The following is a 72,089-nucleotide window of genomic DNA, read 5'->3' as shown; positions in this document are numbered from 1 at the left end:
CATCTTTTTATTTTATGATTCTTTGCTTTTCCATTGGTTCAAATTGTATTTTGTTTTTACCCTCATTCTCTATGTGGAGTGGAGTGGAGTGGAGTGGAGTGGAGTGGAGTGAGTGTCTTCCAACCCCACAGGGCTGGACCCCATCGCCCATGCAGTCTCGGCGAGGGAACCACAAGCTTTGGTAACCACACACTCACAAATGCTTATGTCAGATGTTATGAAGTGCTGATGTAGGCCTTATGAAGGACCCCTGTGTGCCGTCGTTAATAAAGGGCCCTTTTACAAACGTGGCGACTCACAGAGTGGTCTGGACGGTGGCTCGATCCTAAAAATAAAGAACCATACATCTGCATTTCAGGAATTCACATTTTCTTCGTCACGCAGACGTCCGTACATTTTGAGCAAGTTTTATTTATGACACAAACTTAGAGTAAATGGAAGTGAAAGAATGACTTGGATTCATGGATCCTAATTAAAACAATTCATTACCGCTTGACAGCGAGACTGAAAAAAAAAATGAAAAAAAGGCATCTCTCTGTGAGCCTGTTTTCAGACTGGTCTGGGATGAGGTTGGGAACAGGTTGGTCAGCGATGCTGTTTACAGAACTGCCAAACACATAAATCCATCTTTGCTCCCTGTGAGCTGACACATCATCAAAATAGTACCAATTAATCAGGGAGATGTCCCTCTGGAACAAAATGTACAGCACAGAATAAACACTCTAAGATCCACAACTCGCCGAGTCATGCCACCCACTGTTTCATCAGGAACAGTAACATCAGGAACATGGGTGGCAGAAATACATCCTTTTAGTGCACCACGTTCAACCTGGCATCCCTATTTTGGACATGTCCTTATAGGGTGAAGATAAAAAAAGTATTCTAAACATTTCGATGCATTTTACACGAGCACAGAATAGCAGATCTACAAGCTCTTTACGGAATTACAACTTACATTAGGCATTTAGGCGTTTATCTAGAGCGACTACAAGTAGGAGATCAGAGTAAGCAGCGTAAGCAATGTTATTTAGACAGCATGAATGTTATCTAAATAACATTGTAAAATTTGTGGTCAAGAAAAAAACCGAACCAACAAACGAAATAACAAAAACCATGACTAGAGGTGAGGGTCCGGGTGAGGTCGAGTCTTCAGAAAAGAAGATGGAACGAAAACAGCCTATCTATAAGTTCACAACGCGTTGCATCAACAGGTTGCCATCGTAGTACGACAACGTATAAACGAAGCACAGCGTTAGTTTATACAGGGACATGTGAGAGTCTGCATGCCTATAAGCTGTAATCAGCTGTCAGTCAGCTGATTGTATCAATCAGCCTATAGCTTCCTGTTCTCATTCACAGCGGTCCCTTTAAATACGGCCTTTCATTCACTTCACCTCAGCTTGTCTTGCTATACTGCCTATAGTCGCTGCCTCCGCCGATGCTTAGCTCCTCCGCCCCAGCCTCCACCTTTTGATCAGAGCCTGGCATAAATAGGCTGAAACACTCAGGATTGTATCTGCTGTTCAAATGTCAATGTTTGCTGGTTTAAGCCAATGTCAATGTATTGCTTATGTGTCCCTATCTGGGGGTTTTGCTAACGTTCCCTGATTTTGCTTAGTTAGTATTCTTGCTTTGACAAAATTCAGGGATCATCTGCTAACGCCAAGTTGAACTGTATTCCATTTGTGTGTGTGTGTGTGTGTGTGTGTGTGTGTGTGTGTGTGTGTGTGTGTGTGTGTGTGTGTGTGTGTGTGTGTGTGTGTGTGTGTGTGTGTGTGTGTGTGTGTGTGTGTGTGTGTGTGTGTGTGTGTGTGTGTGTGTGTGTGTGTGTGTGTGTGTGTGTGTGTGTGCGCGTGTGTGTGTGTGCGTGCCCCTAATCCGCGGATGTCATAACTAGGAGGCAGAATTCCAGGAATTCTTGGGAAGGTTTGACGCTCCTAGAAGGCTTTTCATATGCTGGAGCAACGTTGCCACTCACACTCTCACACTCCCCCCCTCCCCCCCCCCCCCAAACACACATACGCGCGCGCGCGCACACACACACACACACACAAACACACACCCCTTTCTCAGCCCCGCTGGCCTTGCGGAAAAATACTGCATGTTCCAACACACCCCATCACAGCAATCAATTACCCCTATAACTGTACAGCACACGTCGTAAACAACAAATATCCCCAAAACATCCTACAATTGTAACCTCATGTCACTGACGGCTCCCAAGCATCTCCGACATGTCGGTTTGATCCCTATACCAAAACCGCTAACTCACAAGCTTGGCTAATTACCCTCAATTATTCTAAATATATCGCCTTGCTTTATTTATAGCACTATCAAGAAATAGTTTTATCTTGATGGGGGGGGGGGGGTTGTTTTTATTCCAAATGAAATAAAATAAAGAATAGAAGCATATGGTTGTCCAAGCGCGGCACAATGAGACTCTTTATTCTTTATAGACAGGTATCATCACGGTCCAACCCTGTTTGTTGTAAACATTGACGCCAGTGTAAGGAACCACGTTCCCAAAAAACCCCCAAAACCACATCAAACAAACACATTCCTAATGAGCAGCCGAACAGAGATATCATTGTTCCCCCACGCATGGTCCTTCTATGGTCCGATGACCAATTGGCTATAAAACGATTGTGCAGTGTTTCATCTTATAGCTGCTGCAATGCGGAACTCATTTTAATGAATAAAAAGCTTATTTTAACCAATCTGTATGGTTGAGTATAACCACACAAAACCAGATAGCGTCCCCGTCGTGGGGCATAACATTGGGTGAAAATAGCAGATCTATAAGCTGTTGTGAGCTTGAAGACATCGGGTACTGTAGATCACAGAAGAAGTGAATGGACCCCATGAGGCGGACTCCAGTCAATGAAGTACAGTATAACTACACTGGTCTCAAGCATGTTCGGGATGCACGGGTTCGAGTCCTCCCAGGTATAGGACATGACATTTTCCGATTGCAGCTTTAAGATTGACCGTTTGCAGTCCTTCCTGCTGACCTCATACTACAGTATGTCCTTGTCCAGGCGTATGAGGGAACTCTGGGACATTGTTTGAGAAACATACCACATCCGTCCTGCAAGAAAGGAGCGGAGAGACGACACGTACAGAGTAGAGCCACTAGGGGATATTATCCACCGGATGCATTCTCGACGGGGGGGGGGGGGGGGGGGACAGCACACAAGCACAAAGTTATGCTTCAACGTGCAACTGTGTCGCTCCACACACAAATAGCAGACCGTGTCGCGTTGTGAGCGTGTAGATCACCTATTTTCCCAGCCCAAAATCGGCAAGCAACAAACTATATACTGTATAATGGGCCGGCAGGCAGCGGCGCACACATGCAGTAAAGTTCTCTGTTGTCATTTAAAGCTTTAATCCGTAACTGTTATGCGCTATATACCCAGGATTCGAAGCTGGGCCTCATGTGTGAGAGAGTGACCGCATATAAAGCTCCAGCAATCCCCACACTTGGCCTGCAGGGAAGAAATTGTGTTTTTGAGGTTCATGTAGTACTATACTACTGTCGAGGTAACTGGAGTGCTCACCTTCATTATTTCCGCCAACCTCACGCAGACTGCTCAGTGGGGCCGGTTCCTGTATTCTTGTATTTGTTTATTTGTTATTAGATTACTATGAAATGCGTGTCTGTTTTTACTAAGGAAAGGGTTAGAAATACAGTAGGTATAGTGCAGGGGTGACCAAAAGGTAGATCGCGACCTACCAGTATAGATCACAAAGGCTGTGCAGGTAGATCACAGGTAGATGTGCCTAAGGAATATTTCATTGAAATAGTGGCATCTTGCCACTTGAATTAAGGTGACTTGATTGTATAGTTTACTGAAGTTACGCTTAGGAATACCAGGCAGAGACCGTTACAGTATATCGTTCTACTGTGCTACATTTCTCAAGAGTAGGGAGACCACCTGTAGATGTGCGCTAGTTACATTGCAGTAGCATAATTCCGTCATTCAGATATGGTAATTGAGCGTCGTGCAGACATGACGTGGAGCATTGGGCCGCCTCAGCATCATGTTCTCATTCACATGCTTCACTTCATCCAATCATACACTCCATTCCATCTTCATATACCGGCTATTTAAACTGGAAGTTTGCACTGCTCATCCTTCTTGCTTGCTTGTTGCTGCACACTGACACTGCCGCGCTGCTGTCTGCTTCAACTTTTGCTGCTCACCCTCCTCCACCCCAGCTACCACCTGTCGTTTTGGATCTGCATTTTTATAGCACCTTTATCCAAATTAAGTGCTTTATAATGTGCGCTACTGTACGTTCTCCCGTTCGCTCAAGGAGACTTCGACGCTAACCATGGGGGAGCTGGGGATCAAACTGAGAATCTTTTCCATGTGTCCGCTCTACCTTCAGAGCCGCCCATCAACTTTATGCCGGTTGGAAGTAAAGTGCTCTCCTGGCCCACGACAATAGGCCAGTAATCTTATCGTCTTGCCCCCCTTATGCACTACCGCACACACCTCACACATGCACGCCTACGCGGATGCGCGCTCACACAACACACCAAAACACCTCACCTGACAACCCGCTACATGAGCACACAGTGAAACGTTACACACATTCTCTGCATAGTACATTATTATCTACATGCATTATTAATTTCTTTCACATATTTTAGTCGGCGGTGACCTAAAGGTTGGAGGAGCGACTTGAACCTTTTTGAGTGATTGATTGATTGATTGATTGATTGATGGTGGAAGAATTGTGAAAATGTTAAAACATTTTTTAATAATTTCCACCTATAATCGCATGCCTACAGTTCGGACACCAGGTTGAAAGTGATTCAACTTCAACTGCTCCAATTGTGCTGCTTCAGTGGCCCCTGCTGTGGTTGTACTGAGCAGCTTCCGGTTCAGATTGTGATGCAACTGTATGAGTGTGAAGAATCAATTATCCTGAACTGTAGAAAACATCCCAAAACATTCTACAATTGCAACCGCATGTCAATCCCTGAGGCTCCCAAGCATCTCTGACATCTCGGTTCGGTCCAGCTCCAAACCCTAACCCCTATATAACTCACAAGCCGGCTAATTACCTTCAATTATTCTAAATATATCGCCTGCTTTATTTATAGTGCTATAAAAAAAAAGGTTTTATCTTGATTGTTTTTTTCTTTTAGGGTTGTTGTTGAGTAGACAGCTATGTGTGGGTCCCTGGGTCTGTCTGTCCCTGGCTACATGTGTCCGAACACAGTACAGTACAGTACAGTACAGTACAGTACAGTACAGTACAGTACAGTACAGTACAGTACAGTACAGTACAGGTCCCCCCTGCACCAGTTTGCTGACTGGAAGCTCCCATGGCAATGATGGGCCAGTGTCAACCTCCTGGCTGCTATATAGCTTCTCACTCATCCTTGGTAGACCGCCATACAGATTCTTGTTGGTAGCATGCTGCACGCAGCATTTTGGTTTTACTCATCTTTATTCTTTATTTAAGAAAGGTAGACTTGTGTAAGTCATTCTCATCGTCTCAGATAGTTCCCAGGTGTGAATGTGTAACTGTAGGAGTGTGAAATGAAGCAAGTTGCCAGATAAAACATTGGTACAGAATTCAGATTTCACGGGGGCCAGTTTCGAATTGCAACCGTCCGTAGGTGCCCTTTGAGAGCGGTTTTGAAGGATTCAAGGGATTCGCATGGGAGTCTTAATTTACAATTTAGGCATTTAGCAGACGCTCTTAATCCAGAGCGACTTACATTAAGCAAGAACAAAAAAGCATGGGAATACATCACATAAAGACATTTATCATGAAACATGCGTAAGCTAAGAAAGTAACAGTGGAATATCTATAATGAAACTATACATATAACCTATACATCTATACTACTATGCTACACATATGTACTATGACGTGCTATGACTACATACAATGCACTTATGCTGTCTACATAACATGCTATAAGTCTGTATCAAATGCTATCTAAGTCTACAGAATTGCTATCTAAGGGGGTGGGGTAAGTGCTATGGGCCATAATGACTGTTGGTGGCATATAGGAGCGAAATTAATTTAGTCCCTTGTTAGTGCAGAATCTGGGTTGCACATGGTTTGTTGAGCTCCCTCGGATGTTGTGGGTGTGGACTTCATTGACATTAAGGAAGTATTTAGACAGGTACATGGGTATCGTGGTAGTGTATTGAATCTTGTGGACCAGACCCATTGCAAGATGCTGTACTATGTCATCAACCCAAGTAAAATATAAGTACTGATTCCAATCCTATCGAATATGAATGCCGCTGAGGCCGAGTTGACAGCAACAGGCTTTGTATACCACTTAGTATGTGTGCGGGAGCTGGCTCAGATGGCGTCTTACTCTTACATGCAATGGTAATATTTCTATGGCAATTGAGCTTTATGTGTTTTATGTGAATGAGAATATATGGATAATCAATTGCTCAAAATAGAGTGACCCGCCACGGCCCACGTTTCTTATTGTTTCTCATGGAACAGAGCATATTGTCTCACTGTGAGAATACTGTTAGCTAGCTTGTCCTCTAACACAATCTAATGAGCCAGGGACAAATGTGTACCCACTCTTAACACTCTTCTCTACGTGCAGTTCTCTGAATATTGTCAATTATCCCCTCTGGATTGGTTGACCTGACTCTGAATGTGGGTCATGGGCCACACACTCAACTGGTAATTAACAGACTGGTAATTAATAGAGGGTAAACAAGCCAAGCGCAGGGGACAAGTTTTAATGATCAGGAACAGGACATGGTCAGGACACCACAAAGGGCCCTTCATTTCTAATGAGGAGTAAGTGTGTCATATTATATCGCACTATTGTTGGGGCTGCTTATCAGGATAAATATAACATCCCAGGCTCCAATATTGTCCGAATCAGACACACCATAATATGGTGTACGTGTTCCTTGAATCCACTTAATACTTGGATATGTAGTGAAGTGAATTCAAGGAAATCGGCAGCAAACAAAATGCTCACACACACACACAAGACATTGCATTCATTCAGGAGACTATATATGCATTTGCTTCATTTTGTCTTTTCCATAATAATCTCACAAATTTACGGTGTATACTTACTTGACTCCCTCAGGGGTCTATATTAGATCCTGTGCTTTTTTAACCTCTACACCAAATCTCTTTTTACTGACCAATAGCTGCTGCGATGCGTAGTGAGTTTATAGATCTGCGAAAATAATGTCCCCCCCCCCCCCCCCCCCTCAGAATGTCGACGCCAGGGTCCATGTGGTTAATTGCTCACAAGTCTTTTCAGCAGCTATGACACTATGTTCCACCACCCACGGAGTCCGCTTGTCGTCCCATGTCTCACACTCATTAAACGAGGCCTTTGTGTCCAAGCTGCTCTCCTTTGTCCAAGCATGTCCACCTATCAGAGGGCTCGACCCCTGAGTCTCTGGCCAGGATGACATCACCTCTGCCCTCGTGGAGCGTGGACCAGCCAAGGTGAGGTCCCACATGGGCAGCCTTGGCCTATCTTTCTCCCCTTATCACTCAATCACTCCTTTGTGCTGCAGCCTTATATAGACAGTAATGAGATGGAGGACTTTATTATCCACCAGCGCTGTGGCAATATAATTCATACGGACCACACTCTATAATAGCACATTGTTTGAGGCCAGCTAAGTGAGGGGTCTGCGAGGTAAAAGGCTTTATTCACACCCGTTTGGAATCGCAGCCCAGAGTTGGCTGGCTGACCCAGGCCAGTAAAAACCTCTCTTTTCACGAGTCAGATGAGTTAAAAGACCAGGGAGGTGCATTAAAAGGGAGAGAAAGGGTGTGTAGTTTTGCAATTCTTTACTGTCTGAAACATCCAATCATGTGCATGTTTAGTTTAGTTAGGCTACTTTAACATGTGCACAAAATAGAAGGAGATATGTAATGCTACACAGATATGCGGCGGAAAATTTGACATATGCAAACACCCGTGCATGACTGTGAACAGACAGTTGTAAGCACATGCGCAGCATCACTCACATTTGCTTGTACTTGTCATGTCCACAAGACAGTCAGTGACAAGCTGAACACGTTGGCTGTCCCTTCTCATTCCCTTCTCAAATTTGCTAAGATGACATTTTCAGGTATCTCATAGACTTGAAGTCTTCTTTACTCTCTTCTGCATCACATGTTTTGGCTTTTCTTGACTCTGTACCCTCTGCCTCTCTCTCTCTCTCTGTATCTCTCTTTATCTATCTCGGCCGCCATAACACACGCACGCACGCGCACACGCGCGCGCACACACACACACACACACACACACACACACACACACACACACACACACACACAAAAACATGAAGAAGCCTCGATTCTCGCATGGAGTGACCATCCATCCCCTGCAAGCAACCCCCCCCCCCCCCCCCCTGCCCTCCTGCCCCGGCTCTCTGTTGTGGTTTCATAGGTTGATCATCTGCCAGGGCCCTCCAGGGGGGTGGGGGGGGGGGGGAACTCAGAACACATGTCTGTTTTCTGTATGTTTACAATTCACCAGTCACAATGGATGAATGTCAACTTGCTGTCAAAGCATACCACGTCTATTTTCTGGAGAGTGTCACCCAAAGGACACAAAGCCGTCATGCACATTTTTTAAACAACACAGACAGAAAACACAGCTCTTATTGGTCACGCAACTGCCGTGCAGCTATATCGACTGGACTCTCATCGATTGCCTCCCTCGCCATGCAGTGATGGACAAGTAACAAAATAATACATTTAGCTCAGTACTGTACTTGAGTAAAACAAAGTAAAAATATTTGTATCTGTCCTTTACTTGCAAGTATAGGCCTATTTGCAAGACAAATATTGTAGGCTACTTTTAGCCCATAATACATTTCTGGGAAGTTATGAATTGTGAATTAAGCACAGTGAAAATAGCCGATCTGCAGTCAGCTTGTAGATCTGCTATTTTATTGCTGATCTGCTATTTTCAATATTATTCTTTTTATTTTTGAAGATTTTAGAAAATCTTTGATTCCTTTTTTTTGGAAAATGTCAGCAATTCATGAAATATTGAAAAGAAAATGTACTTTGTCATTTGTATGCCTGCTTTTAAAAGCAATTATACTCCAGTAGATTACTTTAACTCAAGTAGACTTGACAAGACTGTAATAGCCATGTTTGACCAGGAGTCTCTCCGACACACACACACACACACACACACACATACACACACACACACGGCGCGCGCCGCTCGCAGTGATCAAGCATAGTGACAGCTTTACACGGTGTTCAGATATTTAAGTGTTTGTCATAAACGCAGTAGGCTACACAGCTCTGAATGGAGGCTTTGTTATAATGCTCGCGAGCTTGCGCTTATTGCCCTTACATGGCATATATGATAAGGCAAGCTACCGGTATTCTCTAATCTCTGACTTTGGAGCTGACTGTTAATGGAGCTAATTGTTCCGCCCACGTGTTTTACATCTTTTGACGTTGACATTTGCTTGATAAATCAATCAAGCAAAAAAAATATCATACCCCGATACGCGAACACAGTGATTGTAAAAATGAAGACGTGTCGCTGTCACGAATCTGTTCTGCTTTTCATTGATATACGGCGTCGCCTGTTACTGTCACTGTCTGTCACTATAGTTTGTCGCTGACCGTTTCCCCCTTTTTTGAACACTCGGCAGTCGGCACTGTCGTCGCTGCATGCCAGTCAATGTCCACGGCGTTCAGTCAGTCAGTGGGCAGCGGCAGCTCGCAGCAGCCACACGCACTGTGGTGTCTCTGCTGTATGGGGCTCTGTGATTGGACCGCAGCGAGGGTGTGTTCGCAGCGTGGGTAGCTTTTAACAGACGTGAATTCAGTAGGAGATTCCAATTTGCGGTAGAATGAACTGGCGCGCAACACTGAAAACGCGGAGCTCTCCACACCATGGTGTGCGCCATGTTTGAGTCTGGTTAGAGATTCTAGGAACTTTAAAAATGCCCCTCTGTTTCACTTATAGACGTCTCCAGGATTCATTCCACCGTGTGTAACTTAATTTAGTGTGACGTGGAGATTTAAATCTCATGATGATGACAATAAACCCGTCTTATTCTGTTATTAATTCATTCTCGTAATGTGGTAGGCCCTACAGGCCTACACATTCAATCAAATTCGGACAAAAATCTCCCTTAAAATAGCATATATTATTCCTAAAGGAGTCAGTCTAAATGTACTATTTAGGCTACAATTTATGCTCTTATCCCAAAATAAATAATCACAAAGATACAAGAACAATAGTCACTAGTAGTAGTGCCTCAAGAAACAGGATATGTTTCAGGATAAATACATGTCATCTCGCAAATCGATCATAAAAGCCTCGAGTTAATGTGACAACATATAGCAGGAAGATCATTCATTGTATAATAACTACACAGTAGGCTAATATAGCATTGCTCTTGTCTTTTTTTCTTCCTTTTGTTTATTTTCTTTTTTTTAAGCATTGCTCTTTCTTGTCTGTCTGTGTGACCTCCTTAACACACTCCTGCCCATTTGCATGGGCGCTTGCGCGCGAGCTCTCAGTGCCTCTCACACATGACACACGCACAACAGCACATGCACTTACACGCGGATTGTTTCCCTGTGTCAGAGTGTGTGTGTGTGTGTGTGTGTGTGTGTGTGTGTGTGTGTGTGTGTGTGTGTGTGTGTGTGTGTGTGTGTGTGTGTGCGGGGGGCTTCTGAGTGATGTGATGCAATCTCAGCCGCTCATTACCAGTCCAGCCAGCTCGTGTCCTCTCACTCACTATAGAGAGGCTATACCTGCCGGATCAACGTTTAGATTGTTCTCTTCCTTTTTCATGTTTTCCCTCAGTCACTCCACACTGGAATCCTCATTGTTCTTGAAAATAAAAGAAGAGAGAGACACACACACACACACACACACACACGTACACACACAGGCAGTCATCGTCACTCTCTGCCAAATGTTGGTCCGCTATTCTTAGATCATGTAATGCTGGTTTAGCTAACCTCATTGTCTGGAACTAAAGTGTGCATTGTGTGTAGCGGACCCCCTGATGCTCGCTTGTGCGAACAACAGACTTCTTCCTGACTCTTCACCCATTTCCCGTAAAACAATTGCTCCATCCACGCAGCTGCTATGAAACGCATCCAATCTAACTTAGTCAACAATGAAAGCGAGCAGCTACATTATTATTGTAGCATAATGGGTCGTTTATTATGTAAAGCAACGTATAGTAACGATACGGGAGATACAACACAGACAGACATCCTCTGCTAGGAGGAGCTAAAAGGACTTCTTGCATGCAGGGACATAATTGCTGACATCTATTAAGCGCATTAAGCGCATGGCTTGATAATTCCATGGATATCATATATGCAGGGGCCAGCAGGGCTTGTAAATAATAAATCACGGGGCTTCTTCTTCTTCTTCTTGTGAATATTTCGTTACTGCTCCAGATTTGTGGAGAAGGGAGGAAAGAAAAAAAAGAGGGACTTTCACTGGACACTCCCCTAAACCTTGGACGTGGATGTCTGCCTCTGTGATTGGTCGCGGAGCCCCGACTGACAACACCTGCTTAAGTCCTTCATCTAAATTGACACCCGGCGGGCAGGGAGAGATATAGGCAGCATCCCTGCCGCTGCTACCGCTCACTACTACAGCACAGCCGCTCCGATCACACCAGACGCACCGTTTTATTGAGCACCCCCCAACATATACACACACACACACACACACACACGCGCACACGCACTCACACTCTGTCCACACACACACGCGCACGCAAACACACACACACACACACACAAACACACACGTCACACACACGCACTCACGCACACACACACACACACACACACACACACACACACACACACACACACACACACTGACACTGACACAACTCAAGAAAGAGACACTACAGATTTGAATTCGTTGACAATCGAAGGGACACTTTTGGAGGAGAGAGAGAGAGGGAGAGAAGGCAGAATGTTGGTCAAATTGGTTATAGCGCTGTTGTTGGTTTTGTCAGTTTTTGAGCAAGTAGTGGGATCGGATAATATCGACATTCATGACAGCCCCCCGGAGAAGCCCGCCAGCCAGAAAGGACGCCTCTCTCTGCAGAATACAGGTAAGAGAGGAGGACAGGAGGCTTGTTACTCTCTGCATGCATGGCATTGGCATGGGGGGTGTACAGTATAATATGGGTCGCGTGTGGTGTGTGTGTAGCATGTAGCCTACGTGTGTGTGTGCGTGCGTGTAGCCTGCTGTCTGTAGGTGTTTGTGTTCACACACACACACACACACACACACACACACACACACACACACACACGTGTTCCTGTGGCAGCATTATACCGTGCAGGCAGGGGAAACACGTTCGACCGATTTTTCCGTTCTAAACTTAAATACCGGTCTTAATATGTGCGTTATTTACTATGGAAGTACATATCGGACAAAATTGCGCACATATATTATAGGCCTGCCCCCTATTCGATTAACTGGAAAGGCGATATCTTGTAAATACTCACAGACAGAAATCCAATATGTTAGTAAACTATTAATAGAACTGCAATAGGTAATGTATACGGTAACGCATCTAGGTGTGTGTGTGTGTGTGTGTGTGTGTGTGTGTGTGCGCGCGCGCGCACGCGCGTGTTTACGCGCTGCCGCATGTGAGCTAGCCTATATAGAAATGTATGTGAGTATAGATTTGTGGAAATAAAATGTGCTTCGATCTGTGTGTATTGTGGCCTAGATGCCATTAGCCCACCTCCTCAGTTCATAGTATACATGCATTGAAACGAATTCAAATGGAACTTTATGTTATAGTACAGAGTCAGTGTGCACTGTGCAGTGCACGATAATGTGTTGTAGTCTGATGGGGGGGGGGGGGCGTGCCATTAAGACAACAAAATGTGCGTAGCGTGCGTGAGGCTATACCCAAAGCACCAGTAAGTATTCCTGGCTGCAGCTTAATTCCCCACACTGAGATTTTAAAAGTGAAATGACTCCGACCCGCTGTGCGTAATGATTAAGAGCAGCGTTATAATCTGTTTCCACGCCAATACAGTCAGGGGGACAACTCCAAGGCAGTTTTTTTTCACAGCAGAGTCCCTGGTAACACCTCTGTGTAATTCAATGCACGTTGCGGCCAGCTCGTACGATCCAAGCACATTCCCGTGATGCCAACACAAGCACCGCCGACAGCGGCTCACTTTTCCTGCTTACTAAGTTCAACTCAGTGCCTATACAGTGATGGAAGAAGTATATAGGTAGTACTACTCAGCCATTTTTACTCAAGTAAAAGTAGCAATACCATGCACACAATGTAGAAATACTCAGTTACAAGTAAAAGACTGTGTTAAAAGAACTTCAGAACTTGTAGATCAGCTATTTTCAAACAGCCAAAGTTTAAATATAGGCTGAGTGCAGGTTAATGCATGTTTTATAGCCTACTAATCAAATAACTGCAGTGGAGTAAAAGGATAATATTTGCCTCTGAGATATAGTGGAATAGAAGCATAATAGGCTACTGAAAAAGTAAAAAAATACGTCAAAATTGTACTTGAGTATACAGTACTTGAGTAAATGTACTTAGTACTTTCCACCACTGAGTTCTAGTCGGTGTCTAAGCCCCTCCTTTCACTACTGCCCCCAACAGAGGCCCTTTGTTGACAACCGTAATATCTCAACTAAATCACAGACAATCCCTATATTTTCTTTGACCAAGTCAAACCAATAACTTGTTCTCACCCATGGCTGTTGCGCATGGAGTCGATTTATTACAGAAATACACTACCCTGTTCTATATTTTTTTCTCAGCACTCTCAATTTCTCAGTAATATCAGTCATGGCATTATGTCAGGCTTGAGTTAGTGTCAGCATTCAATTAAAACATTAATATTTTTCACAAGCAGCCGATTTCACAAGACATGTCTGACTTGTAGCCTATATATATAGGCCAACAGTGCAAAATATCATGTATTAACTTAAAAAGGCTTTGTCAGGGGACATACTAACATCCTTGGATGACACGTTTCCTAATGCATACTGTCAAACTACAATTTGGGGTTGAAAAGGAGTCTCTCTCTGTTATTCATTTTGGTCCTCTATCATTTGTTTTATTCCTGTATTCCATTGGCTACAGCAGAAAGCTAGACGGCACTGTGCCATTCTACACTCGGGCAGCATCATATGTTAGTTACATTGTCACATTGCTACATACCAACATCTTCTCTGTTCTGTTATTGCAACTGAGAGTCCTCCCTACTGTTTCACACAGTCCTAAAATAAATAGGTTCTCACGCACTGAAGCATTATGCATATTTCCCCGCTTCGAAGTGCCTGCTGTCGACAAAGATCTTCACTGTACCATCCAGCACTGTTCCACTGCTGTAATGAGAGACTTGTTGATGCACATTTCATAAAGAATTTGACAGGAATTCCAGCGTTTGTATTTTCCTCCACAGTTTAGTCTAGGGCTGTATCTGCAATGCACCATCCTCCTTGTTCAATGTTAGGCGGTGCAGACGGAATCTGGCGCAGAATGACACAGTAATACTGTATCTCTATCACCAAGTGTTCCTCTGCAGAAACCCCTCTGCTCAGGAAGCCAGAGTTCTGTCTCCCCCTCTCTCCTGCTAGGTGCATCTGTGACAGATGGCAGCTCACCACGAAGACAGGCAAGACACATCTGTCTCTCTCTCTCTCTCTGTCTCTGCGTCAACTTTGTCATTGGTGCAACAAACACAGCGCTATACTGTAGCATAGTGTTTGTCTCCTCTCAGTGAATGCTGTAACATACTAATGGTGACAACACACCCATGTGTCTTCAGAGGGTGATGAGCACCGTTCCCGTGTGACAAATTGATTCCTATGGGTCAAGGTTTACACACCCACGTTCAATGAATTTTGCAATGCATATTCTCTCTTTGCAGCTGAGATCCAACATTGCCTGGTGAGCGCAGGGGATGTCGGCTGCGGTGTGTTTGAGTGCTTTGAGAATAACTCCTGTGAGATACGAGGGCTACAGGAAATCTGCATGACCTTCCTGCACAACGCTGGCAAGTTTGACTCCCAGGTAATGTACTGTGTGTGTGTGTGTGTGTGTGTGTGTGTGTGTGTGTGTGTGTGTGTGTGTGTGTGTGTGTGTACACACGTCTGTATGTTTTGTGTGTGTGAGGCAGAGCAAACACATTATGCATATAACTGCATGTCACGTACACCTATAGAACAATGGACCAACCTGGTACTTCATGGTCCAGTATAGTTGTTACAATGTAGATGGTATAGTGGGAGGGAATACAAGAAGGAATTTAAGATAATATAACAAGCATTATGCCAAAAGCATTATACAAAGACAGCGATAAGAAGAAAGAAATTCACCCACTTCTTTACACCTGCAAACCAGTGATGTGACAAATCAAGTATACGATTCTGGTGTCTAGGCATCACATAAAGGACACAATGCTAGGATAGAAGCTTTCACAGAGCCAGCTTGTTCTGGACTTAATGGACTGATACAGCCTTCCTGACTGCAGAGGGATCAAGAACTCCTTGGCTGGGTCGTCTATGATTCAGAGTAAGCACAGGCGCAGCCTTATACAGAATCCTCTATTTTATCTACCGAAAACGTTCTTCGGTAGTCGAATAGTCGAATGTGTCTTAGCGTATAATATACTGTACATTTGTGGCATTTCCCCCCCCCTGCAGAACCTATAAAGATACAGTGTAAATAGACATTCTACACTAGTGTACACACTCAAAAAACTGTATACATTCACTCTTCACAATCTCTTTTTCTCTCTCATGGAGGTCAGAACCATGGAGTCTCGTTTGGCCTGGAAGGTGTGCAGCTAGGGTCACGGTGTAGCCAGCTGGCCACGGGCCCATGAAGCAGCTCTTCTTTCATACGGGTGCAAGAGACTGTGGTTCTGCCTCACTGAGCCAGGCCCTGACTGAGTCTCAAGATGTTTGTCAGGCCCACATACTCCACGGCTTGAATTTATCCGATTTGATTGAGTGACAGAATATTTGTCAACGTAATTAAACGCATACTTTAGTAGTGCCCCCTATATCGTTTGCGTTACACGCACGCGGTACACTCTTACGACAGCTGCACTTTCTCAGCCATTATGTCATCACCTGGACTCAAACCCGTGGTGAAAAACAAACATCCACTTCTCAACGAAAGGGCAATCCCCCCTCCCCCCCTGGGTGGAAACAATCGGACGTTCAGAGAAATAAATCTTTGCAGAACTAATTCTGCAGCCGTTATCGCAGCTGTTCTCGTAATGCATTTAGATAATGTATTGATAGTCAGAGATCTCCCATCATCTGGCAACACGAGACTATAAAACATAATAATAATAATAATAATAATAATAATAATAATAATAATAATAATAATACATGTGAGGGGGGCCAGGGGGGAGAACATAGAAAATGACAACTTTATTAGGGAAAAATAACGAATAAAAGACAAGAATTAAAAGCAATAAAACACTAAAAGTAACACGTTGGTTAAAAGTGGTTAAGGACCGCCCCCCTATCACAAAAAATCAGCCTGCTGCCAGTCAGAGAGTTTCCTGTTTTCTCTGTGAAAAAACGGACATGCTGACTTGTGATTCAGACTCTCATGTGGTGAAATGGTCTGACCATATGAGGCTACTTCAGACAGGGTTATGGGGAAAAACAATCACACCCGTATGAACGGAGTGGTGCAACTATACTTGTATAGTGATAGTTACTGTACTGTACTCTGTACGGTATGGTACGGTACGGTACAGTTTTATTGCTAGTTATACTTAAATTCTTATAGTGATAGCGCTCAATGTGAAAGGCCCTTTAGGCTGCTCAACAGTGCCTCTTTAGGTCACCCAGTGGTATTGCAGCTGTTCATATCCCCAAACAGACATACATAAACACATAGGGAGGGACACACAAAGCCAGTCATTGGAGTGGTGTGCTCCGAAGAACTAGGGGATGTCACGGCCCCTTGGCCTGGCCTGCAGGGCCTATGCTGTCTATATGGTGTACTGCCCTGTCTGTGTGTTTCCCCCACAGATCATGTGGGCGTCCGCCCACTTGAGACAACTCGTTAGGTGCATTAGGAGCACCTGATCAGTGCTCCTGGAACTCCTATAAAGAGGGCTTGCTAGCCATTCTCTTGGTCCCACTCCAGATGACAGCACCATTCTGTTTGCTGCTCCTCACCATTTCCTCACCATTTGATTTGAACACACCTTCACCATATTAACCACACATCCACACTGACACCACTGATCTTACTGACTACCACATCTCATACTTTTTGTAAGCATTATCATTTATATTAAGTATTATTAGTTATCTCTTACGAATAAATTATTGTTATTTTGAACACTGCTCTGTGTCCTCCTCAATTTGTCATGGCCCAACGGGCCGGGTTATGACAGGGAGGATTACTCAAAAAACTCATCACAGTTTAAACTGTACTTCACGGGAAAAACAACATCAATACAATGCTTTGTCAGGTTTTGTCAGGTGTCGCATTCAGTTCACTCTTAAATGAGGCCCTGTGTGTGTGTGTGTGTGTGTGTGTGTGTGTGTGTGTGTGTGTGTGTGTGTGTGTGTGTGTGTGTGTGTGTGTGTGTGTGTGTGTGTGTGTGTGTGTGTGTGTGTGTGTGTGTGTGTGTGTGTGTGTGTGTGTGTGTGTGTGTGCGTGCGTGCGTGTGTGTGTGCATGCGCTTGTGCGTACACAGGGGAAATCTTTCATCAAGGATGCCCTTAAGTGCATGGCCCACGGCCTTCGCCACAAGTTCAGCTGTATTAGTAGGAAGTGCGTGTCCATCAAGGAAATGGTGTTTCAGCTACAACGGGAGTGTTACATCAAGCACAACCTCTGTTCCGCCGCGAAGGAGAATGTTGCCGTGATGGTAGAGATGATCCACTTCCAAGACCTCTTTCCCAAAGGGTAAGTGACCACCATGTCCGCAGTCTAGTACTACACCACCTACATCTCTAATGTGTCTTTGCATCTTTGTTGCACACATTCAATGTTCTCCCGCAAGTCAAGTCCTCTCGCACCATCTCTGTGTTCATGTTGCCTGAACTAGAGCTCTTCACTTGTCCAAAATGATCGACTGGAACTATAACCCATTAACCCATTTAGATCTGAGTTTAAAACATTCACGTTGAAAGAATATATATTCAAAGATTTGCGCCACACATTTTTACGATTTTTCAAAAATAGCAGTTGTAGATCTAGTTGTAGATCTGCTATTTTATAACATATAAACATTATGTTATCATTTAACATAGCTAAATTATAACATAATGTTTAAAACACCAAAAGGGGTTCCCGCACAAAATGGTTGAGGCCGATTCTATATCCTAAATCAGCAGTTCTCACAAAAATGTTCAAAAATAGCAGATGTGCAAGCTTGTGTGAGCTTATATATCTGCTGTTTTTTAATAGCCAATGCAATAAAATCTGAAATGACATGCATGCTTTCCAGTTCTTTTGGACCCGTGAAATTTGTTCCAAGATCCGATCAGTTCCGAGATGTTACAGTGGTGTTCTCGGATCTACTCGGGTATAACACATAATGATAAACAGACCCAGGACCGAGGTAATAAAAATATCAACCAACCCAAACCCAATTGCAAATTGACCATAATATAACTCAGACCATGGAGTCTTTGGCATTGTCGTGCCGTGTCTTAGCTTGTCCTACTCTTCCATCTATTTGCACTTTATTGTCACGATAATGTGATGCCTTATGAGCATGTAGATCTGCTATTCCTTTTTTTTTTAATAAAGTTAAAAAATCTTCAACAAGAAAAATAGTCTGCAATCTGAATCTTGTGATCTTTTTGTAGATTGTTGTGAAAATCTTACAACGTCTTTTAAAACAAGACATTATAGTCATAGTCATACATACATTATTATTATTATTTTAGTAACGTGTATGTTTATGATATTATGAATTAGTCATATTAATGATAAACGCGCTGATTTGATTAGTCAGGTTTCACCTGACAAAAATATTTTGCCTATACACCGACATGCCCAAAATGCCATCTGGCAAGTGTTTAAATTGCAACAGTCATCAACATGATGAACTGACCCGTCACTGAATGCGACCTGCGTCTCTCTCTCTCTCTCTCTCCGTCCAGTCCATACGTGGAGCTGGTAAACATCCTGCTGAGCTGCGGCGAGGAGGTGAAGGAGGCGCTGATCCGGAGCGTGCGGCTGCAATGCGAGCAGAACTGGGGGGCCCTGTGCGACAGCCTGAGCCTGTGCTCCTCCCTCACCCCGTCTCCCGCGGGGCCGGCCGGCGCTTCTGACCCTCGCCGCCCGGGACCCCCGCCGCCGCCTTCCCACCACGAGCCCGAGCACGTTCGACCCCCCCGGCAAGGCGACAAAGACAAGCCCGGCAAGGGCGGCTTCAACGCCGCCCACCACCGCAACCGCAGTCAGGGCGGGCCGCGGCGTCAGAGCCCCGAGGCCGGGGTGGTGGCCGAGCAGGAGGACCCCGAAGCCGACATCCGGAGGTGAAAACAAAACGAAACCCTCCACAATGAGCCCGACAACCTTTGACCCCCCGCCCCCGCACACAGCATTCACAGGATCACTACAGTATGCGCGTGCGTGCGTGCGTGAGTGTGTGTGTGTGAGTGTGTGTGTGTGTGTGTGTGTGTGTGTGTGTGTGTGTGAACACGTCTGTGCGACCAAGCATACACCGGCCAAACACACATTCATTTAACCACTTTCAACCTGGCTTTGCTATTTCGGGCATGTCATTCATTATAGGCAAAAAAGATCAATCGTCATTTTTTAAACTATACTGTATATTGAAAATAGGGTTTAAGTGGTTAAAACACACATTCATTCGCGCATGTTTGTTCGCCCGCGTGTGTGCACTGCACCGCACACACACACACACACACACACACACACACACACGCACACGCACACGCACGCACGCACGCACGCACACACACACACACACACACACACACACACACACACACACACACACACACTACTTACAATACTTACTTTCCGGACAGACTGAGCAGAAGGACAGAAGGTCTGTCTGTATTCCTGGTCTCCAGTCATTCCAGCGGTCCCAAATGGTCAACTTGCAGGGTAAATGTGGTGTACAGTATGTACAGTATGTACAGTTACTCCACATTGTATGGCCACATTTTATTTTTGTTTGTTTGTTTTTGTTCATTATTGAATAGTAATAATTGTTACCATGATTATCAGTAGGTCTATTTTGGTTCTAATATAGCATTTCTCAAAACCATACTTATTGTAGGATTTGATTATGTTTGTATTATTTATTTTATTCTTTATGCAATGTTTAAATATCAAAATGTACATAGAAATATACTTATCTATATTTATATAAACATGTATAAATATAGCTACCATATGCAATGCTGATATGCTATATATGATATAGTGTATGGTGTGCTCTCTGTCGTTGCACCCATCAACCATTGGTCGTGTAGATATGTAACATACAGCACAACGTTAGTTGTTTCCAAGTGGGAATGTGTATTATAATTCTAGATACTTGATTATTAAATACAAATTGTACAGGTTTGAAGTCCAGTTCTGGCACATATGACTTGCAGTGCATGAGGGGTTTTTTTTATCGCCAAGAAGCCAACAAACTTAATTGTACATTCATCAAGAGAAACTCCACTCTAAAAGACGATCCACATATTGATGCATTTTATCTATCTCAACAAGGAGTTTGAAAACCTTTTTTAGCGACCGATGATTGGAAGGAATATTTTCAAACCATCTATAGTCCACCTCTAAAACGCAGCATTAGTGAGGACCCATATGGAGATTATGTAGAAAGATTATAATTTGCTTTAAATTAACACAGGATTTCAAGGTGTAGTTACATACACATGGCACTACTGCCATGGTTAGTTCTGCAGGTACTGTATCTGGATACATGCTCTGTTTAATTACTGTTAATACTGCTATTAAATTTAAGCCATTTGTTTTTTTAAATCTCCAACTACCACTCTGAGTCTAAAAAGTCAACAGCACATACGTTGTTAATGGAACTGCTTCGGGAACTTTCTTGACATTGTGGAGTAATGCTATTGTCATCTGCGGTATCCGTAGCGTTAGTTGAGAGTTGTTCATGGTCAAAAATATTGATTGTATTGCCCAGTAACACAGTAATATGTGAATTCTGTTTAAAGACATGGTTTCCTCTTTTCAATTGCTTGCTACCCAGTCTATTGCAGCAAAGAGATAATGCATAGTCGTATAGTACAAAGTTTGGTGTAAACGAGACACATTCAACAAATCCGCCATCTTCTTTCAGATATCACACACATCATGGTGCCTAAACTTGTTGGTGTCCACAGTGACCTTTTCTCTGTGATTTTCAAGTTAATGGACGATACTGTTGGGTGGGTGGGGGGGGGTGGGGGGGGGGGGGGGGGGGGGAGATTTTAAATCAAGAATTCAATAAACGCAGAACATTTTTTTTTTTACGTTAATTTTGAGCCATGATCTTGCACTTTGGCATAACTGTCAGTTGGGATTCCTGGGCTGTGCTGCTACGTAGCTGAAGGTTCAGAGTTGAAACGAGGTCAGCGGAGGCTGAGCTGTCATGGGATCTTCGAGTTGAAGCTCCGGACAGGACCTTAAACACGCCACATGCCTGATTATTTGCAGCGCCGTGATTGTCTCAGCTTAATCAACTTACACCGTGCGGGAAATGGAACACTGTTTCCCCACTTGCTCCTTAGGACCAGCTTGAACTCTTCTCCAGGAACAGCCTTTGCAACTCTGTTCTATAGTGTCCCTGTGGCCAAAGAAAGATGCCCGATCCGATCCGATCCGATCCCCGGCCTTCTCTAAATTAGCCTTTATTTCTCCGGATCTCTTACCTAGGTCAGGAGAGACAAGAAGGCATGCTCCTCCACACCCCCCCCCCCCCCCACCCACCCACCCACCCACCCACCCTCACTAGAGCCGCCCGCAGGCAGCACAGCAAGGGCCCAGGAACTGGGTTAAGTCTACACACAGGGGCTTTGGAGCTGTTATTCTAAATGTTATATTTACCAAGGCCACCAGAGAATTCCTCTGGGCCTCAGCCAAGAGCCTGCCACAGAAAGAGGCAGAGGACACCAGATGCAGAGAGAGAGAGAGAGAGAGAGAGAGAGAGAGAGCTCCACTCGATGGTGACTCGCTCCGTCTTTCTCTTCCTCCTCCCGCTTCTCTTCCAGGCCCACAGACGAGGGCATCTGACCATATCAGGCCAGTCACATGCTCTGTAGCTTCAGGAGACGATTTGAAAGCACATCACACTAAATGTTGTAAAGCACTCGGAGCAGGCAAAACCAACTCTGGAGATGCGCTCACTTTTTTCTTTTCCTTTTTTTTTGGGGGCTCCACTAAGATGTTTTCACTTTGTTTTCTTGTATAGTATATATACACAGTATGATAAGGTTTTAACAAGGCTTTTCTTCCGATCACAGGGAGATTTTTTAGGAACCCCCCCGGAGGTCGGAACCATCAGTTAAGGCCGTCTGCCCCGGCTGATGTAATCTTTCTGTTCTACCTGTATATTCAGTTTTGAAAGCTGGGATTCCTTTGACGGTCCCACCACAATTTACAAGACATAAGCTAATCCTATTGAGAATGTACTGTAAGTTTGTAAATCAACAATCTGTTCAGCGTTCTATCATTAGGTTTAATGTAATACTGTAGTGGCTTGAATGACAATTCTTTCTTTTGTTTTTGTGTTCAGAGGGAATTAAACTATCCATGTAATCTGTATTTTCGGTATTCCGTTGCTGCATTACTTCTTTACCTTCTTCTATGCACATGGACTTCCCTTCTTTCACCGGTTTCGGATACAGAACATGGTCTACGATGTTGTAACTCACCTGTAAGACATTGGGCATACAGTACTTGTTGTAAAATGTTTGGACTCATGAAGTCATATGTATCTTCTAATCATTAAAACATTTTTTTGTCTGTATTCTGTACAACTTGTGTCTTTCATCATAGCATTTTAATACTTAAAATATTCAACAAACACCAGCAAAAGATGGTTAGCAATGAACACACACACTGACACACACTCACGCACACGCACGCTCGCACACGTGTGCGCACACACACACACGCACACGCACGCACGCACACACACACACACACACACACACACACACACACACACACACACGCACACGCACACGCACACACACACACACACACACACACACACACACACACACACACATACCAATAACTTTTTATATCATAGAAGATCTATCATTAATGTATGTTTTGTAATAATAATCAAAATCTACAAAGTAACTAGTAACTATATGTAGCCGGCTGGAATTGAGCCTTTGGGGCCACAGTAGACTGGCTGCCCTGCCACTTCCTGGGTTTCAATCAGTGTTACTATTTAAAGGCCTTGTAGTCTACCAAACAATAGTCTGCTTGGTGGTTACATGGCTGTGGGTCCTGAGACCTGAGTCATACACTATGCTGGGTTAATGCTGTTGCCAGGGTGAGTAAGGTGTTTCATGCCTATTGGTTTAATGAGGTTTATACTATCTGATAATTGTAAATAACTCTGCTGTTATAATTCAGGTTGATCATGTACCAAACATTGCTGTGGCGAGAGGGAGTGTCAAGTACAGACAACTGAAGGTATGCAAACAGACATTGTTGTTTAAGCCTACTTTGTGTTTGTTGGTGTAACGTAATTAAAGTGTTTGTTTTTATTTCATCCTGTAGATTGCCACGGCTGCTTTGTTTTGTTTTAGTTTACTTTGTTTAGTTTGAGTTAATATGTTGATTTTATTGCTTTTAGTATTTTGAGCCATTTCTGTTTTTCTGTTTCTTTGAGCTGTTTTCATGTGTTAACTTGTTTGGTTTTAATAGTCTACCTGGTTTTTAACGATATTGATCGCATGATATATTATGATAAATGTTTTGTACTTTATCTTTAAATGTCCTGTTTGTGGAACACCGTCTCAAGTCCTTATAAACAAACTTGCATTTTGTGGGGAACCCAGTTTACTGGTCTAGTTAAGTCTTTGAGCTATCTCAAGGTGGCGTAGTCATACAAAAGTAAATCCTTTGGTACACTTGGTTACATATAGTTTTCAAATAAATGTAGTGGAGTAAAAGTACAATGTTTGGCTCCGAGATGTAGAAGTAAAAGTACCTCAAAATGTTACTTAAGTACAGTACTTGAGTAAATGTACTTAGTTACTTTTCACCACTGCAGTCTATTGCATAAGCAGGCCTCTCATCTGTAGCATGGGTTAACAGAGATGGCCCAGCCATCTCAGGTATTACACAGGTTAAGAGACACCCATTCTCGTTTGACTTTCCACCTCCCATCCTGACAATTAATGTGTTAAGTTTCAAGGACTGGAAATATCCACCGCATTGAAGGGCTTAAACGTTTACGTCAGTGGCTCTGGATTGTGTGTGTGTGTAATTCTTCCGATCCGTTGAGGGTGTCCGTTTTTATTAGCTGCCAGTGCTGCCCCGACGGTGTATATTGCCATGCTAAACATGTAGCAGTGCCCTGGTTTTGCAGAGAAGATGTCTAAATGTTGTTCCTACTTATACACTACGAAAGGTTTATTTACTGAGGACTAATTGGATTGTCCAAATGAAACACACACACACACACACACACACACACACACACACACACACACACACACACACACACACATCCTTGTGGTTTTCCATTTGTCTAAAGGTTGACAATTGACATACTAATATATAGGCTACATGTAGTATGTATATTAATATCTGATCACTACCTTGGACCAAACTCCACTAATTATTATGCCATAATCTTTCGAATAAACTGAAGATCAGATCAATATTGCTACTGCTGCAGTCATGCAGTTACTGCCGCCCTGCACAACCTATAACAATACAGGACACCTTTGACTGCCAACCACTCCTCATGTGTAGTGATGTCAAATGACCACTGGGTGGTACTGTCTCCCCACTCATTGACACCGGATTTGAGCCTTCTGCCTGAAAGTATGATTGAGAGAGAGAGAGAGAGAGAGAGAGAGAGAGAGAGAGAGGGGTGGGGTGGGGTGATGGTGGATGGATGGATAGATAGATAGATGGTTCGCTACCACACCTTGTAAAAAAACCCCAATAACAACATTAGAAAAAACGCCTGTCACACTGACTGTATTATAGTCATGATATTATACAATGTAACATGTCTGTGCTGAGTGACTACAGCAACAGCTTATGGCTGACCTACAACTCACCTATTGTATGAAGGGTACTGCTAGCAGGTTGATATGGCAACAGAGACTGCATCAATAAGGTATCAACAGTAATCAGGTCTGCGTTTAGTGGCAGCATTGGGCTCTGTGTCTCTGTGAGAAGAAACCTGAGATGTTGAGAGCTGCAGGTGCTTTTGTGACCTCTCCAGGTGATCTGGCGTGAAGTGATTAATTAATGACTCCGGGAATTAATCATTTAAGAACCATCAGCAGGGAATGAATGCATGCTCTGCTGGACCCTCACAAGATGTATTCACGTCCTTATGTGTGTGTGAGTGTGTGTGTGTGTAATGTGTATGTATATATATATATATTAGGGCCGGGACTAATTGCGATTAATTTAGATTAATTAACTACAGAAAAATTAACGCGTTAAAATAATTAACGCATTTAATCGCATATTTTGTTTTCACCGCCGAACCGGAACGTTTCTCACTGGGCGCACGTTTCCACTTACCTAAGATGCTGACGCACCCAGCAGCAACATTGCTGTCTGAGCATTCACTTCCGCTAGTACTAGACGATAACAACAAACTGAAACGGCACACGTTAGCATGAATGCAGACCCAAATAAGAACGCGCAGCTTGGGAAATTTAGTGGGAAATTTAGATTTAAAAAGCGAGCGGATGGAAGCGTGGACAGAAATGCAGTTGTATGCATATTATGCAACAAAGAATTTGCCTATCACCGCAGCACATCGTCCCTCACATATCACATCAATGCCAAACATGTTGCTGCTAGCGTGGAAGTTCACGTTACTCCGTCTTCTTCAACGTCGCAACCTACACTCGACCTGATGCCTGGTTTCAGAGGCAATATGACTAAGTCCAAGTCTGACAAAATAACAAACTCCCTGGCTTACTGGGTTGCAGTCAACTGTAGACCACTTACGGTGGTCGAAGATATGGGGCTGCAAAAAGTGCTACAGATAGCTTCGTCTGACACAATAAACAATGTTTTGTTGCTGAAGTTTATGTATTCACTATTCATTCCTTTACTCATAAAGTCATAATACCAAAATCCATTTGAAAAAATTGCTTTCTCACTGTTCTCGGGTCAAATAATGATATGCGATTAAAATGCGATTAATCTAGATTAATTAATCGCAAAGCCTCTGATTAATTAGATTAATTTTTTTAATCGAGTCCCAGCTCTAATATATATATATATATATATATATATGTGCGTGCGTGTGTGTATGTATGTACTGTATGTATGTATTTGGTTAAAATGGGTAGGGTTTAAAAAAAGGCAAGAGTTTGCTCTGGTGCACTGGCCTAAAAGTGGGTCCTTAAAAACTGCTAAAACTTCTGAAATGTATGTATGTGTAGGTATGTTGTATGTGTGTAGTATTTAAAAGGGGGGCTTTTTTGTAAAAAGCCCAGCCCACCATACCTTAATTTATTTAAAAATACTCCAAGATAGGGTTATGTATGTATGTATGTATGTATACCTTTGAACACTGATGTTAGAATATTGTTTAGCTCAATATTACTGTGTGTCTATAGAGAGGAACTTCTATTGCACCGCCTTAGTTTCCATGGGGAGCACATAGCGTGTTGCAACTTGCACTTAGGAGGAACCGCTGACACAGGACACAGCTGACATCAAAGAGATTCTGTGTTGACATTCTGCTCAGGTTACTCTGGGCCCTCAACAGTAGGCCTGGCTGGGTCAGATCAGATCCACTGGACTCAGCAGTCAGTAGCCGACAGAGCAAGGTAGATATAACCCTCATCACACACACACACACACACACACACACACACACACACACACACACACACACACACACACACACACACACACACACACACACACACACTCACACTGCAATGGGTCTGGTCTCCCTTTTTACCTCCTATGATGATTTCTTTTTGACTATATAGTTGTGTATATTCGTACGTCTCTAAATGTTTTGATGAATTGAAAATTGTAAACAAGTGTGTAATGCTTTATATGTATGGTGTCGTCCACTCACTGTTAACAGTTTGTGTATTGAGTTGTACTTGAAATGTACTGTAATTCTGCAAACTGTTAATAAATCAATCAATCAAAACGCACACACACACACACGCACACACACACACACACACGTTATGATGACATCCTCTGGTGACGTTCAGGACTATAGGCCATATGGGGATGATCTTTACATCATTTCCAGGACGTCTTCACCCGTTGAAATAATATAGCTTATTCTGGGCCAGATCCGACTAGTAAATGACTTAAGTTGGGGTGCAGTACTTATAGTTTAGACAGTTTTTGGTTTAGACTAGTCATTGGTTAGAGACCAGTCATTAGTTCTACAACTACAACCTATCTCAAACCCTCACCCTAAACCTAACCTCCCACCGTCCACGGGGCAGCACACCTAAACCTAGTCTAAACTATAAGTATGCACCCCCTTAAGTTGATCTGGCCTCGATCGTTCTCTCTCTGAGTCATCCAAGACGTCCGTCTTTATAGTGGGCAGAATTGATGTTGGTTGAATCAGGTGATATTCTGGGCCAGATCTGACTGGTCTTGATTTGACTTGATCCGGCCCCAATCACTAATTCGTCCATGTCCTGGCCGTGCTTGCTGCGTTAACTTCCCCCTCATACAGGATGATCTGAAAAAAGGAACGGGAATTAACTGACAGTTAGATCAGAGAAACCAAGAAAGAGAGTAACAAAGAAAGGGTTTGCTTTCTTTGAAACCTGCAAAATGCAGCAATCTCTTATACAACTATAGTATTAAAGTAATGATAACACAATGTAAATGTCATAATCTGTCTGACCTCATTTTCAAGTTTGTGCTTCCAGTGACACGGATGGACCACTGAACACACAATTGTGCCTTCATTTGTCTAACACCTGAGACTGACACCTGGATCGGTAGTCGGTTATGCAAAGAGAAAGAATATAAGGAAACTCAGTCACCAGTGTTGCCAGATTTTGCAAAAGAAACAAGCGGTCAGGTCTACGAAAACAATCCCAAAAGAAGCAACTATGCTGTATGATCGCGCACACACGCAGGGTCCCCAGCCAAATGACTTAATATAGCATCCAAAAAAACCCCACTTCAAACCCACCACCTACCTGTTATTTGGAAATAGCCGATCTACTATTTAAAAATAAATCTTGAACAAAATATATAATTATTTTAAATTTGAAACATTTTAACTACACAACTCTTGTATGGTGGTCCCTGGTACCAAATACGTGAAAACGTTTGACAACCACTGTTTTAAACGACATTAGGAAGCATGCCCAAATAAGCAACGAAGCCCCTCAATAAATGCAATCCGTAAGCCGCCAATATTTACAAGCGACTTTACAGAAAAGGAGAAGAAAGATGAGCCCAATGTCGCTTATAACAAGTGGACATGGCAACGCTGAAACTCATTGTGCAGTTAAACCACCCCAACAGGACCAGCAGCACAGCGGACTGGGGTGGAGTGAGACACGCTATAGAATGGGTGGGGTCTGCCGTAGGGACTGCAGGGCAGAGACACCAGCTGAGGAGGTTAGCGTACATCAGTGTTTCCCAAACAATGGGTCAGGATCCATTGTAGGGTTTGCGGAACAATTTGTTTGGGTCGTGGTGGGGAAATATCCCTTTGGTATTGCATTTCCTAAATTATAATCTTTTCGTTATTTCAGAAGAGAGAACAAAAAAAAGAGATTTACAAGCTCGCAGAGCGTCATGATAAGACATGTTGTGAACTTGTAGATCAGCAAAGACAATTGAATAGAGCTAAAAGTGGTTAAGATATATGAATTGGGATAATAAATGACCGGTATATTAGACGGGTATGGTGACAGCATGAGGTATAGATTAGATTGGCATTTAGCTAAAACACACAGCAATACCTTCAAATTGTGTGTATTTGTTATAAATGTGGTGGATAAGGGTTGGAGGGGGTACCTTATGGTGGTCAACGAATTGAGGGGGTTGAGATCTGACCATGAAGGCCAGATTAATCAAGCTCTCCAGCTCGATTACGAGCTGAAAATAGCAGCAGCTTATTTTAATGAGATTGCTGTGTGCAGTGCTCTGCTCTGGGCTCAGTTTAGTGCTGTCCAATAAATGGTTGTCAGTCTCTCTCTCTCCCCCTTAATTCTCCCTTTCTCTATCTCTCTCACTCTCACACTCAATCTATGAATGTCTATAGATACATTATATAGTATGCACTATGCATGTACTGTACATGGACATGTATTATTTACATGTTTTTGCATACTGTAATATGAAAGCATGAATATGAATGCAGCTGGGCAAGCTTCTTTAAAAATGTATAGCCATGCAGCTATAAGCTACTAATTATTGTTCATGAAAGGCAACAGCTACAAGTTAGTTAGTTTCATTTATTACATTGCTTGGTTGAATGCTTGACTCTGATTGGTCAATCGCTGAATTCATCGGTCTGTTATTTCCCGTATATCTATTCTACGTCCGAGCATAGACATGGTAACGCCCCGCCTGCCTCTGATTGGCCTATACCGACACTGCCGGCCTTAGCAGAGTTTCCTCCGAGGTGGAGAATACAAACTGGATAGTCTGCTGCGCGAGGTTACTCCTTGGTGAGAAATAAATAAATAATACAAGTACGATATATAATAACACAAGAGAAATGACAGCTTGGCATGTAACTAACTTTGTAGAAGAGGCAAACCTACCTCTTCTACAAAAATAGAACTTACAATGTACTGTCGCTCAGGCCACGCTGCCATTCTCTTGCACTTATTATTATTTCCCACCACAGAGTAACCTCGCGTCTCGGAGGACTCCTTGGTGAGACCGCGGGGGCAAGACGGGCAGTGTCGGTAGGCCAATCAGAGGCAGGCGGGGCGTTACCATGTCTATGCTCGGACGTAGAATAGATATACGCTGTTATTTCTGGATAATGAACGCTCCGCTCTATGAATGAAGTTGTGTTCAACGCGGGTTGAGGAGTGGAGACCACCCACTGCTCAACCTGATCACGCCCATTCTCTACCTCCTCACCAAGTTCACCTGCGTCCCTAGTCTCACAGCCAAGCGTCCGAGCCAAGGCGACTGACCGCTCCCGAGCAGAGCACGGCGGTCGTCAGGCTCCCGAGACTACACCCCCACCCTAGGTCTCGCCCTCCTCGGGCTCCTCATCAATACACCTACATCTCACTTGTGCAATAAATACTCCTAACCTTGAGCAGTTGGTGTGGTCTCTTACTAGTACAACACTTAGTACAACTCTTACAGCAACAACACTTACACAATTATCTTCATGGCAAAAATGCAGGCCAACAGTGGTAAATGCAAAACAAATCTAGAGAGACATGGTATAATGTAGTGCCTTAATGGCATTAGAAATTAGAAAAAGATTTTTAAAAGATGTTACGGTTAGCTTTTGGTACTTTGTACCAGAGGGAAGTACCGGTAGTTCTAACTCCCTGCAGAGTGGATGAGAGGGGTCATTTGCTATCTCGACAGCTTTTCTTTCTCCGAAGTACTTCCTTGTAGATACAACTTAATTGTTTCTGTCTCTTCCCAATGATTTTTGAGGCAATAGGTTCACTATTCGCTGCAGCTTGCTTCTTCTTATACATTAAGATTGCCATACCACATTGCCATGTTGAAAGTCAAGATTCCCTCTATCAGGTTCTTATAGACTGTTTCCATGATATGCTTACTCACTGAAATTGAGTTTGCTATCAATATGCCTAAATATTTAAATTTTTCTACTACCTCCACTATTTGTCCACTAATTGTAATGGACTGCACATGTTCCTTTTCATGAATGATGTTATGAAGTTATTTCGTTTTTTGTCACACCAGTTCTGAAGAGATGACACACTGTCTATATGCTTCCTCCCCCACTGTGTCCCCCTTCTTCAGTAAGGCAACCCTTGCCATATCATCCGCATACTTGAACAAATGAAACATATCCTGGTCTAACTGGAATGAATTTGTGTATAAGGAGAAAGGTAAGGGTGATAAGATAGTCCCCTGCGGAGCACCAGTGTTAAAGGACCACTTTTTTTCTACTCAGTCTGTGTCTCATAGAAGGGCTGTGGGCAACCGCCTTCCAGGGAAACCGTCTTCCAGTGACATCATCATTAGGCAGATTATTTTTATACAAGATTTTTTTTATAAAAAATGTTTAGATTTTCATTATCGTGAGAACGATGGCTTCCATTTTCGCATTGCAACTTTTCAGGACTAGAAAGCCTGCAGTTTTTATTAGCTTGTATTCCCCATCAATGATGGTTTCTGAAGTGCCCACAGCCCTCCTATGAGACACAGACAGAGTAGAAAGAATTGCGCCATTTTCTCATGATTTTTAGTGAGGACCTATTATATGAAGATAGGTTGAAAAGTGGTGAAGTGGTCCTTTAAGCACAGTGATGCCGGACAGAGTATCATTAACACTGACCTGTTGACGTTCAGAGAGGAAGTCTGACAAGATGGATAATACTTGAAATACAAGCCCTTAACACCACCAGATTTACAGTACAACATAATTGATTCACAACCAACAGACAACTAATTTAACAAATTGGCCTAGACCGGCCCACTAGAGGGTCGGCCCACCGGGCATACCGGTATGCCTGGTAGGCCTACGTCCTGTGGCCAGTCCACCCCTGGCAGGTTGGTGCCTTGCATGGTTTCCTCCGCCACCATCAGTGTATGAATGTGTATGGATGGGTGAATGTAATGCACAATCTATGTAAAGCGCGTTTGGTAGAAGTGCACCATTTACCATTTAAAAGCTACAAATGGAAGGCGTAATTGTAATGGACAAACTGCACTGCAATGCCTCAACTCATCAGCTGTGCGGCCTGTGCCATTTTATGTTGATGTGCCACCCACTGATAATGTAGTGATGTGACTTTTGTCAAGCTATAAGCCGAGCTGTGGACATTGCTCTTGTCTTTGTTTTTATGTCATTTTGTTTTCTGTGTTATACAAATGTGTGTACATACAGTATGTGTTGCATACAAGGCTGCTCGCCTTTGTATGCAAGACTCGCAAGACACATTTCAGTGTGAGCTGACAATAAAGTAGGCCTACTGGTGGGGGGAAAAAAGGTGAACTTATACACAAAGCTACTGTGCTACATCATGGTATTAATGTGTAGCTAGCCACAAAGCTGGGAAATGTAGCTAATTTAGATACTATTAAAAGGTACTGCAAGTGTCCAGTATGCAACTATGCATGCATTCATGTGTGCGTGTGGTGGGGGGTGTATGTGTGTCTGTCTATCTATCCATCCATCCATCCATCCATCCAGTGTTCTCTGCTAGTACAGAGAATCTTGTCCTTGAGGTCTGATGACACAACAGATAAGGTTCTAGCAACTGCAGAGGGGGTGTGGGTACTGGGTAGAACATTTGCTTTTCAAATGATCTCATCTGCACTGGCTAAAATGTCTTCCGCTCCAAAATGCTATGCATGTGTACACAACTACACACACACACACACACACACACACACACACACACACAATCTATAGCCTATATTCAGGGCTGCCAACATTGAAGTGTCAGAATTTAGGAGATTTAAAATAGTTTAAAGAGTTTAAAATGATATGCATCACATTATTATTAATCACATTATTATTAAATAATGTGATGCATATATTATATGCATCACATTATTTAATCAGTTATTTTAAAGTCCTGAGGGGGGTATCATCTCAGGCTCCCTCATGAGGGGTTAAACAAATGCCTTTAAGTACCTTAAAGATCATGTATATTTGCACAATACAAAACCTCCTTCCATCGTTCTCTCCAGGCGTCCATCGATCCTTATTTGGGAAGAGAGGAACCTCTTGAATACATGTGCCGGCATTCATTGAAAAGGATTCTTTAAAGGGTGACGATTTATACTTTAGTTGGGTGTTGGTGTCGCGCGCGGCGCAGCCGAAAATAGCCAGATCTACAAACTCACAAGGCGTCGCGGCAGCGACGCTTTGTGATCTTGCAGATCTGGCTATTTTCGGTTCGCGCGACACCGGCGCGCAACTAAAGTATAAACTCGTTTTTTTCCCCAATGGGGTGTGGTCTCTCAACAAGCGTCCAATCAGACGGCGTTCATGTGTTAAAGTAGGCGGGGCCAGAAAGGGAAACCCTGGCAGCGCTGTGGCTGGTGGTTTACTGGGAGAGGGGGGCGGGGCTTGCAGACGGAAGTGTCTCCCGACTGGCCCACAGCTGTCAACTAGAGGAGGAGAAGAGACCATTTACACACCGGCTCTGCTGCTGCTGTGAGGAAATGCAGAAAACGGAGAAAAGCTAAAAAGAGACATGGCAACAACATCATCCAAACGATAAAAAAGGTCATGTCACCAAACTAAAAAGGTAGCTATCGCACGACACCATCGATTACCACCGAGATTATATTTACACGATATTATTACAAGGTCTGTCGTCTGTGCAGGGTTTGGGTTGTTGCGGGTTCGGTCGGTCGGTCGGTGGTGGTGGTGGTGGTGGGGGGGGGACTGTAAATGATGATGACAAGGATCGTCAGGGCTGTGTGACATTGAACATACAGGACACGAAACCGACGAGGTCGTTTAAAGAGCCATGCACCATTTCACAACTTAGATCGCAGCCGGGTTTGTAGTAGAATTCCTCCGTCAGCCCTGTCGTCGCCGATCGTTGATAATGTTCGCGTCACCCCGTTTAATATTTGAGTACATTAACGTTTGATCGCCCCCCACCCACCCCCCATAGCAGATGGTTTGCAGATCCATTCCGGGGTGTAGTGGATCTATCTGCTGCAGTCTAGTCTGTCGGTCGGGGCTGCTGGCGGTGGTGGTGATCCGATCCCCGGCCTAGTCCTCGTATGAGCTAGGGAACTACCCTAGATTCTGAACAGACAAGAAGAGACGTCATCAGCATTTTCCACTATTTAAATGGTCGGCGTACGAGGAGGTCATTGCAGAAAAAGCCAGATTTCCACACGGTAGGTGTCCGTGCTTCAGTCGTGCGTCGCGTACACGCACGGTGCAGTGCACGGGGGGGCTTTAAAAATGACCATTGCAATGCGTTGTGTGATTAATAGGACACATGCGAGGAAGGTTGGCGGAGCAGCTGTTAGCTTTAGTGCTAGTCGCAGAACGACCTTTGGAGACGTCGGCTTTACTAGCCCAGGTTGTTAGCTGCCTGCTGGCTAGGTTGGGTTGGGTTGGGTGTTTTTTTCCTCCGTGGTGTAAAACCGTATATCTTAACATTACTAAGGCCTCCCATGAACGGCTAAAAGCGAATCAATGATTTAATCTAATTGATTCCATCACAAGACCAGGCTGGGTGCAGCCTTTGCAAAGTCATTGCAAATTGGTAAAGCTGGTTTTTTGAGGCCAAATCATATTGTGCTGTAACAGCCCTTTTTTATTTTCTCTTTACCCCACTCCTACTCCTCCTTGCTGTCCTCTTTACCTACTTTTCAGAATAAAGAAGACAGTAAAAGACAAAAGTCAAGTGAGGATTTACTGGGTTTCATAAATGGGGGACTACGGGTTCGGAGTCCTGGTGAAGAACAGCAGTGGTAACAAATCTGCTTTCCCCGTAAGGATCCCTCCTCACCTCCAACCCCAGCCCCCGAACCCCCCCAGCCCCCCATCCTTCATAAACAACACCTGCTCCACCAATGGGGGCAGTGCTTGGCTGTTTCCGGCTGTAGCCCAACACACTAACATGCAAGATGAGATCCTGGAATCAGACAAGTCCAAGGCCTTGGACCTCCAGGACATGCAGGAGAAGTCTCCGGCCCAGGCCCAGCCTCAGGCTCTCTCACCGGGTCAGCAGGAGGCCGCCGGAGGCCTTGGGGAGCTTGACGGGTCACTGCCCGATGACGGCTCCCTGGAGAAGGGTTCCCTGGAGAGCAGTAGTGGGAAGGAGAAGCTAAGGATGGAATCTCCAGTGTTGGGTGGCTTTGATTACCAGGACAGCCTGGGTATGGGTACCAGCTGTGCTCAGTCCACTTCTTCCTCCTCCTCCTTGACCAGCTTCAACAACTGGTCCCCCGCGGTGCCGTCTAACCCATCCCCCGTGGTGGGGGAGGATGTCGGAGGATTCTTCGGCCCTGCCGGCTCCAACGCCAACGGGCCCCCTATGCTGTTCCAGAACTTCTCCCACCACGCCGGGCCTGGTTTTGGGGCCGGGGCAGGCAGTTTCTCCCCACAGATAGGACCGGTCTCCCAGCACCACCCTCCTCCTCCTCACCCGCAACACTACCACCCACACAATCAAGGGATCCCGCCGCAACACCGACGCTCCCCCGCCAGCCCTCACCCTCCCCAGCCTTCATTCCCCCAACACCCCCATCGCTCTGGAGCCTTCACCCAGCTGCCCCACCTTGCTCCTGCCCAGAGCAAGCCCCCTTCGCCCTGGGGAAGTTACCAGAGCCCCTCCACCCCGACATCCACTTCCTGGAGCCCTGGCGGCGGGGGCTATGGTGGCTGGGGAGGCACACAGGGTGTTCGGGAGTTTCGCAGGGGGCTCAATGGAGGTGTGGCAGCACTGAATTCCATTTCCCCACTGAAGAAGTCCTTCCCGAACAACCAGGTAAACGAGCTTGTTATTCCTCATTTAGACTGGACGAATAATCCCAGTAGGCCATAGTATTAGCATTGAACCATGAATACAGCGAATATGCAAGAAACTCATGTGTGAAACTGTTCTTCAGGTCCCCTCTCAGAAATACCCCAGAAACAACTCCGGTTTCAACCACAAAGCTTGGATGGAGGACAGTATGAGCCGCAACGATGGTGTTTACCCTTTCCAGGTGAGCTCATCACAGCAGGCTGTTTTTTTTTTTTAAGTGTACATTTCCAAGAAGGCAACAACCACCAATGTGCCCTTAGGTTGCAGAGAGACTCCACTCACGAATCCCAAGTTAATGTTTGTATCAAAGTCAACAAAGTAGCCTTTGTGAGTTTGTGCAGAATGGGATGCAGTAAATGGATCATCTGATCTGAACCGTGGCAAATTGAAACCTATTGTATGTATATATATATATATATACAATGAGGCTGTTTTTCAATTTCATTTTGTGAAACTAGACTTCTGATCACATGGCATCTACTATATCAGTGGTTTTCAACCAGTGGTCCTTGGGGGGTTCCAGGTGGTCCCCAGCTAAATTGTGGAGTTGGTAACCAAATGGACCCATATAGATCTTTAACTCTTGAGAGTTACACTCTCAAGAGTTACATTATTGTTAAACATCTGCATTTATTAATTTACAAGAATTGGTGAACAATTAGAGAATATATATAGAATAATTGTTATCTTTGATAACAGCCCCAAACATCTTTAAATATGTTAAAACCGTGCCATGCATTATGTTTTTCTGTTGTAGGACCTTGGATTGTATAGTTTAATACCTAGTTGCATCATGGGCCCAATGCAGTCCAAATATTGTTGTTCATCTTCATTCACTTGACATGAATCATGTTTGTTTTGCCAAAACATCAGTGGTTTTCAGCCAGTGGTCCTTGAGGATCTGCCAGGTGGTTCCCAGCTCAATGATGGAAAGTTGGTAACCAAATGGACCTTATATAGATCTTTAACTCGAGAGTGTGAAATGAAACCAAATGGACCCTTTATTGGGGTTCATTTGGTTTCATTTTATGCTCAAGAGTTGAATTATTGTTAAACATCATTCTGCATTAATTTACAAGAAGTCTACACAATTGGAGAAGGTTTTTATTTAATTTATCAACGTTTGCCTGTTGCCAAAATATTATCCAACAATAACAAAATATTCTTGGGTCTGAGCAGCTAAATCTCATCATCAAATGGTGGTAAGTGGCTCAAATGCCATACCAATAATAATGGTGAATACCAAATGAATGCAAACACAGTAAATTCTGCCAATGAATGAATAAATAAAAACAATGTAATTGTTGAAATTCTGGGAAGGGTGAAATGGCCGACGGAAGTTCTTTAGCACAACAAAAATCAATACGTAATCAATATCTGTGTAATCCTAACGCTGCCGCCGGCAGGCGGCGACTGTGGAAAAAAGTACCAGGACTTGTTTTATTAGATGTTAGCAGAATTGTATTTGACGTTTGTTTAAATGTGGTTGAACATAGAAGCAACAAATACAGATGATGGACAATGCTTTAACTTGCTGTAACATCCAGGTTTCTACATATATAACCCAATATGTTTTGGTCATTGAGAGACACACACACACACACACACACACACACACACACACACAATATGTCTCCGTTTAACCATTTAAGCCTTATATTCTTTGGTGTATGCTGCTCACAACACATCAGTTAATTTTGAAAATACTTACCTATAATGACAAATGCCACAAATGGGTTGAAAGTGGTTAAAGGATAAGTTGATGTTTCTTTTTTGCTTTTTCATCCACTATTAGCATCAGTGATCTGTGTCTGTTCCTTTTTTTTCCCTCCCTTCTTTCTGTAACGAGTGGGAACGGCAAAGGCTAATCGTTGTCTTCCTCTTCTCCAGCAGGAGAGAACGCGCTCCTTTGATGGTTTCAGTATGCATTCTCTGGAGAACTCATTGATTGACATTATGAGGGCTGAGCAGGATTCCTTGAAAGGTTGGTTGGTTCCCACACTTAAAAAAAGAAAAGCAATGATGGGATGTGTATTGCGATTCCACCACTGTAGGTACTGTGAATGCGGCCGGGCAATGCCACGGAAAGAACGGGGGAAATCAGAAACCTACCTTTAATATTCATGGGCTTGTGCCGAGCTGCGGACTTCATTGTATGCATACGGTCTCTGTAATGGAGACTGATTATTTGATGTCAGTTCGGCAAGGATATCATGCTGAATCAGCCTTTTACGCTAATGCACAATGAAGCCTTAGTTAAGATGCTCTGAGAGTGGTGGGAGTGCACACACAGTACACTTCTGTACTCTGTTTTAACTTGTGATATTACCCCCCCCCCCCCCCACACACACACACACACAGACTCTCCAGTTAGAACAAAAAATATTTTCTTGTCACAGGAAAACATCCTGCTAAATCTAGAGTCTTAAAGAATGCTAATCTAGGCCTGTTGATACAAGCAATTTAATGAGTGCAACTGGTCTCTCCTGATTGCGTCGATGATGATTTGCTGCCAGTCATTTACTGTATGACTCCGTCATGACAGTAATGTAGCTGCTGAAATTCCCACTGTATGTAATCAAGAACCTACTCATGTGACCACCATTTGTCAAGGTTAAAAGCAAGTCATGCAGTTATTTCCAGGGTGATTTTACACATTTCATTCATTCTACCACTACATATAGGATGTTTGCTATTTTCAGGTCATGATCTTCGGATGAATTACTCTATTTTATATTCATATCCTGATTCTAAACACACTTACTGTAATTTGTACAGCTATTGTCCATGATCCCAGACATTACAAAGAGTACATCACACCCATCCATTTCAACATAATCTTCGTTGGTTATTGAGCTGCTTGGATTTCAGGGAAGAAATGGATTATTGGCTCTCGGGGTGGGGTCTCTGATTGCATAAGACTGTGCAAGATTGTGTTGCCCTCTGTTTCAAATTTCTTATGTTGCTTCATCTAGGTCGCTACGGTTTCTCTCACCAGGGTGGAGACGGCCCTTTACCCATGAATGGTATGTAAATGACATGCCTAAACATATTTGTAATAGTGTAGTGTTGATTTATAATCTCTTGTATCTTAAAAACAACAAAGTCCCTGTTGTCAAATAGTGTTTTGTGTTGTTTTACACGCAGCTAGGAGTTATGGCAGACGACGAGGTAAAGCTTGTAAATGTGCTTGTCTTGTTTTTTTTCTTTCTGTAATGCTATTTGCAAAGAGGCCACCACACCTCACATGCTGACTGGTTTGGCCTGTGTGTGTGTTTGTCTGCTGATTTGTTGATTGTCACTGCTTATTCTGCCTTCAAATGTTGTTTTGACCTCCTTGTTCTGCTGGGTCTGTAATATGCCTAAGTCTCTAGAGACAGACTGTTGGCCCACACAATCTTCAAATGCTTCCGCCTAAAGGCTGCAGCATACTACAAACGACGGCAAACTGTTTTCGGTTCGGGCAGGGTTTCCCGGACCAAAGAAAGTGTTTTATGCTCGATGTGGCTCCGCATTGTGTTCTGAACAGTAGACCCGGCACCGCGTACAGTCGGAATCGGAACTTTAACAACTTTATTGTCAACTCAAAATTTGAAGGTTTTTGTTTATTGGGAAGAAGGGTTCAAGGGGAAGACGGGAGGTGCCGGTGAATTTGCGCTATGCTTTGATATAAACGAATTGCGAGCGCATTGGGAGGTGTTTGGTTAGGCAGTTCTTATTGCACATCTAATATTTCTAACCAGCCCATGGGCATGGCACTGACGGCAGGTCAATCAAGTTACTACGTTTCTTGTTCGGTTGGTGTATGCTGCAGCCTAACAGTCTATACACTGGAAGCACTGAAAATGTGTAGAAAATAAAATGGATGACCTGCCCCACCCACACTTCTGTTTCACCTTTTGCAGTCGCATAAATAATTCCTACTTTAAATCAAATTTGTCGAAGCCTAGCTACCTTGCTACTTGGCAGAAATTGAAATTCAGAAATATATTTTCATGAACGGAAATGACAGTTGACAACTTCATGTTGCAAAAGTTAAAGGGGTGCATATCTTTGGTCCGACGTACTAACAGTCCGACGACACGCAATAGTCCGACACCCTAACCTAACCCTATAACCACACGCAGAAGCCACGGGTGAGTCTTAACCGGCCACGGATGTCGGACTATTGGTACGTCGGAGTAACGCATGCCCCCCCCCCCCCCCCCCAAGTTCGAGACTTCTAGCATTCGAAGATTGTGGAAGAGTTGTCTGACTCGAGAGACTATGTCTTTTTAAGGGTTGCTTGTCAAGAGGTAGAAGTGATAATGATTCCAATTCTGTTGCATCAAAATTAAAATCATTGCCTGCTCATGTATGTACTTTCTTGATGTCGAGATTTTGTTTGTGTGTAGAAATGCCTTTTGTCGTTGATTTTCAAACCAATGAGGTCTTACTAAGTTGTTGGAACCCTGGTAGTAGTGAGCCCATGTGTAACTGTCTCTCTCTCCCCCCACCAGGCCATTCCTCTTTGTTCCCCCTGGAGGACGAGCGCTCCTTTGGAGAAGAGGACTCAGGCGACCAGGGTCTCGCTGGCCTCGGCTCCGCCCACTGCTTCCCCCATCTCAATGGGGAGCGCGTGGAGCGATACTCGCGCAAGGTGTTTGTGGGCGGGCTTCCCCCAGACATAGATGAAGGTACAGGCTCGTATTCATACTTCACATACACACACTACTGTAACCTTAATTCGAATGATTGCTTTTCTTTCTTATCATTGTGGCGTCTGCTCTGTCTCTAAACGGTGATGCAGTCATGCAAATCAATGGACTAGCATTCCCTGACTCCCAAACATGTTTGCATGCAAAAGAGACAACATTGTATATCGCCAATTTTCCAAATGACTGAACAGTTCAAGAGATTTAGACATATAATATTGACACCAAATACATTTATTTGTATAGTATGACCGCAGTGTGTCGGGTCATTGTACTAGGCTAAAACTATGTGCAACATATCATGGAATCCCTTGGTAGCGGGGACATTCTCTTGAGTGTACAGGATTTGATGAGGGCCCAGGTTGGGCCGGGCCAAGATTTTCGGTCCTGTTGCGAACTCTAGTTTTTGCTGGCTGCCGGGCGCGGCTGCACTAATGACTTTGGGGCAGGCCCGTCTAGAGTTTGAATGGACTGATATCAGTCAAAAGGGAGACATCGAAGAGGAAGGATGGTTGGGGAAGGATCCGATCAACATATAATAATAATAGTAGACAGTAGAGTAGTATTAATTTTTTTTTAATTGACTCTCCAAAATCTGAACATACCCTGGTATAGTATTTTGAACCATGTGCAATCAAGCTCCAAAATCCAAATACATACCTACGGTATTTTTTGCCCCACTTTATATAATATGATAATATGATCTCTACAACGTTGTCAGGGTGAGGGTTTGAGATGCAGTACTTAGTTTAGACGGTTACTAGCTCATATACAGTTGTTGGAGGTCTCCCTATTTATCCATGGTGGCTGACGTCAAAGTTATTTGAAGGAGCCTGTACGCCCGATTGGACAGTAGTCTATTTAGACCTGAGGCTGATTTTTAAAACGGCCTAAACTGTTTTCTGAAAAGCGTACAAATGTTCTCCATTGGGAGCTTCATAAAGAGGCATTGGTCAGCCAACGATGATCAATTTGAATGGTAATAGTATTTTAGTAAGTGATTTGTGACAACTGATTGCATGGTAATAACGTACAGTAATTTATTTCTTGCCTCAATCAGATGAAATCACTGCCAGTTTCCGCCGATTTGGACATTTGTTTGTGGACTGGCCACACAAGGCGGAGAGCAAGTCCTATTTTCCTCCTAAGGGTAAGTTGCTGTGCCGTCGCATATTGAGTCCATAAAATATTGAGGACGAGAGTGCAAGTCGTATATCGTCTTCTCAAACTCTCACCTCCCTATAGGTTATGCGTTCTTGCTGTTTCAAGATGAGAGCTCTGTTCAGGCTCTGATTGATGCCTGCATTGAGGAGGACGGCAAGCTCTACCTGTGTGTCTCCAGCCCAACCATCAAAGACAAGCCTGTGAGTATCATTCTGTATGCTAGTATAGCCCTAGATGCCAGCCAACAAACGTGTTAATTTAATGCTGAGCATGTACAAATGAACCTGTAAAGTGTTAATCCGTAAGTGCGGATTTGGCTGTGTACCTGTGTCTGGAAACTGATACTGTTATTTTAAAATCGATGCGTTGAAATAACGTGACTCAAATTTCTTCCCACTGTCTTGCACCTAAAATGGCTGCCGTGGTAGTTTAGTAACATTGGGCCTCATTCACTCTGTGCTGAACCACTTTAATCCTGGTGTCCATGTTTTGGACAATTTCAAATTCTTTCACCAAACCCCCCCCCCCATCCCCCACAGTAAATGGAGTGCTGTGAGCTTCGATCATCTATTTTCTATCTACTATAACTATTCATATTATATAGGGCTCAAATGATTAAACACTGCGTAGGCTACAAGCAATTTATGCACATTTAATTTGTTCTTACTCTACAAACTAATTCAGTGTTTCATAATAAGGAATTTATAATCATTATTCAACGTATTGATTCATTAGAAGCATATGTATTTGACTTATTTTATTCTTTTATTAAGCTTAAGCAGATGCAGGCTATGAGAAAAATACATTGAAAGAGCCTATCGATGATGACTTGTTGCTACTCTTAGTGTTAAACGGGGAACAGACAATGTATGTGGACTTTTGCCTTTCATAGTGCTGCAATGTATTCATTCCCAAAACCTACTAACTGACATAGTCAATATTTCCATGGGCAGATGCATGTAGTGGAGACGTCCGTCCCCATAATTCATTAGCGTCTATGAATTGGGCTATTAATTCTCTAATCTCTACCGTGACCAACTCCACCCCCTTGTTCTCTCATGCCGACTCCTGTGAAGGCATGTCCAGACAGGTTCTCTCACTTCTCTCTCTCCAGTGTATGCGATTCCCAGGTCGGTTTCTTTTCTTTTTGTCGCTCATTTTTATTTAATGCAACGGCCCTGTGTATGGGCCAAGGTTTTACAACAAATGCATGGGTTTTTACATCACTTGGTGAGGTTATGACGCACGCCAGAGCGAGCTGCTAGACGAGCGAGCGAGCAGCTGATGGCTTACCGCGCCATAGGTGAAACAATTAACAGTCACCCACACTCTCTGTGCCTCGGCCAATCACAGTGATTGGGGGTGGGGTTTTGCGTTGGGAATAGCATGCACTCCTCTTTCCACCATCCTCTGAGAGCACGCTGGTGTTCTCGTTGGGCCATGGTATTTGCTAATAAGAATGATCCATAAGTATGTGTAATTACCCAAGTGGCTGGTGGTACTTTTGCTAATTTACCTGACCGTAAATTAGCATACACATTTGGTCTGTTCACAAACTAAGATTATGTAATCTATACACGTATTAGTGAATTGACTATATTCACACAGTGAACATTTTGCCATTTTGTCATATTTGTGGGTTGGGAAGAAAATGTCACTTTCTTGGGCTGCCATTGCATTAACTTAATAGCAAAATGGCTGCCATGTGAATATGGTGAAATAACTGTCAATTTGAACAAAAGATAATTACTAAATAAACCTACTCCTTCCATGCTCACAATGATACGCAGCTTGCGGAGTTAGTTCAGTCAGATATACTTGAGGGGCTCATTCAGTGTTATGCAATACCCACATGTCATTTGCTGACAATCGGCTGACCAATTGGGTGGGGTATTTAAGCTCACTTAAGTCTGGATTCTTCCTGCGTTCCTTCATCTGCATACTGTATGCGTTCCTGGTGGTGTTATGCACTGTTTGCTCCCGCCACCACCCCAGCACCACCGGTGGGCTCTCCCTTTCTGTTCCCCATGGGGGGTGTTGTTGTTCTATATCTATCTCCCTGCTCTTAATGCTTACTGATGGTTGTGTAATTGTGCCGAGCGGGGAGAAAAATGTAGCGGAGCCGAACGCCAAGATAAAATGTGATATGCACACTTGTATTCTCATTCTATAATATTTGTTCAATCTATCCGGGAGTTATCCGTCTGAAATGTAAACTATGCTCACTGTAGAAGCGGAGCGACTTGAGTGAGAAGAATAAATTAATAAATTAGTTTTGTGGTTCTGTGTTTTTGTTCTGCAGGTCCAGATTCGGCCCTGGAACTTGAACGACAGTGACTTTGTAATGGACGGCTCTCAGCCTCTGGACCCGAGGAAGACAATCTTTGTTGGGGGTGTCCCTCGTCCTCTGCGTGCAGGTAGTGGTAACCCTCATGTCAACCCCTGGAAGGGGGCTTCACCCATGTCATGGATGCGTGTTGTCAGTTGCCATAATGCTTGTGTTTTGTGTTCTGTCATTCCAGTGGAACTTGCTATGATCATGGACCGTCTGTATGGAGGTGTATGCTATGCAGGAATTGACACGGATCCAGAGCTTAAGTATCCGAAAGGGGCGGGTCGAGTGGCCTTCTCCAATCAGCAGAGCTACATTGCAGCCATCAGTGCTCGATTCGTTCAGCTGCAGCACGGGGAGATAGATAAACGGGTGAGTTGATGCCCCACATCGACCGGTGTTCGGGCGGTAGTCTTTCTGCAATTTCTATGTATAATTCTGCTTCTTTTTAATATATTCCGTTGAGTGACTGCTGCTCATCAAAATTGTATATACTAGTCCTTACCCGTTCTGAATATATATGAACAGCAAATGATGTTCAGTGTGGTGTCGAAACAGCGTGTGTGTTCACGTTAAATTGCCCCGTCCGAGTTGTTTTCCCTGTGTGGGTCTGTTACACGGAAAAGTGTGTCCCAGTATTAATCTGTGCCCGTCCCAACATGCATTTCACTGGTGAAGCGGACAGACACACAGACAGCGATCGCTAAATTATTAGATAGATTGCTGATATAATTCGAATCTTTTCCCCCTTGTATATATTTTTTTATAATTTGGACTATACCATTGATTTCCTTAGTGTAATAAATCATGCTTATCCAACATGTATTTATCACTCATGGGCGGTAGTCTTTCATGTCTGAAACGACATGCACATCAGGGTGTTCAGAAGATATTAAACTCCTTCATTAATATTAATCACATTTATTCATTTCTTTAAAAATAACTCGGTGTTCAGTCCAGAGCACTCACTCCACTCTCTGCGCTCATGCTATGGTTCAGTCATCGAGCCATCCATCTGCTTCCCGGTCAAACTACTCTCACTTTACTGGCCATAGTGCTATCCCATTCCCTGATCCCATTTAAATGCAAACATGCATGGGTAGAAAACTGCAGACTGAGTGGCCATGTTGGTGTCGGACTATAAATAAATAAGCAGACTTCCAAACCTTTTTATTGAGATCATATAGAACAAGATCTGAGCCTGTAACGTGTTTGTGTGCCTCATGCGTGTTCTCGTATAGACTCTTATTGGGTTGTCCTTGTCAAATTAAGCAAAGCTAGCTAGGTTTATAATCCGTCATACGCTGGTGTTGTGTGGCAGAAATAGCAGATCTACAAGCATCACACAACGCGTTGTGACATTGCAGATTTGCCTATTGCATCACGCGTTGTGACCTTGTAGATTGCCTATTTTCGCTAGGCAAATGCCATGGTATGACAACGTAAATTCGGGCTAAGGGGTTGATACCTCCTCTGTACACATATATATATATATATATATAAGACATAAAGGGGACTCCTGCACATCCAAAAAGACCCGTAGGAGGTGCAAGTCTAGTTGGCAGGCATAGACATCAAAAAAAGAGAAAAACCTTCCAAGGAAGGGACTGCACACTCCAGGGAACAGAGAAGCACAACTTACTGCATCAAACTTATTTATTAGCATGACGTGTTTCGCCGTGAGCTTCGTCAGGTGCTATATATATATATATATATATATCCTCAACCCTTCCTTGTCTTGGCTCCTCCCTCCCCAGGTGGAAGTGAAGCCATATGTCCTGGATGACCAGCTCTGTGATGAATGCCAGGGCACCCGCTGTGGGGGGAAGTTTGCTCCGTTCTTCTGCGCCAACGTGACCTGCCTGCAGTACTACTGTGAATACTGCTGGGCTGCCATCCACTCCCGAGCCGGCCGTGAGTTCCACAAACCCCTGGTGAAAGAGGGCGGTGACCGGCCCAGACACATCTCCTTCCGCTGGAACTAAGGAGAGAGAGAGAGAGAGGGGGAGGGGGATGGGAGGGAGAGAATGTGGGAAGGGGGGGGGGGGTGGGGGTACTTAGGATAGGGCTATGATATAGAAAATAAATGCACTTTTTCTTTTTGCTGGTTCCTTTAAGTTAAAAAAAAATCTTTAAAGCTTAATTTTATTTTATTTAATTATTTTTAAATTGGGCCTTCTAAAGAAAAAAGTAAACGCTAAGAAAAATAGTGGAATCCCATTTATGTTTTGGAATTTTTAAGTTAAAGTATGCATGAATATATGGATGCATTAGATTTGGAATTAGATGTTTTCTGACTTGACTGTACTTTGTTTTCTTGCATTATTAGCTGGTAAAGCTGCTTACATTTGTTGTCAAGAGTAACATAAAATTTGAGTGAGGTTTGTCGTACCTGAACCAGTATAATGACTTAAGGAAGTTGCGTTAGGGAGGAAAAGAGTGCATTTTGTTGCTTTTCGCATGCAGGTTTAGAGAACAACTGTATCGCTAACCAAAGGTTGAGTGCAACTGGTTGAATTGATAGAGAGTGGGGAAACACTATTACAGATGGTTAGACATAATAAAAATTTCAGGCCGCTCAGAGTATATCATCGCGCTGCGTGGCAAAACAAAATCTCTCCTCTGTCTGGCATGCGTTTATAGATTGCTGGCGTGACTTTGTAGGTCTTGGTTTAAAACAAAATTGACACTTTGTAACCAGAAAGGGCAAAACCAAAGACTGGCCTAAAAAAATAAGCAAGTGATCAAACGCAAATGTTGATCTGAGGGATGCCGGGATGATGGTGTGTCCTCTTGTCAGATGGAGGCGGAAGGATGGCTGGCGTTGTTTGGAGTTTGGATTGTAGGTTTCAGATGATTTAAGGCATGGCCCTCAGGGCTCAGGTATTGGCAGTAGTATTTGCTCACTTTATAATGTCAGGGATATTAGCACTGGAAGCTAAAATGCTAATGTAGTACAAACGAATGGGAATGCACAGTCCAGTCGCCCTGAGCTGTCCTCATTTTGTACCACTGCACTCTTCTATGACTGGAGCGTCTGTCACAGGTGTGGTGTGGTTGGTGATGGTAGTAGCTGGACACTCTTTGAAGAATTTGCTGTCACAGAGATAAAGATATTATTTTATACATGGCCTGCTGATTTTTGTACAGTGTTTTATAGCTGATTATTTTGTCATGAACATATATACATTTATTATGCACTACTTTTCTAAATATTTTTTTCAATAGTCATTTTAGGCACATTTTTCACAGATGGGAGAACTCCTTTTGCAATACCTCATTTTTTTCACTTGGTGAAAAATAATTTTGTACCTTTGTTACTAAGAGATCTGCATTTATGGTAAACTTAATTTAAAAATAAAAATGAATGATATTAATATAATTTTCAATTTAGCTTTTATATATTTAAGTGCTGGTAAATCTCAATCTGTCCGGTTCATTGACGTGATTCTGTAGAAAAAAAAGAAAAAAGAAAAAAAGATAATAAAAAAAAAGGCTAACGTTAGCCAGTCGTATACAGATTCTCTCCTGTCCTAATAAACATAATTGCAGGACCCTAAGGCATGACAAGACTTTTCTAAACTGATTTTGATAGTCTTGAAAATGTATTCTGATATTCCGCTTCTAGATGTAGTCAAAGAATCTTATAGGGTAAATGTTTTGGCTTCGGTCCATTGTGGAATCTTCCCTTGTATCACCAGGAATGAATGACAAGCTGGTTAAATATTTAGATTCACTTTCTTCTGGGACTGCTAAGTTCTAGTTATTCTTGGCATGCATGATATATTACAAAAATAACCTGGCTAGTGTTAATGCAGGACCTAATGTAATGCACTAGATCTCCTTTTTTTTTTTTCTTTCTTTTTTTTTTCCTTTCTTAAAATTTCCTTCTCGTTAAGATCCACCTCTTTTGTACTGTAGCCTCTTTACATTATTGTCTGCCTTCCTCACATACGGTCATATTATTGTACAGGACACTCAGTAGGACATCACTTGACCCCCCCCCCCCCCCCCTCCTTGTGATGTGGCATGCTTTGGGACATAGACCTGAATGTGATTAATGTTGCAAGTAACTTCGAGCCATTATGTGCAATACTTATTCTTTCCAGAAACGAGACTCTGCAGTTTAACTCATTTTAATCCACGAAAGAAAAACAAAAGAAACAAACAAAAAAATATATCATACAATCATGTAAACATAGTTTGTTTTCCTATAATTCATGCTGGTGTCTGCGAGATAAAAAAAAAAACAGATCTTTCTACTAATTTATAACTGAATTTTATTTTTAAACATTAGTTTTGTGCTTAATTTACTTATTTTGCTACTACCATGCTACTGTGATTGAAAACATTGTAAATATTAGGTTGATGATTTAGCATTTGCTATATTTTCAATTGAAATATGTATAACTATCATTTTGATCAGATTTCTGTTATATTTTTGGGGTGATGTGTTAAACTTGTTGACGTGTCTAGTTTTTCTAATTGATGTAATGTGCTTCACATTTTCAGATGAAAAGAATATTGAATATGTCTGTTAGTATTACTTGATTGCAAAATTTCAATAGTTTTTAATTGTATGCTGGGAAGGTTGTATTTATTAACTTTTTTTTACCTATCATTTTGATTTTTATTAAGTCATTTCACATTTATAAGTTTATTTTTTTTTATATTTTCTTCCTGATTTGAGTTACGCTATAATACAGACGTCAGTTTTTATAGTTGGTTTGTAGTATTGAAGTAAAACAAAGATCTAATGTCATATATTCATTTGCAGCCAACTATTTATAACTGTATGCATACATTTGAAGTATTTGTAATGTGAGATGTTGAACGAATAAAACAACTGTGAGGAAGAATTCATGGCCTAATGCACTTGAAATTCATTGCTTGCCTGTTGATCACTGTGGTGCCCACCGCTGTCTCAAGGCTTTACCATACTGAACATGTCTAAAGTTCTACTGCATTTCTTTTAAAGATTTGCTTTGCCTTTATTGATATTGCCATCGGGAGCCGAACCCGTGGCACGGCGCCAGGCCCGGCTCAGCAGCCTAGGTGCCCAGACGGTTGAGCTAAAATAGGTGATCTACAATCTCATTACAATGCCTTGTAGATCATTTGTTAAACAAAGTATGTGTTGAAGACAGTTCATTTTGGTGCCGCTTTCATTCATGAGATCTTTATGAAGTAACCCTGTGTTTGTTTGTTTTTAATTGTGAAACTGGCGCAAATCTTTGAATATATTCTTTCAGAGCGAACGTTTTTAACTCAAATCTTTGCTTCTGGGGGGTCACTGGAACAACATATTTTCAAATGGGGTTCTGCGGCCAATTACATATTTTTGGGAGACCTTGACATGAAATTATTTGAGAACCACTGACATGGGTTTTTCAAAATATTGACTATTTGGAAGATTTCTTTTTAAGAATCTGCCTCAGGTCAAAATGGGTTAATCAAGCCATTTGAGATTGTCCCTGTGAGAACACCACTGATCACTTGAAAATACTGTATAGTATTTTGTGAATCACTATCCTTAATTCAAGACATTGAAGACATGTTGATGAATAGAATGACTTTTAAGGTTTATAGCAGGCAGGGGTTTTCAATTGATTTGTGAACCAGGGACCACCACCCTGACTAAGAATTCAATCAACCTGGTGATCACTGTTGTGTTGGGATGGGATATGGATTGATTAGTGCTTTTGTAACAATTGCAAAGCATCCCATGTCTATACATACCACTGTTACTCAACCGATGGTCCACAGACTACTAGTAAATGGTGCATTTATATAGCGCTTTTATACAAAACGCTTTACATAGATTTACAATTTACAATTTAGGCATTTAGCAGACGCTCTTAATCCAGAGCGACTTACATTAAGCAAGAACAAAAGCATGGGAATACATCACATAAAGACATTTATCATGAAACATGCGTAGCTAAGAAAGTAACAGTGGAATATCTATAATGAAACTATACATATAAGCTATACATCTATACTACTATGCTACACATATGTACTATGACGTGCTATGACTACTAGAATTGCTATCTAAGGGGGTGGGGTAAGTGCTATGGGCCATGATGGAGTCTGAAAAGGTGGGTTTTCAGACTACGGCGGAAGATTGGGAGTGATGCTGCAGTTCTGACTGCAATGGGAAGTGCATTCCACAGATTGTGCATTACATTCACTCCTTCACACACCGACAGATGGACCAACCTGCACACTGGAAACAATTTGAGGTTCAGTCTTGCTCAAGGAGACTAGCCCTGTGCCACTGCCATAAGTGGTCCATGGCATAATGGGCCTGCATGTGGTCCTTGGGGAAAATGTTTTAAAATATGCCATTCTCTTACTTTATCCAACCTTCCATTAAACTTGGGTTAACTTGATATACAGTACTGAATCTACTGATAGAGCAGACACAGTTTAGTGCACTGTTCCGTTGAAGAAAATAGAAAATCTTCTTTGCTATACTAAATGCATTGTCAGGGACCAAATACAATACCTTCAGAAAACCCCTGGTTCATAGCAGTCGTCTTTAGTGCCACCTGCTGGCTGGACACACACACACACACACACACACACACACACACACACACACACACACACACACACACACACACACACACACACACACACACACACACACACACACACACACACACACACACACACACACACACACACACACACACACACAGCAAACAGCAAATGATGTTCGCCAGATGGGGACTCTACTGCCCCATATGGCGGAGTCAGGTTAATATAAGGATGTGTAGGCTACAGAAAGACATTTTTCGGTGCTTATAATATATATATATATATATGCTGTCAAATTAACGGAGTTAATTAATTTGTGAAATTTGAACAGTTTTACCTCAATTAATCCATGCTTGGATGTTTTCTTTTGTGGCTTTCGCCTTTATTTTATATTTTTTATGGAGGGATAGACAGTAGGCTGACAGGGAATGGGGAGAGAGATGAGGGGGGGGGGGGACATGCAGTAAAGTCTTCCATTTGGGGACCTAACTAGGGTGGCCTCCGATTCTCCGAACATACACAAATGCAAAATATAAGGTGCTTTTATTCTGATGAGAGGCCTGGGTGCTTGCTTGTGCAATGAGCCATCTATGGCTCTGTGGAATTCCGTTTGTGGTTTCTGTCGGAAGTTCCGAGGGGGCGCATCCGGTGAAAGCCGGAATTACGCTCAACAAACAAGGGAAAAAATGGGGTTCGGCCACAAACGGGATTAAAACACTTATTGAAAACTACGACTAGCTCTGGTCCATAGGCTATGGACCAGAGCTAAATCCGACCATAGCTGCAGTCAACGGCAGTAAGGCTATTGGACCAGAGCTAACTACGGACCAATACATTGTAGGCCTACATACATTGTACAAGCACCCCGTAGGCCTCTCCAACATTTAATTTACGTATGTACATGGGTTAGGTCAACATTGGAGTGTCAGAATTCAGGAGATTTTGGGGGGTGTGGTCTGGGGTAGCCACGCCCCCTTCAAGCCACACCCCCAGCACCCTCATACATTATACAAAAATACAGGCAAGATTTGACACCAGCTGAGACAGACCTTGGGCTAAGGTCTGTCTCAGGCTGGTGTCCGTTCTCCACCCTCTGGGAAATTGAAAATGTAAAAATCAATAATACATCTACGAGAGTCTAAAACTTAGGCTAACTTTACAACATAAACATTCTAGCCTAGGTGAATATCACTCAGTACTCAGGAAATAACGTGGACCCAAGCTAGCTGTTCCCTAGCAACGCAAGTTCACCAATCAGGTGTCATCCATGTCAAACTACAGCAAATCACTGCGCACGTGCATGGTCTTCCCTCCAGGCGATGGGATCTGCTTTGATTTGCCTCCGTCAATCAATCATCAGCAGTGCACCCATGTCAGCACCTAGATAACTCAAATCAAGAAGGACCAGCTCCAGCTGTATGAGAAAGAAGAAACAGATATTGACCTTATATATACTCTAAGATATTGACATTGAAAATAAAAGACAACCAGTACAACGGGAAGAAAATGTCTAACTCCAAACTTAAGCTCAAAGCGGTTTTTGTGCCACGGTTTGGGTCCCAAAGTTGCCGTACACCTGTCAAAGAGTATGTCATCGAACTGCCGCCATCAACCGGCAAATATAGGAAAGTCACAATGACGGAGAAGTTTCAAACTCAAAGTGAAGGTGAAGTTAGAAAAGGCTCGTCAAACAAAAGGGTCAAAACGACTCAGCCACCGCCCAAGAAAAGGAAAAATGACGACAAAACACAAAAAAGTCCGGTGCTGACAACAAGGGAGAAGAAGAAGACGATGTCTGTCTGTCGAGGCGGAGGAGCGGGACCACAGTCACAGAAGACTTCACAGTCCAGCTCCAGCCAGGGTGAGTGATGATTAGACAAGTTTACAGCCTGTGGTGGGTAGTGGCTGCCTGGTGGTGGAAAGCCTGGTGAGGCGAGGTTAGCTGCCTGCCTGGTGGTGCTCCACCAGAATTGATGACCTATCAAGCTAGCTATGTGACTAACTGACTGCAGAGGTCGCTCTTTGTTACGCTATAAATCTTCTCTTTGTTTCAGTCAATATATCAGTCATTCAATGATGACAACAAACAGGAGATTCATAATTCCATGTGTCAACATTTACAAACTGCATGTAGGCAGGCTACTAGATCATAGTTGATCTAGTTGACCCCCCCCCAAACAAAAGCCTTGGTTTGTATAATCTGGCCTAGGAAAACATGCCCAATGCCCATCCCAAGTTATCAAGTGTTACCAAGATTGTCTTATTTTTAAAATATCAGTTTACTTTTATTTTGAATTATTTCTTATTTTTTATTAAACAGAACCTTGTGACCAGTGACTTACTGACATAGCTTGATATATTACAAGTACACAATAGACGTAGTTAACCTGTGAACATTATCCACACTTTTCCTGGGCTGTGTGTGCTCCAGTTCCTGTCGATTTGATCCAATGAAACTGGTCAGATGACCAATGAAATCAACTGGAACTGGAGCACACACAGCCCAGGAAAAGTGTGGATAGACACTAAATATGGATTTATGATGTCTATAGACAATACATAGGAATTTCTATATAGTAAGGTGCCCAGATCAGATTTCTTCAAGCAAACATTTGCATGCATGTGGTGTAACTATGGCAGGTGAGCAGTTGCCAGAACAGAAAACTCAGTGTTGCTGTACAGTTCATCTGAAGCTCTGATGGTGTCTGATGGTATGAACTATGAACGGTGAAAATGCTGCATGGCACTGGCCAATGCAGCCATCAGAACAGCTAAATTATAAGGCTCTGAGGCAGTATGGCTGGCCAGTGCAGTCTACTGCCTAATATGAGTTACCTCCACTTAATCATGCTCCAGAGTTGAAACGCATCAATCATCTTGTATTTCCAGGTTCCAGTTCGACCTCTCTGGTTGATGATGTCTACACGTTCTCCCAGGGAAGCAGCGACACGCCATCAAACAAAATGAAACACGAAAAGGTACACACATACAGTCTCATGTGCACACGTGTTGTGCACAATCATACATTGTTTGCTTTATTGCTTGCTTTTGTTTTGTTGAAGGCCCTTTTTATGTCATTTAGATATTGAAATTCTATTGTTCATTCTTATGAACAATAGAATTTCATTCTTATTAAAGAAAAATCACATTCGGTGGCACAGTTGGTAGTGCTGTCGCCTCACAGCTAGAAGGTCCTGAGTTCGATTCCAGCTGTGGGCACTGGCGGCGTGTTCCCTCCTCTACGTCATCAGTGCCCATACCCGAGGCGGGGGTTGGCGATAGGGCCTTTCTGTGTGGAGTTTGCATGTTCTCCCCGTGTCCCCTAGGGTAGATACCCTCACAAAAACATGCCGTAATCCTGGTCTCTAAAACTACCTCCCCCTGGCCAGCCGGGGCGCCTGATGGAGGGGAAAGGAACTGGTCGGAATAACGTGTCCCTTCCATGCGCTACGTCCAGCCGGGGAAATTCCCCTCTGTCAGGTGAAAAGAAGCAGCTTGGACTTGGACATGCATAGAAGGAGGCATGAGGTCAGTCCGCTGCCCCCTCAGGTTGGCAGAGGAAGTGTAGCGTCCAGGATTACATTAGATTAAAAAAAAATCACATTGTCATGTCATTTTATTTAAAGTATCCTATCCTGTATTTAAATTGTCTTAAGGGAGGACTGGCTGACAGGCGGGCCGGCTACTGCTACTGCTTGGCCTTACATCAACTGTTAACTCACTTAACCCCTGCTCATTTTGCCAGGGTGGGATGACTCAGGGTAGAGGATATAGTACAACAATGTGCAATGGGCCTACAAGATGCACTACACCGCAAAAGATCACTGACAGGTGGCTGCAATTCGGAACTGGCCCCTGTAAAAAGTCAAAGCCCCAAGTCAAAACGGACACACACAGACGGGCACAACGGGTACTCTGACAAAGCCCCGACACTATGGCTCGGACATATTGGTCGGATCGGTGGTGGTGGCGATATACAGCAGTGTTCGGTCTGCTAATCTCTAGTTTAGTACATTTGTTTTGACTAGTCCTTACCTGTTCGAATATATGAACACCAAATTATTTACAATGTGGGTAATGCAATTGAATAGATCATATTATTGATGTATGTATTGTGTGTATATATATATATATATATATATATCTTTTTTTTTAAATTGCTGCCGGTCAGCCGCTGTACTGTAAGCAGTGCCGTGGTGGTAGCCTACCCTTAAGTTTTCCTCGCATCTAAAATAAGCTTCAATACGGATAATGAAGTAAGCATGTATAGAACGTCTCCATAATAAAAAACAGACATAACTATAGCTTGAACAATGGTTTTTTTCTGTTAAAAAGCGTATATTTAGTTTTGCTTGAGTTAAGGATCAGCTTATGGGTTGTTAGAGAGACAATTGGAACATGTCAAATGCAGTCTGCAGGTTTGCAATGGCCTGTTCAATTGATGTGCCTATGCTATATAAAGTGGTGTTGTCCGCATAGTAGTGAACATCACAGTGCAGTGAGGGAGTAATCATATTAATATATAAAGAAAACTAACCCAGTATGGACCTTTACTTACACCTTTACTAATTGCAAGGCAGTTGGATTTAGAACCATCCGCAACAACTGCCTGTGTTCTCCCTGAAAGGTAATTTGAGAACCATTTGATGGTTTGATGTAACAAAATATCCACCTCCCCTCCAAGTGTAGCCCTTGCGGTTTTTGAGAGAAAAATACTTGAATGTGAGTTTTCACATTTTCCCATATAAGTCGATGGGAAATTTTAATTCACTAATACATTTAACAGCGTTACATTGGTTAAATTGAAAAAAGGGCTTCGCTAAATGTCCCCACACACAGAGCGTGTTTTGGGGATTTTTCGCGGCGTTTCTCAGTCGGTTTTCCGAAAAACGTGTCCATAATGGTCAATGCCTGTGTGAAAATTCAGAGCGATTGGTCCAGCCAGCAGCGACAGTTTTACAGACAGACAGACAGACAGACAGACAGACATTTCGTTAATTATATGTTGGATAAATAAAGCTTATTATTGTTCTTATGATGTGTTACTATACTGTACCAACGATACCTCCCTGTCCCTCTCTCTCCCAATCTCTCCATGTCATATCTTGGACAGGCCAAGCGTGCCGTTCTTCAAACCATCTCTAAGGTGCTACAGGAGAACAGGTGTATCAGGGCGCGACTGACCTCGCTGAAGCAGGCCAGTAACCCAATTTAATGACTGACTTGCTGTGGATAACGCATCCTCATTTCTACCTGTCCTTATGAGGATGGATGAAGTTACATTATTTAACATTAGTGCTTGGGTTAAGTTTATTCTTGTTTTGGTTTGCCCAGCACGCACAGCTTAGACCTCACAATGAATTGCTTGATTGTAGGCCATGTGTCTGTACACTAAACAAAAGCTGTGATTGTTGTTATGGTGTTAGGACCAGAGTCCACAATATATTTATACACACATTTTCAAATCGTTGTTCTTCAACATAGTCGATGTTATTGAATTGATGTCATGGACAGAAAAGAAGACTTACCTTTTTCTGGAGAAGAAAAAAAAACCTCCCATCTATGTCCATCAGAGGGCGCCATCTCTTTTGTTATCCACACTTCTTGTGGTGGTTGTCATTTGGTTACACTCTAGTCTAGAGTCTATGGTCTAGATAGACTATATTTTCTTTCTACAGATTATCACATATCTTCTCTTACTAGATAGATGGTCATGTCCCCCCTCTCTCCTTCTGTGACTATCTTTATGAAGAATCAGACTTATTTCTACTACAGTACAGTATGTTTTCCTATGCATGGCATTTGTATTCGTGAGGTTGGTGCAGTACACTAAGCAACAGTTTAGAAACATTTCTGTTATTTACAACCAGACTCGCTGAAAAAAGAGATTCATGAGATTTGCACGTTCTTCATCAATACCCAATATTACCCATTGATCCCATGAGGATTCAACATGGAACTATAGAGTAGTGTTTGGAACTATTTTTCAACCCATGGTAAGCGTTACTTCCTCATTGTTCTGTCCTGTTCTTTTTGTTATCTCTGAGCACACTGAAACAAATTCCATGTAAATTGGTTTTGGCAATAAATTAAACTACTATGAATATTGAATATAATGAATATTCTTTGTTTACAATGCTAGTCTATGGGAGTTTCGTAACTCTCAATAGCTCTGTTTACAACAATTCAATCAAAATGTAAAGCAAAAATAACTAGATTGTATAGATACAATGTACAGTAGAGTAAACTATGGACTGTGGATTCTGGCATAACTATGTATGTAGTTAAATACATATATATATAATAATTAATTATTGCACACATTGGAAGTGTGCTGAGGGTAGTAGCATAGTGTAAATAAAACAATATTGCCATACAATGAAAGTAACTTCATTTAGCCAAAGTTAATCTCGGTTCCAATATGAAATAAGTATGTGTTGCTCACAGATAATCCATGATGTGACGAGGTCTCCTTAATCTACATTATACAACAGTTAATTTCGAGGAAGCAATCTGATTGGTTGAAACCGCTTTCTAGCCAAACTTTAACCACAATATTGGAACAGCTAATCAAAACAAAGAATTCAGCCGTACTTTTCTCCCAGAGCGCAGCAGACTCGTGGCTAGGCTAGCTAGTTTTTTGGGACAATTGTGGTCATACATGGCTACATCTGGCAATACATATTATTTTTGTTATTTTGTTTTAAGGGTAACTGTTGTATAATTGCAATATTACACTCGAGGGTGTTCTTTATCGTCATTAATGCACTTCTGCGATACCTTCAGGCATGCATTAATAACGATAAAGAACACCCAGCTCGAGTGTAATATTGCTTAATTATATTACATAACAGTTATTTTCAGTAGTAGATTTTATAGTAACAACAAAAAACTGGAACAAAACCAAGTCAAGAGGAATTGAGTTATTGCCTCTAGGCATTCTGCTAGATACTAAAGACATTACTTACTTACTGCCCTTTATGCCGGCTGGCATGTAGGGCAGCAACAAAGGATCTCCACTTCAGTCTGTCCTGGGCCAGCGTCTTTATAGATCCCCAGGTGTGATGCAGGGTCTTCAACTCTCCCTCCACTGTCCTACGCCATGTGTTCTTGGGTCGGCCTCTTTTGCGTTTGCCCTCTGGTGTCCAGTGAAGTGCAGTTTTGGTGATGTTGTCTTGTTCTCTACGTATTACATGCCCAATCCATTTCCACCGCCTTCTCATAAGGCTGGTATCCATGTTTTCTTGTTTACACAGATCAAGAAGGTGTTGGTTGGAGATGGTTTTGGGCCAGAATATTCGTTGGATTTTCCTTAAGCTTTTGGTGTGGAAGGTTGACAGTTTGTGTAGATCATTTGCTGTTGTTCTCCCAACATTCAGAACCGTATAGCAGGGTAGACAGGACACAGCTCTGGTACAGTCTAAGTTTGGTGTTGGTGCTGTACTGAGCCGACTTCCAGACGTTGTTAGGCCTCTGTAAGGTGTTTCTGGCCTTGCCGAGCCTGCTTGTGATGTCACTACCTGCGCCTCCATCATGACTTACTACGCTGCCTAAGTATGTGAAATGTTCTGTTGTGGGTTGGTTTATTCCTTCTATGTGTGTACTGGTGTGGGGTTTGGGATGTTGAGCACCATCAGTTCTGTCTTCTTCTGGTTGATCTTCAGACCTACTTGCTTTGCAAAAGTGTTCAGACGACTTGTTTTCTCTTGCAACTGCCAAGTCATCTGCAAAGTCGAGATCTTCCAATTGTGAGAAGCTAACATATACGGTAATTGCGGTAAACATAATTTCTGTTGGCCTAAAAGTTCACTAAGGTTCTCCAGAGGTTTGAAGCTCCCTGGTTTTTGTATTAACAACTTGGGTACAACATGTGGCTATAGTGTAAAATAATTGCTGTTATACCATGGACAATTTAGTTTGTTAATTATTGTGCAGTTTCAGGTTGTTTTCATTGATTGGCCTCATTGCCTCTGGTTTGGAGGCCAGTTGCTTTACCCTTGATACCCTGTAGCTCACTGATCATAACACAACTGTTGCTTAATCAGAATTCTGTCAAAACCCTGACACAACACAAGCTGAAAAAGTGCTTGCAGTGTTAGCCTAACACTGTACTCTAGTAGAAAGCCACACTAGACCCCATACACTATATTAGAAAGCGGTGTTGTTTTTACCTTGCCCTAGCCTCGGTCAGCCAGGTGATTATCTTCCTCATTAGGTGTGAGCCGCCTCACCTAGCCCATACTAACATACCTATAATCATACCTGTTTCACCTGTACCTGCAGCCTGTCATTTTGGACAAGTTTGATGACAAGGTGCGCTTTCAAACTAATTGCTTTCTTAAGGATCATGAACAACAGAAATGGCACAGCTGGGTTTTCCCAGCCTGTTTTTAAAAAATGGTCACCTTTCCAAGTTTCCTTTATGTTAGAAATTGTATCTACTGTATGATATACACTACAATATCTTAATAGTAGGCCTGATGGTAGTGAAATCACAAGTCAGTCACTAAATTCAGATTGGTAGTGTCATATATTAAAGTTACGGATGGCCGTAGCTTAGTGGTCAGTCTGGTAAGCAGAAGGTCACCGGTTCGCCTCCCGACCCCGGCCTATGTGTCCGTGAGCAAGACACTTAACACCTTAAGAGCTCCCATCTGTGCGTTCATCATGACCAGTCATCAGCTGGATGAAGCTGAAACTGAATTTCCCCTGCAAAAGTTCCCTTTACATATATGTTTTAAGGTGAATGTCATTTTAGCAAGGTAATTCAAGGCGCTGTTTCATTGTATATAGGTTGATACCTTGGATTAAATATGATAGACTAACTTAACTTACTATTGTTTGAGCACTGCTCAAACTATTTCTAACAAAGTAATGCTATTATGCGATGCATTTGCATCAACATAGTAATTTGATACAATATTTCTTTATCAGTTATCACTTAATTGTGCATCGCAACACAGCAGCCCCATCTGCACCACATAATACAGTTGACGTGACAAAAAAGAACAAATTAAATGCATACATACAGTACCAGCGTGCGTGCACGCATCCGCCTTGTTGACGGCAGACTGCTGGGCGAGTGCTGGCACTTTCACCACTTTGGCATGGGGGGTGAGATCAACATGGAAAGAATTCTGTACTGGCCATATAAGGAGCATGTCTTGAGTGTACACTGTACAGGGTTTGATGAGGTCAGATCAACATAATTATGGAATGTCATAACCGGTCAGCTCCATATATGGAGATCTATGGGTGGTAGCGGGGACATTCTCTTGAGTGTACAGCGTTTGATGAGGGCCGGGCCTTAATTTACGGGCCTGTTGAGAACTTTTCGGGAGCGGCTGCACTAAAAACTTTGGGGCAGGCCCGTCTAGAGTTTGAATGGACAGGTATCAGTCAAAAGGGAGACATCGAAGAGGAAGGATGGATGGTGAAGAACATATGAATGTCAGAACCTGTTCTGACATTCCATATGGGCTTCCATATGGGTTTAATTGCGACAGCAGATTGCATTTACTATGACATCAGATGTCATAGTGATTTTGAGTGATACACTGATGGGAATTGCACGTTTTTGTAGTAATTGCGACCTTCTGTCACAACAAATATATATCGATAAGCAGATTATCTTTGCCGTACAAGAGTGAAACTCAAAAGGAGTTCACAACGTGTACATCATCTATTTTCACTATTTTAAATTGTTTTATAAGCATGAATAAAAACGGAACGGTTCTGTCCATTCATGGTTTCCGCCTAACGGTGACGTTATATATGATTCGCATTTGAATTCCAGCATTATTACAAATATTACAGGAGAGAGGTGGTGCTGATGTACACTGCAGGTCACTAGTTGCGAACGCAGTGAGCACTTACTATGAGACCTAGCAGATCATGTCTGTGTGTCCGTGTGTCTGTCTGTCCCGCTATCCAAATATGGAGTGTGTTGCATCAGCAATCACTCGGCTCCATATATGGGCACAAAAGGGGCCAGGTCCACTCAGCTCCATATATGGGCACAAAAGGGAACAGTGATTTGTTTGTTGTGGACCTGGCCCCTTTTGTGCCCATATATGGAGCTGAGTGCGTTCGCGCGTCTTACTCGTCCCATTAGGTAATTAGATCTGTACGTGCTTCAAGTACCAACAGTACTATCTGGCTCAGTCGCCATGACGCCCGGTATATATAGTACAGCATATAATATTGTGAAATCCCACTGCCATGGTTTTGAACCAGTAAACAGGCGGTTTAATGCGAGTTGTTTTACAGTGTTGTAGATGAATGGCTCTTCAGGAGGTGATTAGCAGTTAAACGGGCCTTTTAATCAGAGCTGTGGTCTGAGAGGGAGCCTGGCAGACTGTGGCAGCTCTCTACCTCCCGACCACACTGCCAAGCCTGTTGACCTGCGGTTCAATGCATTGTTTACACGGAGGGGCCCCAGGATATTGTGCATGGCGACACTTTCTGAAACAAGTCGGTTTTGCTTTATAGGGCTTGTTCTGAAAACACTGTCGTCAGCGAGAAATAAAAGAGGTATACAGCACTTAAGAGACTCTGGAAATAACCCAAAATAGCACAGATCTGATGTAAATTACTGTAAAATTAAGAAACATGGCGCTTCTGTGTAGGCACACTGTACAACATGCTCGCTTTTGACCACTTCTATGTAGGGGGAAATGGCATGATTAAGTAGTATGGTTACTCTCTTGTTGCAACGAAATGGCATGCAGAATTACTGACGAGTCATGGTCTATTGTGGTCTACAAAGTGCCCTTAAATGTTAAATACTCAGGCTTCATCAGATATATGAACACTGGTTTTGCACTCCATTTCAATCAGTGAAAACAGGATGTGAATCAAAGCGTACAGAAAAGGCCCCAGTCGCAGACTCTCACAGTACCCAAATCCAATGATTATAATGGTCACAGAACTTCACTCACAATGCATCTCCATGTGACACGTTGAGAGTCTGTAGATCAAGCCAGGCTGAAATCCTCTCTGTTTTTCTAGATTTACACATTTAAGTATAGTTAATAATGCCACTCGAGGTGCATTTGATTTGATTTTATGAATCAAGATGTCAAAATGTTAAAGAATGCAGTGTTCTTTAGTAATAATGAACACAAATCTGCATCCCAAAAATGTCATACCCTGAGGAATCCTTTTTTTTCTATCAGTATACCCTTAAATGAACCTATAGCCTAGGTAGGCCAACTCAAATGCATGTGTATGTTGTGTGTTGATTACTGGACTGAGCTGGGCTGCGCTGTGTACAGTATACAGTATACATGCTTACATACAGTCTGGTACTACAATTACAACCCTACAATGCTATACCTTGGTCTTACTCCTATGTAACTGGAATTGATTGCTAAGTTAAAATTGCCCACGTTGTGATTAAAGGACCACTTCACCACTTTTCAACCTATCTTCATATAATAGGTCCTCACTAATAATCATGAAAGAATGGCACAATTTTTTCTACTCGGTCTGTGTCTCATAGGAGGGCTGTGGGCCGTTCAGAAACCGTCTTCCAGTGACATCATCGATGGTGAATACAAGCTAATAGAAACGGCAGGCTTTCCAGTCCTGAAAAGTTGCAATGCGAAAATGGAAGCCATCGTTCTCACGATAATGAAAATCTAAACATTTTTGTAAAAAAAAGTCTTGTTGGGGAAGAAAAAAATCAGCCTAATGATGATGTCACTGGAAGACAGTTTCTAAACTGCCCACAGCCCTACTATGAGACACAGACTGAGTAGAAAAGATCGTGCCATTTTATCATGATTATTAGTGAGGACCTATTATATGAAGATGGGTTGTAAAGTGGTGAAGTGGTCCTTTAAAAAGCTGATATCTCTGGCAGTAGCATGCTGATGAATTGTGATTATTGGCTCATTGAGCTTGAATCCCTGTGTATTATTGTGGTTGGAGTGGTGTGATAAACAGGGCCTGCTTAGCATCATGTGATCTCTGTGGGACAATTTGATGAGAATGTGTGTGGGCTATATGCACTCATACTCCAGTAAACCATTTTTTTTATTGCGCACATCAACCACCACCTGTTTGTTCAGAGCAGGAATGAGTGAGTGACTTTTCAACTCTTCAACTGCCTGAGTCATAATTTCCTATTCAGTGATAATGGGAAGTGATATTTCATTTTATGCAACACGCACGCATGAACACACACACACACACACACACACACACACACACACACACACACAAGCAGTATTATAAGAATTGCGGTCTCTTTGACTGAATGCAGGGAATCTCCGTACATACTGTGCAGATTACACAGTGGCCTTCTGAAGCCTGCTGTTCCGACGCAGTTTGCTCTCTTCAGAAATTCTCCACACATTCTCCACAGACGTTTACCACTGCACAAGGACCAGAACTGACGACCTCCCCCATATGCCCATAATATAATATGCCCATACAACATCGGGGATCTCCACATAATGCACAAGGACAGACGGATATAGAGATATCCATATATGGGCATGAAAGGGACAAGGAACAGATAGATCTCCATATATATGAACAAAAGGGACACAGACAGAGAGTCGGTTACAACGGGTACTCTGACAACGGGTACAACAGGCATTGCCCAACAGGGTAGGGCATGCATTCCCTATTTGCATGGTTCCCGACTCCCGAGTAGGCCTAGTTCAGAAGATCAGTGTGGTCAGGTGGTTGACCGTCCATGGCTATCGGTTTCTACCTCATTACATGCACAAGCAGAGCGCGCAAGTAAAGTTGTTTGTCCGGTGCTCCGATGCGTATGCCGTGGCTGCATGATTTGAGAGTGACGTAATGAAGATATGTACCAATGCCAGGGTATAACTGGTCTTGATGGTTTCAGATTACATGCATGTATACATGGAGGCATTACCTTTAATCCACCCGACACTGAAACATATCTTTATTGCGTCACCATCGAGAGCCAGTTATACCCTGGCATTGGTACATATCTTCATCACGTCACTCTCAAATCATGCAGCCACTAAAACAACCCAAGTAACCATTGATTGATTGAAATATTTATTAACAGTTTGCAGAATTACAGTGCATTTCAAGCACAAACTCAATACAAAGACTGTTAACTGTGAGTGGACGACCCAATTAAGCATTACACTTGTTTACAAGAAGGTCCACCACAGTATACTACTCATCAACTTACAAATTACATATACATATATACAATTTACATATACATGCATGTATATATGCAAGTTGTACTGTTTATGTGAAGATATGTAAACTGTAAAATCAGTATATATACCACGGCATATGCATAAAAAACCCAGCCGACCACAGTATAGTACTTTTCAACGTACAACTTATACACACGTTACCCGTTAGCTAACCAATATTGAAACGTATCATAATTACGTCATCATAGACGACCAGTTATAACCCGACTTTAGTATTTCATTTCAATGTTTTACAGAGCGGCTGAGATTTGAAAGTTTGTAGTGGTCGACAGTAATTGCGTTTGTGTAAACGGTAACACAAACAATAATTTGTCTTAACAAAACATCGAATGCCATTCACAATGAATGGCCAGTTTGAGTGTTTGACCGTATGGGCATGGAATGTGATCAGCTGATTGGCTGAGCACGGAATGTGATGTTTGATGATGTATGATGATAAGAGCACCGCTCACTTCACACAAGCGTGATAGCAATGCATCGCAGTGTGATGCATTGTGAGCTTGTAAATCTGGTATTTTGCATGCAAATGTTCCTCCCAGTCCCAGAATATGAATGCTAGGCTTAAAGCAGTTAAATAAAATAAGTTCCTCTCACACAGAGATTTTGTGGCCCCTCTGTAGTAACTCTGATGACTTCCTAGGGGTCCTGGGCCCCCTGTTGAAGACCCATGATCTATTATAGCAAGCTGTGTTTGGAATGTGTCATGGATTCAGATGAAGGTGAGGTAAAGTTTAAAGGGCCAGGGTCGTTTTACGTCTAATAAGCTTAACCCATTTGATACTAATCTGCTTATTGTAGTACACTGTTCCATTTCACATCACTGATTGACAGGGGGTTCATTTAGCTGAGAAACGTTAAAAGGGAGGAAGAAAATGCAGTGAAAATGAAAGGACCTGTACCGGCTCTGGTGTGTATATAGTCCATTGGCTATGATGACTCATTGGGATGAAATTGTGTTAGATCATGGGTTCCCAAACGTAACCATGCCGCCTGCATGTGGAATGAAAGAAAACTAGAACGCAGCTCTCTGCACCACCAGGTCAGGAACGAACTTGTGGGTGTGCATTGTTTGGTACTATCGAGTGATCACAGAAGTATCAGTTAATGGCCAATAGACACAGGTAGAGGATTTATTGTGACAGATTAGTTGGACTTTTGAAGAAATCGATGGATTCAGTGGCTTCGGTATCAGTCTTCACTCTTCACTGAATCTTGTTTGTTTATACATAGGTTCACCTATGTGTCCGCCTATGTATGTGACGTTAATGAGCACCAGTATGACTATTAGTACCAGTAGGGGCGCTGTTGTGCCAGAAACAGAGAGCGAGAGATAGTGCTGCACTGTTGAGAGAGAGATATGCAACTCACAAGGAGCATGTGGTCAGTCACTGTACCAACTGTTTGAGGTACCTGGCAGCCTTTATTCCTTTGGTCAGTTATGTTATACTTGTATTTTTAATACATTTACAAGTGCAGTATTGGTTTGTACAGCACTGTCCCGGTTTCAATCTGGTTGTCCCCATGACTCAAGTGCCGACAAATATCTGTTGAGCACTAAAATATCAAAATGTTCAATATTCACTACCAAATTTCCCTGCCGTCAGCTCTTACGTACAGTTTACGTTTATCATGTTCTGTTCTGTTGGAACATATGCTGTCACAGGTGTGTTTTAAAGTTATAATTGTCCTCCATCATGTTCAAAATGCCTATGGTGCCCGGTCTGTGTGTGTACATGAATGTGTACAGCAGGGGTGACCACACTTTTATGACGTGAGAGCGACTTTCAAAATGATCAGCTCAACAAAATCTACCCACCATTACTGAAAATGTACTATGTAGGGTGCTTTAGCATAGCGGCGCTGGCATTACATACAGTATAGGACAAATGCACTTGGAATAGTTAGGGTTTTCTTTGTATTTAATTTGTAATGCTACAGACGTTTATGCACAGCAACACTCTTGAAAACGAAATATTGCATTGTGAGTTTGAGCATACAGGCCCCTTTTGTCAATCAAATATGGTCACCCTAGCCTAGACGGCTCTAATTGACCAATTTATTAGTATTGCCGTACTATTGGGTATGTTTAAAAATGATGGTTTATATGGGCCAAATAACTGTTTGTCATATTTAGCAGAGGCTATGAATAGACAATGACGTCGTATTGCTACAACTTTCATAACATGTACATTTATGTATACGTCATCAGTTATAGTTTTCATTTGTTGAACCATTGATGCTCTGAAGTGAACTGGAAACAGTGTCATTATACATAAAGTGACTATTGTCTTGTGTCATTGCGGGAACAAGCGCGGTACTACGTTTCTTTTGACCTCATTAAAATAATGTGGTTTGTACAGAGCAACCTTTTACCCGTACATTTATTTTTTCCATGGGGGAATTAGAGGGAGATATGGGAAATAGACAAGCACACTCTGGATCTCTTAACCGCAGCACAGTAATTACACCTAGTGCGTGTTTGATTGCGGTGCCAACTCAAAATGAGCCTGTAATTATTCTCTTGGCCTGGCAGAGTTCAGGGTCTCCGGGGTGTTGAGACTTGCAGGAAAACAAATGCTGTCTCACACCTTCATTGGCCCTAATTGAGTCAATATAGGCACCAATCCTTTTTCAAACCACAAGCAAACTGCTCCAAAAGAGTTCGGCTAATCGGCCTCTCTCTTTACAAATAGTGTGCACAAAAACACAGGAAATACAATGTGATGCTATGTCACGCTTTGGACTAGTTACTCAATTCTAGACGCCCCTAAACGGTTTCACTTCAGCGGAACATGACATTGATTTGGGGTGTGTGTGTGTGTGTGTGTGTGTGTGTGTGTGTGTGTGTGTGTGTGTGTGTGTGGGTGTGTGGGTGTGTGGCAATAATCTTTAAGTAAATGTGATTTCTTCATAGCTGGGCACCATATGTTTTTGGGCTCATCAGACCACCATTTTACATCTGGCATTATTTCTTATTGAAACATCAACAATATACAGTTTTGTAGCTGAAATGTCCCTACACTTCTGTAAATTATTTTAAAATAGTAAAAATCTTTTTTCATTTAACGTGCCATAAAATTATGTTATGCCCATTTCAATGTACATTCATTTCATTCTTATTTGTTTTGGAGCTCATCAAAACACAAAAAAAGTAAAAACAAGAAAGAAGGTCAATCATCCTGATTGAACACAACACGTCTCTCACCTGTGCCAATGCTAATTACCGTATGACGCTATATGGGTGGGGTAACAATTTAACTAGGAAGTCCCCGGGCTTTGTGTCATTTGTCAACTCATCTCACATGACACATAAGGGGAGCATGGATGGTGTTTTACCTCTGGTTCACCTGGATGCAGCTACGCTACAGTATAATCACACTGCCTGGAGGAGCCGGCACAGCCGTGCGGAAGGCGCCGGTCTCACTCCGATGCAGATGGTGCTCGTGTTTGTGTGTCTGCGACTCTGCGTGGGTGAAAAGAGGGAGAGAGTGAGACGGAGAGAGTATGTAAAAGAGAGCTAGGCTTCTTTTTCTTTGGAAGAAGCGATCTACTGTAAGGTTAAATCTAACTGTTTGCGATGTTTGAGATCATCTTATTCCACATTTAGCATTTTGGAATATTTGTTTGTGTTTTGTTGTGTATTACTCTGTTTCTGTGTACAGGCTGTAGAAGTAGGAAGTAGTTAGTAAGGTTATAGTTTACTTACTAGTTCCTGTTCCTTTAACGGACCGCACCTTACAGTAGGGGTTCTCGACCCGTGGGTTGCGACCCCACAGGGGGTCCCCAAATTATATAAAAATATTTTTTTTGCAAATGGGAATTTTGAGTTTATATAGTACACATAGTGCATGCATAAATGTCCTTAATGATTATATCTGGTTTCAGTATTCATTTATGATATATTTTCTCTATTATTAAGGTTATTTTTGAGTGGTGCAACCACTCCTACAATCAGCAATGTCCATGTACCTACCTGTGTGTGTACCTGTGCACATGAGCCTGAGTATGTTACTGATTTATACCAGTAGGGGGCGGCAGAAACAGAGGGAGGGGTAGTGCTGTGTAATGAGAGAGAGAGAGAGAGAGAGAGGGGGGGGGGGGGGGGGGGGGGGAATTGCACCACTCAGTTCACACGTGTGTGATTTTTGCAGTCAGTTTGGGGAGGGGAGGGGGGCGGGGCAGGGTACACGAGATATGGCCAAAGCATTTCCGGGGGTCCCCAGCCAAAAACGTTGAGAACCCCTGCCTTATAGCACACTTATTCCCTGAGCAATAATTAAGCAATATTACACGTGAGGGTGTTCTTTATCGTCATTGCTGGTGAGTTCCTTACGGCACAGCAGAAGTTCGTTAATGACGATAAAGAACACCCTCAAGTGTAATATTGCAATTAAGTTACCCTTAAAACTAAGATAATCGCTGAAAAAAAAAAGAATTCAATGACAGATGTAGCCACTACGACGACAAATGTCCCAAGAAACTAGCTAGCCTAGCCACCGAGTCTGCTGCGCTCTGAGAGAAAAGCACGGGTGAATTCTTTGTTTTGATTAGCCGTGCCATTATCGTGGTTTAAGCACTGCTAGAAAAGCTGTTTCAACCAATCGGATTGCTTCCTCAAAATGACCTGTTGTATAATTGACAATAGTCTCGTCTTTAAACCACTTTCAGCCTCGCATTTTGGGCATGTTGTTGTAGACAAAATTTGTCCAAAATAGCCCATTACAAGCTCACAACGCATCATGTGACTTGTAGCTCAGCCATTTTTGAAAAGTCTTGAATAGGACTAACCCTCAAACCCTGCATTTCCGTTTCTCTGCTATATGCTTTTATTGATTGATTGACGTTTTTGTTGACAAAGATGCATAATATGAACATCTGTCTAAAGGACAAAACACAACAAAGCTCTAGAGCTTATTTCCATTGAACTCCATTGATTGCAAGTGTGTGTGTGTGTGTGTGTGTGTGTGTGTGTGTGTGTAAACTGATAAATTGGTAATAAACTAAAGTGAAATAAGTGTAATAATACTAACGAAGTTTGACTATAATATAGTCAAACTTCGTTAGTTTATTATATTATAATAATTTATTTTCTCCCGGATTTGGATCCGTTGTTGAATGAATCACAAATCCTTTTCAGTTAGTGAAGAGCTCATTGGTGGAAACGGTCTCCATGGCTCTGTGAGTGAAAGATCTGACATGCCACCATAGCCAGACACATCACATGCACACTGCACAGCCACAAAACTGCAATTTGGTGCGGTGGGATGGGGATTTAACTGTAATGCTTTCATCAATCAAGGGATTTGTTTTGTTTGGGTTTTGAACATTATGAATTGACTCTGCGCGGCAAATAACAGCATGTGAAAATAAGTCAGAGCAGCGGGAGGAGGATCCATTAAAACTAACCATGAATGCTGCGACCAAAAGGGCCTGAAGGCCCAATAAAGAGCAAACAAATCAGAATTATACCTCCCTTCTTCCAGGAGGTAATTACCCTCTCACATTAAAGCTTGACTTCCTCTCAAGTTGCATTCAAAGCATTTTGTGGACCCAACCTAACATATACGACGGGGTATGTTGATTTGTTTTGTGTCGCACGGCCATTACCTAGATTCTGCATTTCTGTTGAATGTCAGTTATTTCTGGTGAGCGTTTCCTCGTCGTGCAAAGCTTTAACCCATTCTGACCTGAGATCAGATTCATACGAGGTTTCCACTGGGACACACACTGGTCTGATTAACCCATTCTGACCTGAGATCAGATTCTAAAAATGTCGGTCGTTCTTCGAATTTTTCAAAAATAGCAGACCTACAAGCTCGTATCGCGCCACTCGGTGGCGCGATATGAGCTTGTAGATCTGCTATTTTTCAATAGCTAAAGCATAACATGATGCCAACACCAAAATGGGTGCCCGGTCAGAATGGGTTAACCCGACACAGTCATGAAGCCACTTTGGATCACATTCTGGTTTTCTTATACTTTCAAGTCCCTTTACTCGCGTTTTTGCTCTGATTTGGTTGCAAGTGCTTATGCATGGCTATGGTTATGCCCTCCTCCCAGCCCTGCGGTTCCATTTCCAGTATGGGAAAGGCTGGAAAATGCAAAAGCGTGCTCCGTTCCCAAACTAAACTTTGAAATCAGCTTCAGGGGACACGAGTAACTGTGTTCTTTGATGCAGATGAGGGACTAATTAACTCTGAGAATACGGAGCTATGTTAATATGTAGAGTAGTACTTTTTTGTTGTTGAAGAAAGTGCTTTCACCACATATTATGTGTTTAATTATTGTGGTTCAGCAAGCAAAATTGTCTGTTGAGAATTTTATAACGGAGACATCATCTGAGAAGAACACACATGTTGCCGAGCCCTACATTTAGAAGTCTTGTTTCCACATCGAGCATGGCTTTAAAGAAAGAGCTCTTTTCAGAACTTGTTTTACTTTTAGCTCTAAATCCATGCTAGCCTATACTTAGAACAGCATTAAACATCAGTTATCTTGAAGCTGTCGTCTGCTGTGCCTTTTTCTGGTTCGTTTATTTTGACTTCCTCCAATTTAGATATATCGAGTTGAAGCAGTTTTGTCTTCTGTGTTGTTGATTGGTCCATTATAAGCACATTGTGTGTGTGTGTGTGTGTGTGTGTGTGTGTGTGTGTGTGTGTGTGTGTGTGTGTGTGTGTGTGTGTGTGTGTGTGTGTGTGTGTGTGTGTGTGTGTGTGTGTGTGTGTGTGTGTGTGTGTGTGTGTGTGTGTGTGTGTGTGTGTGTGTGTGTGTGTGTGTGTGTGTGTGTGTGTGTGTGTGTGTGTGTGTGTGTGTGCGTGTGCGCGCGCGCATAATGCCCACCCGTGTTGCCAGCAGAACTACTGCAACTGAAGCGAGGCGGAAACCAGAGCGGTGCTAATTGGTGTTTAGGGTAATCAACGTAGGCTGAGGATCTGTGCTCTCAGGTCTGTGGCGTCTGCTGCCTCTCCTCTCAGACCCACACTGTGATCCTGTCATCCTGACATGGCCATTGGAACCGTTGGTCGGAAAGGCCGGGGCACTGCCAGAGCTGTCACCAATTTCCCCCCTGTGACTTTCAACATGGACGCATACAGACTAGGCCTGTCGGAACAATTATTACATAATAATTGCCTACTCACAATTATTTGAGATAATCTCAGTAATTTTGCATAATCCTCGCAATCGTGCTCTAAGCTAACGACATGTAGTGAAGTGACGTGTTCTCTAATTAAATATGGATTTTGGATTTGGTCATTGGTCATTGAACTTATGTTCCAATGTTCAAAGTCAATGAAAGATGTTGTTAAATATCTGTCTGACTGCCCCCCTGGGATGTACTCAGGATTAACGTGGGAGCGCAAAGCACCAACGAGCTAGCCAGATGTATGGATAACCGGGATGACTGGAAGCGACGATGGAGGGCTCGTCTGAGCAATACATAAACAATTAAAATCAGATAACATTAAAAGCCAGAGAGAAAAGGTGAGGTTTTTTTCTTTCAATAATATCTTAGATTTTTTTTTTTTTATGACAAAACAAAACAAACACAGGCAACTCGGCTCAGACATGTTGTGAAACAAAGTACACAGATATACACATACCTACATCGGGCCATAAAATAAACACATGGTGTTTGACAATCTAAACTACCCAGAGAAAATGTAATACAAATAAAAATAATAAGACAGTAATATTATTAATACCCACAGCAGAAAGAAGTACATTAAAAGAAAGTAAATAAACAAGGAATGATGATCCTATCCATCAAGGTTAGTGGTATCAATTCTGTCAAGGAACCCTATGGTGGTAGCTAATTGAGGGCCAATAAAACGCAAATATGGGTCCCATATTTTATAGAAGGCATCTGTTGTGGAGCGTAGCAGGCAGGCAGGTTAAGAATTGCAACAGCATGCACTGCATGATTTCTTTGTTTGTGCCAATCTTTCTTTGTTGTTGGTTTCTCTTTAATCCAATATTTTTCCTAGCAGCACAAGTTAAATGATTAAACGAATGTTTATGGAACCTGTTATCTATCTTATTATCAGGCAGTCCAAGAATCAGACACATAGGGTCAGGTTCAAACTCCATATTGAAGATCTCATTCATTTGCTGCAGAACGTCACCAAACCAATATCGTTCAATCTTATGACATGACCATATACTGTACAGTGAATATAATTTCCCTCTTCAATTTTACACCTAAGAGTCTGACAGAGATGAGATAAAGTAGGATTAAATTTATGGCGAAGCCTAGGTGAGATCTGTAA

The 72,089-nt window shown here is 42.7% G+C and overlaps 3 protein-coding genes across 6 annotated transcripts; all 3 read left to right on the top strand.

Annotated features, from left to right (window-relative positions):
* Positions 1-11,643: 11,643 nt before the first annotated feature.
* On the top strand, positions 11,644-21,416 carry LOC308322552 (stanniocalcin-2-like). The gene is made up of 4 exons (XM_080773900.1): positions 11,644-12,107; positions 14,917-15,059; positions 17,722-17,933; positions 19,139-21,416. Exons 1-4 carry the CDS (start codon positions 11,966-11,968, stop codon positions 19,518-19,520), a joined length of 879 nt encoding a protein of 292 aa, XP_080630026.1. The 5' UTR covers positions 11,644-11,965; the 3' UTR covers positions 19,521-21,416.
* A 12,067-nt stretch (positions 21,417-33,483) lies between these two features.
* LOC308322349 (cytoplasmic polyadenylation element-binding protein 4-like) lies at positions 33,484-46,058 on the top strand. Of its 4 annotated transcripts, none has more exons than XM_080773546.1 (12): positions 33,484-33,622; positions 34,714-35,830; positions 35,952-36,050; positions 37,763-37,853; positions 38,845-38,895; positions 39,017-39,040; positions 40,369-40,545; positions 41,624-41,713; positions 41,809-41,927; positions 44,030-44,144; positions 44,250-44,431; positions 45,817-46,058. In XM_080773546.1, the coding sequence occupies exons 2-12, from the start codon at positions 34,769-34,771 to the stop codon at positions 46,042-46,044; spliced, it is 2,238 nt and encodes a 745-aa protein (XP_080629672.1). In that variant the 5' UTR covers positions 33,484-33,622; positions 34,714-34,768; the 3' UTR covers positions 46,045-46,058. The 4 variants fall into 4 exon arrangements, with proteins under 4 accessions (XP_080629672.1, XP_080629670.1, XP_080629673.1 ...); XM_080773544.1 differs by having other exon boundaries at positions 37,760-37,853; XM_080773545.1 differs by lacking the exon at positions 33,484-33,622 and adding an exon at positions 33,910-34,229 and having other exon boundaries at positions 37,760-37,853.
* Positions 46,059-52,115: 6,057 nt separating this feature from the next.
* LOC308322843 (uncharacterized protein) lies at positions 52,116-55,844 on the top strand. The gene is made up of 3 exons (XM_080774333.1): positions 52,116-52,466; positions 53,495-53,583; positions 55,719-55,844. Exons 1-3 carry the CDS (start codon positions 52,241-52,243, stop codon positions 55,818-55,820), a joined length of 417 nt encoding a protein of 138 aa, XP_080630459.1. The 5' UTR covers positions 52,116-52,240; the 3' UTR covers positions 55,821-55,844.
* The last annotated feature ends 16,245 nt before the right edge of the window (positions 55,845-72,089 follow it).

Source organism: Protomyctophum bolini (genome assembly GCF_963924005.1).
Source record: "Protomyctophum bolini genome assembly, chromosome: 10".
NCBI lineage: Eukaryota > Metazoa > Chordata > Actinopteri > Myctophiformes > Myctophidae > Protomyctophum > Protomyctophum bolini.
Note: the sequence above shows the minus strand (reverse complement) of the source record. Positions and strands in the feature narration are given on the sequence as shown.

Excerpts from the sequence above, each read along its gene's own strand:
- LOC308322552 (XM_080773900.1), top strand. The coding sequence starts at position 11,966 with ATGTTGGTCAAATTGGTTATAGCGCTGTTGTTGGTTTTGTCAGTTTTT. Across the intron at positions 15,060-17,721 it reads CTGGCAAGTTTGACTCCCAG|GGGAAATCTTTCATCAAGGA; the intron begins GTAATGTACTGT and ends GTGCGTACACAG. Across the intron at positions 17,934-19,138 it reads CAAGACCTCTTTCCCAAAGG|TCCATACGTGGAGCTGGTAA; the intron begins GTAAGTGACCAC and ends CTCTCCGTCCAG.
- LOC308322349 (XM_080773544.1), top strand. The coding sequence starts at position 34,769 with ATGGGGGACTACGGGTTCGGAGTCCTGGTGAAGAACAGCAGTGGTAAC. Across the intron at positions 40,546-41,623 it reads TCCCCCAGACATAGATGAAG|ATGAAATCACTGCCAGTTTC; the intron begins GTACAGGCTCGT and ends TGCCTCAATCAG. Across the intron at positions 41,928-44,029 it reads CAACCATCAAAGACAAGCCT|GTCCAGATTCGGCCCTGGAA; the intron begins GTGAGTATCATT and ends TTTGTTCTGCAG.
- LOC308322843 (XM_080774333.1), top strand. The coding sequence starts at position 52,241 with ATGACGGAGAAGTTTCAAACTCAAAGTGAAGGTGAAGTTAGAAAAGGC. Across the intron at positions 52,467-53,494 it reads ACAGTCCAGCTCCAGCCAGG|GTTCCAGTTCGACCTCTCTG; the intron begins GTGAGTGATGAT and ends TTGTATTTCCAG. Across the intron at positions 53,584-55,718 it reads ACAAAATGAAACACGAAAAG|GCCAAGCGTGCCGTTCTTCA; the intron begins GTACACACATAC and ends TATCTTGGACAG.